Source organism: Canis aureus, chromosome 24 (genome assembly GCF_053574225.1).
Source record: "Canis aureus isolate CA01 chromosome 24, VMU_Caureus_v.1.0, whole genome shotgun sequence".
In the NCBI taxonomy this organism is placed as follows: Eukaryota; Metazoa; Chordata; class Mammalia; order Carnivora; family Canidae; genus Canis; species Canis aureus.
This window is the reverse complement of record NC_135634.1, coordinates 21,940,975-22,013,063: the sequence shown is the minus strand read 5'-3', so window position 1 is coordinate 22,013,063 and position 72,089 is coordinate 21,940,975. Positions and strand designations below refer to the sequence as shown.

Below are 72,089 nucleotides of genomic sequence, written 5' to 3'. Positions count from 1 at the left end.
TAAGTCTTTAATCCATTTTGAGATAATTTTGGTGAATAATATACATGAGAGCTTAGCTTCATTCTTCTGTGTGTGATTATCCAGTTTTCTCAACACCATTTATTGAGGAAACTATTCTTTCTCCCATTGACTATTTTTAGTGCTTTTGACTATCTAGCAGGGGTTTACTTCTGGTTCTTGATTCTTTTACATGGATCTATGTGTCTGTCTTTATGCTAATACTATACTGGTTTGCTTATTATAGCTCTGTAGTATAGTTTGAAATCAGAAAGTATGATGTTGCAAGCTTTGTTCATCTTTCCTAAGATTGCTTTGGTTATTCAGAGTCTATAGCAATTCCATATGAATTTTAGAATTTTTTTCCCTATAAAAATGTCATTGGAATTTTGATGGGAATTACATTGAATCAATAGATGGCTTTGGGTAGTATGGACATCTTAACAATATTAATTCTTCCAATCCATGAACACAGGATGTCTTCCATTTATTTGTGACTTCTTCAGTTTCTTTCATAAGTCTTATGGTTGTTAATGGATACATCTTTCACCACCTTGGTTAAATTTATTCCTAAGTATTTTTTTGGTGTTATTGTCAATAGGATTTTTTTTATTTCTTTGACAGATGCTTCATTGATAGTGTATAGAATGCAATTAATTTATGTATGTTGATTTTTGTATCATGCAAAATGTCCTGAATTTGTTTATTAGATTTAAGAGTTTGGGAGTTAGTCTTTAGGATTTTCTTAATGTAAAATCATACCATCTTCAAACAAAGATAATTTTACTTCTTTCTCTCTGCTTTGCATGCCTTTTACTTCTTTTTATTGCCTGATTTCTCTGGGTAGAACTCTAAGTAGGATGTTGAGTAAAATTGGCAAGAGTGGGCTCACTTGTCTTATTCCTGATCTTAGTGGAAAAGCTTTCAACACTTCACTGTTGAGTGTGTTATCTGTGGACTTGTTACATATGGCCTTTACTATGTTGATCATGTGATTTTTATTGTGTGTCACATTTACTGATATTCATACATTGAACCATCTTTGTATCTCAGTAATGAAGCCTATCTAATCATTGTGTATTATCCTTTTAATGTGCTCTGGAATTTGGTTTGCTAATTTTGTTGAGAATTTTTGCATCTGTATTTGTTAGGAATATTGGCCTATAGTTCTCTTCTTTGTAATGTCCATATCTGGCTTTGTAGTGCAGTAATGCTGGACTTGTGAAAGGAGTTTTGAAGTGTTCACTCCCCTTCAGTATTTTGAGAGAGTTTGAGAAGTTTTGGTATTAATTTTTTAAATGTTTCATAGAATTCACCAGGGAAACCATACAGTTCTGGGCTTTTCTTTTTTCTTTTCTTTTTTTTTATTGGAGTTCAATTTGCCAACATATAGCATAATACCCAGTGCTCATCCCATCAAGTGCCCCACTCATGCCCATCACCCAGTCACCCCCACCCCCCACCCACCTCCCTTTCCACCACCCCTTGTTCATTTCCAAGAGTTAGTAGTATCTCATGTTCTGTCTCCCTTTCTGATATTTCCCACTCATATTTTCTCCTTCCCCTTTATTCCCTTCCACTATTTTTTTATATTCCCCCAAATGAATGAGACCATATAATGTTTGTCCTTCTCCAATTGACTTATTTCACTCAGCATAATACCCTCCAGTTCCATCCTTGTCGAAGCAAATGGTGGGTATTTGTCATTTCTAAAGGCTGAGTAAAAAAAAAAATAAAAAAAATAAAGGCTGAGTAATATTTCATTGTATACATAAACCACATCTTCCTTATCCATTCATCTTTTGATGGACACCGAGGCTCCTTCCACAGTTTGGCTGTTGTGGACATTGCTGCTATAAACATCGGGGTGCAGGTGTCCCGGTGTTTCACTGCATCTGTATCTTTGGGGTAAATCCCCAGCAGGGCAATTGCTGGGAAGTAGGGCAGATCTATTTTTAACTCTTTGAGGAACCTCCACACAGTTTTCTAGAGTGGCTCCACCAGTTCACATTCCCACCAACAGTGCAAGAGAGTTCCCCCTTTCTCCACATCTTCTCCAACATTTGTTGTTGTTGTACAACTACATTGTACAATTTTATCTCAAATTCCTGCCTTGTTAATTTTCCCCATTCTCACTGGTGTGAGGTAGTATCTCATTGTAGTTTTGATTTGTATTTCCCTGATGGCAAGTGATGTGGACCATTTTCTCATGTGCTTGTTGGCCGTATCTATGTCTTTCTCTGTGAAATTTCTGTTCATGTCTTTTGCCCATTTCATGATTGGATTGTTTGTTTCTTTGCTGTTGAGTTTAATAAGTTCTTTATGGATCTTGGATACTAGTTCTTTATCTGATATTTCATTTGCAAATATCTTCTCCCATTCTGTAGGTTGTCTTTTAGTTTTGTTGACTGTTTCTTTTGCTGTGCAAAAGCTTCTTTGGCAGTGTGGCAGGATACAAAATCAATGCCCAGAAATCAGTGGCATTTCTATACACTAACAATGAGACTGAAGAAAGAGGAATTAAGGAGTCTATCCCATCGACAACTGCACCCAAAAGCATAAGATACCTAGGAATAAACCTAACCAAAGAGGTAAAGGATCTATACCCTAAAAACTACAGAACACTTCTGAAAGAAATTGAGGAAGACACAAAGAGATGGAAAAATATTCCATGCTCATGGGTTGGCAGAATTAATATTGTGAAAATGTCAATGCTACCCAGGGCAATTTACACATTCAATGCAATCCCTATCAAAATACCATGGACTTTCTTCACAGAGTTGGAACAAAATATCTTAAGATTTGTGTGGAATCAGAAAAGACCCTGAATAGCCAGGGGAATTTTAAAAAAGAAAACCATAGCTGGGGGCATCACAATGCCAGATTTCAGGTTGTACTACAGAGCTGTGGTCATCAAGACAGTGTGGTACTGGCACAAAAACAGACACATAGATCAATGGAACAGAATAGAGAATCCAGAAGAGGACCCTCAACTTTATGGTCAACTAATATTCGACAAAGGAGGAAAGACTTATCCACTGGCAAAAAAGACAGTCTCTTCAATAAATGGTGCTAGCAAAATTGGACGTTCACATACAGAAGAATGAAACTGGACCATTCTCTTACACCATACACAAAGATAAACTCAAAATAGATGAAAGATCTAAATGTGAGACAAGATTCCATCAAAATCCTAGAGGAGAACACAGGCAACACCCTTTTTGAACTTGGCCACAGTAACTTCTTGCAAGATACATCCATGAAGGCAAGAGAAACAAAAGCAAAATGAACTATTGGGCTTTTCTTTTATCAATCTCATTAGTCATTATTGGTCAGTTCAGATTTTCTATTTCTTCATGATCTAGCCTTGGTAGGTTGCATGTTTTTCAGAATTTATCTATTTCCTTTGGTTATCCAATTTGTTGGTGTATAATTATGGAAGTCTGTTATGACTCTGCATTTTGGTGATGTCAGATATAGTGTCTCCTCTTTTATTTTTGATTTTTTAATGAGCCCTTGTCTTCTTTTCTTGGTAAGCCATGTTAAAGGCCTGTCAATTTTGTACAATTTTCAAAGAATCAACTCTTAGTTTTGTTGAAAGTTTCTATTGTTTTCTTATTCTCTATATCATTTACCTCTGTTCTAATCTTTATTATTTTTTTTCTTCTGCCAACTTTGGTCTTAATTTGTTTTCTTTTTCTAGTTCCTTTAAAGTGTGAGGTTAGATTGTTTATTTGAGATCTTTTTTCTTAAGATATGCATTTAGAACTGTAAACTTTCTTCTTAGAACTGCTTTTGCTGGGATCCCTGGGTGGTGCAGCGGTTTGGCGCCTGCCTTTGGCCCAGGACGCGATCCTGGAGACCCGGGATCGAATCCCACATCGGGCTCCCTGTGCATGGAGCCTGCTTCTCCCTCTGCCTATGTCTCTGCCTCTCTCTATTTCTCTCTCTGTGACTATCATAAATAAATAAAAATTAAAAAAAAAAAGAACTGCTTTTGCTGCATCTCATACGTTTTGGTATATTCTGTTTCCAATTTCATTTGTCTCAAGATTTTTTTTTATTTCCCTTTTAATTTCTTCTTTGATTCACTGGTTGTTCAATAGTGAACACATAATTGTGAATTCCACATATTTGTGAATTTTCCAGCTTTCCTCCTGTTATTGATCTCTAGTTTCATTACAATTATGATCAGAAAAGATATGGTATAATTTCCATCTTGAATTTGTTGAGACTTGCTTTCTGGCCTAACATAAGGCGTAGTCTAGAAAATTTTCCATGTGCACTTGAAAACAATGTGTATTCTGCTCCTATTGGATAAGATGTTCTGCATATATATGTTAGGTCCATTGGTCTGTAGTGTTTTTCAAATCTGCTGTTTCCTTATTGATTCTCTCTGGATGGTCTATCGAATGGGGTATTAAAATCTTTTACACTTATTGTATTGCTGTTTATTTCTCCTTTTATTTTATTTAGTATTTGCCTATACATCTAGATGCTTTGATGGAGTGCATAAATATTTACAATTATTATATCTTCTTGATGAACTGGGTGCATAAATATTTACAATTGTTATATCTTCTTGATGAAGATATATGAATTGACCTCTTATTCCATTATATAACGACCTTCATTGTTTCTTGGACCATTTTTAACTTTAAGTCTATTTTGTCTGATATAAGTATTATTACCCTTGATTGCTTTCATTTACCATTTGCTTGAAATCTTTTTCCATTCCTTCACTCTCAGCCTATGTGTGTCCTTAAAAGTGAATATTTTGAGGTCAGCATGTCATTGGCTCTTGTTTTTTAATCAATTCTCTGTCTCTTTATTGAAGAAAATAATCCATTTCTATTTAAACTAATATTGTAAATAAATAAGAACTTACTAATACCATATAGCTCATTGTTTTCCAACTGTTTGTAGACACTTTGTTTCCTGCTTCCTCTTTTCTGTCTTCCTTTGTGATTTGATGACTTTTTGTGGTGGTATGGTTTGAATTCTTTATCATAATCTTTTGTATATCTACTACATGTTTTTCCTTTGTGGTTATCATTAGGCTTACATAAATTATCTTTTGGTTATAATGTGCTATTTTAAGCTGCCAACATCTCAACTTCAATAGCACACAAAAACTTTATGCTTTTACTTCTCCCCCATTCACATTTTAGGTTATTGGTGTTACCTTTCACATATTTTAATATTATGTATCCATAATAAATTATTGTCATTATGGTTATTTTTAATACATTTATTTTTTAACTTTTAAACTGGAGTTGTAGGTGAATTATACACCATTAAAATATTAGAAAATCTGACTTTGATTATATTTTACTATTATCAGTGAGTTTTATACATTCATGGTTTTTCTATGTTAATTAGTAACCATTCATTTCCACTTAAAGAACACCCTTTAGCATTTCTTGTAAGGCAGGTCTAGTTGTGATGAACTTCTTCAGTTTTGTTTGTTCAAAAAATTCTTTACTAATCCTTCTTTTAAGAAAGACAGCTTTGCTGGGTATAATATTTACTGGTGATGATGATTAAGTTTCTGTCTTTACCAGGGCCCAAGGGCTATTTTTGTGCTTCTCCTGTAAACTCCAAGATGCATTTAAGTTAAGTACTGAGATTTCCAATATATGTACTTCATCTGGTATATATTGGTCACAAGGCAGGGGTGTCCCCCCTAACTCACAGAATTTTTCTGGGGCCGAGTGGCAATTAAAGATAGCAATTTTTCAAGTTCACATGTAAGTAATCTTACAATTATCCCCAGATGAGTCATGGGCTAGTGAAAGAACCCAATTAGACTGAATAGCAATTGGGATTTACTTCTACTGGTTAGAGGGAAAAGGCTAACTTATGACTTCCTGTAAGAATGCCTTGATATGTTCCCATCCACCATCCCACCCAAGAAACCTAACACTGATTGTAGAATCTTTAATTTTATCTGGGTTCATAACCCCACTATCACTCTCTTTGGCTACTCATCAAAGCTGAAAATTTATTATTAACAGATGTTTTTATCACCAACTGGCCATCCATCCACTCAAAGCCCATCATTATATCAATATGTTATGCTAGATAAAACTTAATGGCAGCCGCTTGGCTTGGAATTTTTGTGTAAGTTTGTATATTGGAAAGTTTGCATTTGCCTAAAGAAACACAGCAAATAAAATAAGAAATACTCCATCAGGGTGGTTAAGCCCATGGACTCTGAACAAGACTGTCTGGGTTCACATCATAGCTCTGTTACATACATACATACATACATACATATGAATTTCTATGTCTCAATTTCCCAGTTTATAAAACAAGGCCAATAATAGAACCTATCTCACAGAGTTGAGCATTGAACCCTAATTTTTAACCAACTGGATCTCAGTATTTCTACACATACAAAACAAGTTCCTATCCTAAAAGTAAAACTTCCAATTAAAAGGAGAAGGTTAGATACATTTTCACAAAAACATCTTTTACAGTTACAAACTCTAAGAAACAATACTCTGATTCTTACCTTTCGGGTTTTAATGTATTTCTTGCAAAGTTACTTTTGTGAGAGACTCTCATCTTGCTTAAATTGCTTCTTCCTTAGATTTAGGGCAAAAGCCAATTCACTGAATAACTTGAAGTTTCTATTAATTCCAGTATTCCGGTGAAGTTCATTTATGATTTTACAATTTTTCTGACCTAATACAGCCATACTACCTGCTTTTACTGAAGATTGCCACCTCAGCCCAACATTTTTTTTTTTTAGATATTATTTATTTATTCATGAGAGGCACAGAGGGAGAGGCAGAGACAAAGGCAGAGAGAGAAGTAGGCTCCCTGCAGGGAGCCTGATATAGGACTCAATCCCAGGACCCCACAATTACAACTTGAGCCAAAGGCAGACACTCAATCACTGAGCCACCCAGGTGCTCCCCATAAACTTTTTATTTTTAACTTATTTGTAGTATCACAATGCCACTGCCACCACTCCCTTTTACTCCTTGGTAATAATCTAGTCATAAGAGGTGGTGAGCATGGAAAAACAAATGCCATTGCTGTTGAAAGTCATGGGTACATGATTCTCTACCAAATGCTAAACCTTCCTTTGCCTCTATAAGCTTAGCAGAACTCACTCTATCAGTATTTCTCTGCTCAGGTAGTCTTGTATTGGGCCAGTCCCAGATTTGGCTCCATATGTTTTGATTGAGCATTGATTCCCCTACTAAAAATTGCACCCATTGTAGAATGTGTTTTGCTCCTTTGAGGGCTATGAATATAGACCTGTAAATCAAGTTTTGTGATCAAAGCTATGCCAATCAGACTCATCCTGGATTTCTGCATCTGTATTGGAGTGATGTAAAAACAAAAACATCAGAATTTATTTATTCCCTTGGTGATTCCTAGATAAGATCATTGAATAGTTTCGCCCCTGAAGCCAACCTCTCTCAGACTTATTCTTCAGCATTTCTGCATGTATTTCCAATAAATTCCTTCTTTGCCTTTAGTAAATATTAATTTCTGCACTTTGAAACAAAAAGACCCTAACTCTTAGAATTTGAACCTGTTCATGGCCCCACTGTTAAAAATCAAAATCCCTTTTGATGTAGGTTTGTTCTTCCCTTACCGGTTTTCCAAAAATGAAAGCAATCGCCCAATTATGCTCTGCTTACAAGAAATTTACTAATTTTCATTAAAAAGGCACTTTAGGGGATCCCTGGGTGGCGCAGCGGTTTGACACCTGCCTTTGGCCCAGGGTGCGATCCTGGAGACCGGGGATTGAATCCCACGTCGGGCCCCGGTGCATGGAGCCTGCTTCTCCCTCTGCCTGTGTCTCTGCCTCTCTCTCTGTGTGACTATCATTAATTAATTAAAAAATTTTTAAAAAGGCACTTTACATGAAAGAATTATCATAAGAATGTGAAAACATGCTGATTATTTTCCATTTGCCTTTCCAGATCCACCCTCCACTTGCTTCCCTACTCCACCTGAGACCACAGAGGCTCATCTGTTTGGACTCATCAACAGGCTCCCTTGCACTGTTGCTTCCAGTTGTGCTCAGTCAATAGAAGGTCCCCAGAAAAAGATCAAGGAAAGAAAAGAGTGAGGTTGGTGTGTTAGTCCTTGGGCTTCCTCCTTTTGGGTTGGCCTTGGCCTGGCTGCCTGGCTGCCTCTACCCCATGTGGCAGCCCCTGCCAGGAAGCCCTACCCATACAACTCCTCTCTCCTCACCTATGTAGGCCTAGGAGTGGTGTGGCTACAAAGTGCTGGATTCTCTTAGTGGCTCCTCCACATGTAAGCTATACTTCCATAAATACTGCTGATATCTTAGTGTTTCATCTACTTCCTGACAGAATCCCACCTAATATAGGGGTGGGATGGGTTCCAACTTAGCAAATTAGTATTGTCTTCCACCTGTAAGAATGTCCTTTTGTTACCATTGCTACACAGTTGTCAATATCCTTTGACCACATCCACGAAAGGAAAAACAAACACTGGTGATCTGATAAAGAAGTGACCCAGGTAGCCGCTACAGTTTCTTCATTTAGCTCAGTTTTTAAGTCTCTGTAGGACTAGAGCCCATGATAGGCACTGGTCGTTTTTTAACTCTTCATCCCAAGTTTATGATAGAATTCTCTTTCTCTTGCTGCAAGGGGTATAAAGGTGAAATAGTAAAATCAGATCTTATCAAGACTTTAGGCAGGAGGGAAAATTTAGCATTGGCTACTGCTGTTTACAAAATTGAGTCATATTACAAAGAGGCATGCTAGACAGGGAGTTGACATTATAAATACGAAAACATCTTGTGGAACGGTCTGTTCCTGTTTTCTTATCTAATGCTCATATATTTCCCTGTCATTTCTTTAGGCCAAGAACCTAAGCAATTTCCCCTGTTACAAGAGTAGGGTAGATATGTCAACTTAGCCACTAAGGGTAGTTTTTGGGATGTGTATAGGTCTGTGTTAGTAAGTGCCAAACATTAGAAAGTGGATACACTGGTCATTTGCATTTAGTTGTACCAATACAGTTTTATTCCCACATATATGTTCTCTTTCTGAGAAGTCATCAGAAATCAGAATAAGTGGAATTGCAGCCCAAAGAGTAAAGATTTGATTTTTTTAGAAACTGAGGTTCATCTATGGTCAATCATGGCTAGGCTTTCTATAGCACAGAGGTTTAATATCTGTGGCATGGTGAGGAATTACCTTCTGTGGTAAGAAGATAAACCCTTTCTTGAAGAAAAATGAAGCCCAGCAGCAAAACTGTACCTCTCTGCTCCTCTGCATTGTCTACATTGACCTTTGATTTCTGAGGGCTTCACTTTATGTTATATATATCTGATATATATATCCTTTATATTGTTCACTATTTTTATACTAAATCAAAGTGAGAGTAACCTTGCACTGAGGAAATCATTTGTCTAGTTTTCAAATCCAGACCAGAGTTTTTTCGCCTAGTCTAACTAAGTAAACTGACTATGAAGGCATCAGATTCTCATATGAAATAGATTCTAATCCTAGTTTTGTTATATACAAGCTGTGTGTTTCAGGTCAAGGATTTCACTTTACTAACCCTTAGTTTGCTCATCTGGGAAGCTATCTATATCATAAGATAAAATGTATTTAAAGCACTAAGCACAGTGCTTGGCATATTGTAAGCACTTCATAGATATCAACAATTATTATTACATTATAGTGACCAGCAAGAACTGTAAACCCAAAATGAGGCCAAGAAATCATTTTCATTACAGATGCAAGGTAAAAAAGTACTTTGGAAAAAATCCCTTTATACTTTTAACCTGTCCCATAATAAGTAAGGATCATGAGATCAATTCTATATAGAATCTACCTCAAAATTCCCTAGCAAAGCAGCAAAGTTCATCTTATGCACTAGAATTGAATATTTATGCTGACTACATCAGACAAGTCAGAAAATGGATTTCATAAAATAAAGAGAAAAGCCAGAACCTGAAGAAAAAGTCCTCAGCAGAGAATTTGATTTTAACTCTTAGGTGGAAAAAATTAAAAATTAAAAACCTGTACTATCTGTAAAAGTATGAAAAGCTTGAGTAGTAGGAACTGAAATCTGTTTGCTAGACTTTTCTAGTCTTAGGTGGGTAATTCATGGTGTCAGTTTGACTGCACATTAAAAAAAATAGTAATGGAGAAGTTTGTATTTTCCAAAGATTGCCTCAACTATATTTCCCATTCTACATGGTCTGTTATGATGTGGCTTTGCACTCCTCCATCAATGAGTATTTATTTCTCCATCCTGTTGAATTTAAATATGTTCTATGACTGCTTAGACTACGTAAGATCAGAAGTCACTCTGTGTCAGCTTCAGATGTAACCATGAACTGGCCTGGAAGATGCTATGCACCCAAAGCCTAGGCCGCATAGAATGGCTCTTCTTTCCATGGCCCCAGTAAGGCTCTCAGCCTAGAGCCTACATCTACTGCCTGCCATATCAGAGAGCTATTCTGGCTGTCCAGTACAGCTCCACATTCAATGACTCCATCCCCAACCTCCATAGACTACAACCCTGGAGGCCAGCAAACCCACAGGACTGTGCAAGATAATCATAAACTGCATTTGAAACTACTATGTTTTGAGTCTTTATGTTAAATAGCAATAGATAGCCAGAGCAACTTCCCATATTTCATTTAAGCATCTGGTTTTTCCCCTCTATCTAGCTCTATCTTCTATCTTAATAGGCAACAAATAATTTTGTGACTCCTTTCCTAAATACCTTTTTCCAAGCATGGCTATTTATTAAAAGTCCCAATTATCTGAATGTCTTTCAGTCAATAATGCTATCTATGATAATTAAACTATCAGCAACTTGAAAAAAGCTTGATTTTATTAAAGTTTTCCAACATTATTTGATTGAACGAACCAAGAGATCAATGATAGCAGACTAAACAAATAATCTCTAGCTGTATCAGCACAAGCAGAAACACAAGTAAATCAAATCAGAAGATTTATGGTAATTTTTGCTACATCTAGAAATTCTTAAGGACATTAGAAATGTCCCCTCTCATGATAAGGTCTAGTCATAATAACATAAGCAAATAGGATTTCATTTTCTTAATGTATAATTCTTTATGAGAAATTTGAATAATATTCTTTAGAGTAAGTACTAATTCACAGAAAGGCAAGTAAATGGTAGAATTTCTTTTACTGTAAGAAGCAAGACTCCTTTCAAATTTTCAACTCATATATTTAAATGCAAATGAGGATATATAAATACATTCTAAAAGTGCTTTTTTGAACTGTTTGCAAGTATGCCAGAGATAAAGGCACAGCAATTATGGTATTATGAAGATTAAAAATAAAAACTTAAGAATGATCAGTTATAATATCAAATTTAAAATATTATGTAAGGTATTTTTTAAAACTACTCTGTATATACAAAAAAATGGGAATTGTTACTTTCCACAATGTATATAAGAAGAAAATTAAAATACTGATTTTCAAAACTATAATTTTCTAAATATATAAGAATTTTCGTAGAAACATGCTGTTAATTCCATAGTTTTGATTATCAGATGGGTTAATTCAGGGGTCACCTTCATTGTTTTCATATAGTAGCATGATACTTCTCTCTTTAAATATCACAAGAAGCTAATAACATTATACACTGATATTTAAAGAGAAATGCAAATTAGAACTATAAGGAGATAGTATTTTTCACACATTAGATTGGTAAATTTCCAAAAGTTTATCGAGGTGCCTTATTGGCAAAGCTGTGGAAAAAGAGCACTTTCATACTTTTGTAGTAATACAGACTGGCATAACCTCTGTGGAGGGAAATTTAAGAATGTTTAGCAGAATTACTTAGAAATTCGCCTTTGCACCAACAATTCCATTTCTAGGAATCTATCCCAAAAGTAAGTTAGCAAAAATAAAAAATGATTTAAACATAAGGTTAGTCAACATAGGTTTTGACTTTGAAGTTCTATAAATGTTTTAATATTTAAAAGAAACTTAAAGAGAATCCCTAAAATTTGAACACAGAAAGGAATACACCTAATTCATATCAAGTTCGTGGCCTAACTTTTAGTATTTTTGATTGTCCAACCATACTAAAATATTCTAGGGGTGAAAAAACTACAAGGATATCTTAACCTACATTCAATAGCCTTCTTGGAATTATTTCATACATAATAGGATAAAGCAAATGAGTTATTATGCTAATACTACTAGCAATCAAAAGTGTCCATGCATAAAGAAAAGTTACAAGTATAAAATCAAAGATTTTAAGTAGAGGCCAGATAGTAAATTAGACATGGAAACTCATTTCAATATTAACTTATTCCAAAAATATGTATTTCCAATAATAGCCAAATATTATCAGTGACTTTTTAAATCCCTGATATGTATCTGTATTACCCAAATTTCCTTCAAATAGCACATATATTCAATAATAAACCATGAAGAATATTATTTTCTGAAAACAAAAGTCCAATTCTGTACTCTGAACTCTGAACAAGTTTGGATGCAAAGATAACAGGGGCAACAAGTTCCCAAATTCTAGTCTTTTAATATTATTTCCCACTAAAAGTAATCAAGTCTCTTAAAGAAATCACTCATTTCAGTTCTGTGGCAAGGAATATCAAGATGAGCATAGGCCCGCTGTAAGACCAGAAAGCACAGATGTTCTCAAAATAGGGTCATATCAAAGGTTCCAGAACACATCTGGAAAATCTTCCCACTGACCAAAGATAGGACAACATCAAGCATAATGACTACAATTGATTAAAAGCATTGCATATGTACAAACTTTACTGTTCCTATTACTGCTGAATTATGACAAATTACCAGAAATTCTATGGCTTAAAATAACACAAACTTATTATCTTATAGGTAAGTCCTAAAATCAAGATACCAGCAAGGCTATGTACCTTCTGATGGCTGTAAGGGATAATCTGTTTCCTTGACTTTTCCAGCTTTGCGAAGCTGCCTGTGTTCTTTGGTTCACCGTTCCTTCCTCCATCTTTAAAGCCAGGAGAGTAGTATTCGTATTTCTCTGTCTCTGACCCCTGCTTCCAACATCATGTCTCCTTCTCTGCCTCTAAAACTCCTGCCTCCCTCTAATATGGGCCATTGTGACTATACTATGCTCACCCAGATAATTCAGGATAGTCTTCCCACCTCAACATTCTTAACTTAGTCATTTCTGCAAAATCCACTTTTGCTATAAAAAGTAACACTGTCACAGGTTCTGGGACTTAAGACATGGAATCTTTATGGGTTCATTATTCTGTCCATAATAATGATACTCAACACAAAGGGAAGGGGGAAAAATCCTTCACTGAGACATCAATTCCATCATCTGAAAATTGGCAATTAAAGGGAATGAATAAATTGTCATTTCTTTGCAAACTGTATTTCAGATAACCAATTATCTCCAGTTAATGAAGTAAACGTCTTCATCACAAAATGAGTCCATCTAATAAATGGAAAGAAATTATGGAATTAGAAAAATCACCATTCTGCAACCTCTAATGTAATCCTTATTTCAGAAAATAGACAAAATGGATGAAACCATTAGTTGGAAGGTTAATGGCAAGTTCACGGTGGGAGAATAAAGCTGACCCCAGAGACTGACCTCAGAAGGGAAGGACACTGCAAGTATGGAGAAGAAAGAGGAGAGGACTCCATACCAGGCACCCCAAGCATAGGAGACCCACACTGGGAAGAACAAATCCCCATAATATTTGGCTTTGAAAACTAGAGGTGCTTAACCTTGCAAATTTTTATAATCTAATGGGACTTAACACCAGGAACTTGAAAATCATCTCTAGGCTCAGCTCTGGAAAGCCAAAGGGCAATAGGAGACTGAGTCTCTGCCCTTAAAGATACAACATAACAAACAAGCTCATCAAGATACAACAGAGAAGCAGGAGTTTGAGAGGCACCTGGGGTATATGAGAGGCAGATTTATTGGCTGGTCTCAGAGCACATGCAGGAGGGGCAGGAATCTTTGCAAGACATCTCCAAGAACAAAGAGCTGTCTGATTCCAATTCTCTCTCCTTGCCCAACACCTGCAGGAATCTGCAGGAATCTGCAGGAACCTGCAGGAACCAGACCAAACACTTACCACCTAGCTTGATAATAGCATGCCTAATCTCTACATTCTCCTGTGGACCCACCCCATCCAACCCCTCCTTGGCAAGAGTCCCTCCAAAGTCAGTTCCACAAGTGTCTCATTGTGCAAGCAATCTCCTCAGTGGCCAGCACCATTCTGAAGGCACTCCCCTGGAGAGAGGAGAAGATAACCACAAACACCAGTTTGACTACAGCCTGAGTAATGGGCTGGGGACAGATATCTAATCTGACTGCCAGACCTGTCCACCAAAGAAACCTCACAGGAGGCAGCACAAAGAGAGAGCACAGTAGCTCAGGGTCACTGCAATCCCAACAGACAGTGTGGGGATAGATATCTTGTCTAACTGCAGGCTCCACCAACCAACCAAAGTCTTTCAGGGGACAATACTGAGAGAGTATCTGTACTTCTGTATAATGCAGCTCTGGCAAACAAGTTGAGGGCAAACATCTGGTCTGACCCAACTCAAGGCCAAGGTGGCCCCATAGTGAACACTTAACAGCATAGGGACCATACCTTGCCCGCAAGAGGCAAAGAAGACCACTACAGATGACTGGACTGAAGGCAAATGTGGCTCAACCATAATAGTAGGGTGCATGAAAAACTCTTAGAAGCCATCCCTGAAGGAAATAGAAATCCAGATCCAGAAGGTACAGAGATTCCCCAATATTTCAACCCAAGGAGGTCCATACAAAAACACATAACAATTAAAATGGCAAAATGTAGTGATAAAGAGAGAATTTTAAAAGCAGAAAGAGAAAAGAAAACAGTTACATACAAGGGAAACCCCATGAGGCTATCAACTGGTTTTTCAGCAGAAATTTTACAGGCCATAAGAGGGTGGCATCATATATTCAAGGTGCTGGAAAACAAAATAAAACAAAAACAAAAACAAAAAACAAACAAACAAAAACTTACAACCAGGAATATTCTATCCAGCAAGGCTATAACTCAGAATAGAAGGAAGAGAGATTTTCCCAAACAAAAGTTAAAGGAATTAATCACCACTAAATAAGCTTTACAAGAAATGTTAAAGGGGATTCTTTGAGTTGAAAGGAAAGACAATAATCAGGAGTAAAATACTAAGAAAGGAAAAAACTTCAGAGATACAAATAGACATAATAAAAGTAGTAGATTAATCACTTATAAAACCAGTACAGAGGTCAAAGCACAAAAGCAGTAAAATCAAGTATATCTATAAAAATCATTCAAGGGATTCACATAATAAAAGGATGTAAAATATGACATCATATACTTAAAACATGGGGTGGTGGGAGAGTAAAAACTGAGTGTTTATAGAATGGGTTCAAACTTAAGTGACCATCAACTTACCATAGACTGCTATATGCACAAGATTTTATATATAAACCTAATGGTAACCATAAACCAAAAACCTGTAATAGATATGGCAAAAATAAAAAAAGAAAGGAAGCTAATCATATCACCAAAGAAAGCTATTACACCATAAGAGAAGAGACTAGAAAAGAAAGGAAGTGAAGAACTACAAAAACAATTGTAAAACAAGTTTTTTAAAAATGACAATAAGTACATCCCTATTAATTACTTTGAATGTAAATGGACTAAATGACCAACCCAAAAAACATAGTTGACTGAATGGACAAAAAAAAAAAAAAAAAAAAAAAGACTCATACACTGCTTACAAGATATTCATTTCAGATCTAAAGATACATGCAAATTGGAAGTGAAGGAATGGAAAAGCATTTATCATGCAATGGAAATGAAAAGAAAGCTGGGGTAGCAATACCTATAACAGACAAAATAGATTTTTAAACAAAGACAACAGAGACAAAGAAGGACACCATATAATAATAAAGGGAACAATACCACAAGAGGATACAATAATTATAATTATTTATGCACTCAAGATAGGAATACCCAAATACATAAAGCAACTATTAACAAAATTACAGAATAAATTGATAGCAATACAATAATAGCAGGAGACATTACTACCCCACTTACTTCAATGGATAAATCATCCAAACAAAATCAACAAGGAAACAGTGGCTTTGAATGACACATTGAACCAAATGAATCTAGCAGATATACTCAGAACACTCCCTCCTAAAACACCAAAATACACATTCTTTTCAAGAATGGAACATTCTCCAGATTGAAATCATATCAAGCATCATTTTTTACCACAATGCTATGAAACTAGAATCAACCACAAGAAAAAAATCTGGAAAGAGCATAAGCACATGGAGTTTAAAAAATATGCTACTAAACAATGAATGGATCAACCAAAAAATCAAAGAGGAAATTTTAAAATACATGGAAACAAATGAAAATGAAAACACTATGTTGCAAAATCTTTGGGATGCAGCAAAAGCTGTATTAAAAGGGAACACTATATCAACACAGGAGTACCTTAAGAAGCAAGAAAAACCTCAAATAGACAACCTGACCTTACACCTAAAGGACCTAGAAAAAGAGCAACAAAGCCCAAAACCAGTAGAAGAAAGGAAATAATGAAGATCAGAGCAGAAATAAATGAAATAGAAACTTAAAAAAAAAAAATAGAACAAACCAATGAAACCAGAAGCTGGTTCTTTGAAAATATCAACAAAATTGACAAACCTTCAGCCAGGTCTATCAAAAAGAGAGAGAGAGAGAGGATTCAAATAAATAAAATCAGAAATGAAAGAGGAGAAATAACAACTAATACCATGAAAATACGAAGAACTATAAAAGAATATTATGAAAAATTAAATGCCAACAAATTAGACAACCTAGAAGAAATGGATAAATTCCTAGAAACATATAACCCCCCAAAACTGAATTGAAAAGAAATAGAAAATTTTAACAGACCAATTATTAGTAATGAAATTTAATCGGTAATCAAAAACTCCCAACAAACAAAAGTCCAGGACTGGACAGCTTTGTGGGTGAATTCTACCAAACATTTAAAGAAGTAATACCTATTCTTCTCAAAACTATTGGAAGATAGAAGAGGAAGGAAAGCTTCTTAGCTTCTTTTTTTTTTTTTTTTTTTTGGAAGGAAAGCTTCTAAATTCATTCTATGAGGTGTGCATTATTTTGATAAGAAAACCAAATAAAGATACTACAAAAAAAGAAAACTGCAGCCAATATCTATAATGAACAAAGATGCAAAAATTTTCAACATACTAGAAAATTATATCCAAAAATACATTTTTTAAAATCATCCACCAGGGATGCCTGGGTGGCTCAGTGGTTGAATGTCTACCTTCAGCTCAGGGCATGATCCCGGGGTCCTGGGATTGAGTCCCACAGCAGGCTCTCTGTGGGGTGTCTGCTTCTCCCTCTTCCTATGTCTCTGCTTCTCTCTGTATCTCCCATGAGTAAATAAATAAAATATTTTTTAAAAAACCATTCACCATAATCAAGTGGGTTTTATTCCTGGGAAGCAAGCATGTCTAATATTTGTATTTCAATCAATATGATACATCACATCAACAAGAAAAAGGATAAATTATTTCAATAGATGCAGAAAAAGCATTTAACAAAGGACAACATCCACTCATGATAAAACCCTCAACAAAGTAGGCTTAGAGGGAACATAACTCAACATAATAAAGGCCATATATAAAAAACCCAGAGCTAACATTATACTCTAAGATCAGGACCAGAACAAGGATGTCCATTCTCACCATTTTTATTCAACAGAGTACTGAAAGTCCTAGCCACAGCAATAAAACAAGAAAAAGAAAGAAAAAGCATCCAAACTAGAAAGGAAGAAGTAAAACTTTCACTATTTGCAGATAACTAATACTATATATAGAAAACCCTAAAGACTCCAACAAAACTACTAGAACTGATCAATGAATTCAATAAGGTTTCAGGATATAAAATCAACATACAGAAATCTGTTGCATTTTTATATACTAATAATGAAGAAGTGGAAAGAGAAATTAAGAAAATAATCCCATTTATAATTGCACCCAAAAAAATAAGATACCTAGGAACAAACTTAACCAAAGTAAAAGATCTATACTCAAAAAGCTATAAAACATTGATGAAAGAATTACACTACAAACAAATGGAAAAATATCCCATACTTGGGAATTGGAAGAGCAAGTATTGTTAAAATGGCCGTACTACCCAAAGCAATCAACAGATTCAACATAAGTCCTATCAAAATACCAACAGCATTTTTTATAGAACTAGAATAAATAGTACTAAAATTGTACGGAACCACAATAAACCCTGAAGAGCCAAAGCAATCTTGAAAAGAAAAAAAAAAAAAAACTGAAGGGATCACAATCCCAGATTTCAAGATATACTACAAAGCTATAATAATGAAAACAATATGGTACTGGCACAAAAATAGACACCTCGATCAGTGGAACATAATAAAGTGCCCAGAAATAAGCCCACACTTACATAGTCAATTAATCTACGGCAAAGGAGGCAAGAATATGCAGTGGGAAAAAGTCTCTTCAATAAATCATGTTAGGAAAACTGGACAACTATATTCAAAAGAATAAAACTGAACCACTTTCATACATCATACACAAAAATAAACTCAAGATGGATAAATATCTAATTGTGATATCCAAAAGCATAAAATTTCTAGAAGAAAATAGGCAGTAATCTCTGTGACATTAGCCACAGACATATTTTTCTAAATATGTCTTTTTTGGCAAAGGAAATAAAAGCAAAAATAAACTACTGGGACTATATCAAAATAAAGTTTTACACAGCAAAGGAAACCATCAACAAAACAAAAAGGCAACCTATGGAATGGGAGAAGATATTTGCACAAATTATTTATCTGATAAGGGGTTAATATCCAAAAAAGTATAAAGAATTTATATAATTCAACACCAAAAAGTCCAATTTAAAAATAGAAGACATGAAGAGACATTTCTCAAAGAAGACATACAGATGGCCAACAGGCACATGAAAAGATGCTCAACATCACTCATCATCAGGGAAATGCAAATCAAAACCATAATGAAACATCACTTCACACCACTCAGAATGGCTAAAATCAAAAACAATAAACAATAAGTGTTGACAAAGATATAGAGAAAAAGGAACCCTCATGTATTCCTCAAGGAAAGAGAAAAGAAAGGAGTCCATGGCCAGTTATTTCCTCTTTGTTCACATTTCATTTGTTCACATTTAATTTATGAGAATTCAATCACCAAGCCACACCTACCTGCATAAAAGACTGGATAGTAGTCTCTAGATGGGCAGCCACTTGTCCACAATGAAGGAAAGAACAGAACTTGGGTGAAAGCCAGGAGCTTGCCACTGTCTGTTTCTCTGGCCACCTAATTCCTGTAGTTATTCACATTCTAGACAGAACACCTGCCCTTTGGACACAACCCTGGATCTCAGCTGTACATGTAGCTCAAAGTCCAGGGAATATGCAATTCAATGATCTATAAACTAAAAAAAAAGTAATCTGCCCTCCATACACTCACAAATGGTGGAGCTGGATAAGAAACACTACAGTAAAACTCCCATTTAGAAAATGAAAAATTGAGAAACACACAAAAGTCAGAATTCTATAATGTCAGGGAAAAAACCTGTCAAAAATTTGGAAATGGGCCAAAGAGATTACTGAGTGTCCTTTCAGTGGGACTGGTATAGTTGCCCTCCTGTGATCATCAGATTCTATAAGCATGTGCATGTTGGACTATCTTTGGGCTTTTTATAAACCTATAGAGACAGAACTTAAATTATACAAAGCTGAAAATGATGCAAATGTTTCCAATCCATATCAATGAAAAATATCACTGTTTGTGGTAATGCAAATGAATTTTGTCCCTGTATAAAAGATAAGCCTCTGCAAGATAAATCATCAATTTGACCCATTTTAATGTTTTACAGGTTCTCTCATGATGAATTAAATGCATCTTTTATGTGTGCTCATTTTACATGCGTATGAGTTTCACGACTTAACCTTTTTGAAAGTAATACTTTAACAATAGTGAAATCTTATGCTTATCCTGGAATGTGTTCTTTCTTTGACCTGTTGTGTGTGTTGGAAGAAATTCCTTCCAGTGTCTTCCCTGGTCCTACTTCAGCCCCAGGAGATCCTTCCTGTTCCTCATACCCAGTACCCACAGCAGAAGTGGGTGTTAGAGTGTATGCTGTCCTCAGTGCTGTAGGGTTTTCATGTACTCACTGCTAGTTCATGTTAGAGGTGCCTTAGGGCTTACCCAGGCGGGTATTGTGGTTTCTTTGGCAATAATATTCCCTTCGGAACTTTGAAATTTTTCTCACTTGACTTCTAATCAGCTCTCCGTCTTGGTAACCTTAACCAAGGTTACATTCTGAAGCTAATGTTATACCTGCTGTTATTTACTGGCTTCCTTGTTCTGCCCAAGCATTTCTCCCTCATTTTACTGGGGGCTACATGAAAGCCCCCAGTATTATCTGAGACAGTGGGCTTCAGTTGGGCAGCTGGGACCTTTTATTTAGCTAATAAAGACACTGAGCAAATTTTGCCTCAAGGTTTGAATTTGGATGAATTTGTCTTTCTCACATGAAGTCTATTTACTTTAATCTATTTGCAAATTACCAATGCTTTCCTGAGTTCATCCCATTTTTATAGTACCTTATTAAAAGCTGCAAGAAACAGGAGCACCTGGGTGACTCAGTCAGTTAGTTAAGCACCCAACTCTTGGTTTCAGATCAGGTCATGTTCTCAAGGTCATGAGATCAAGTCCTGTGGAGAGCCACATGTAAAGTCCTGTGAAAAGCCCCATGACAGGCTCTGTGTTCACTGGGGAGTCTTCCTCTCTCCCTCTCCCTTTGCCCCTCCTCCCTACTCTCTCTCCCTAAAAATAAATAAATAAATCTCTTTAAAAAAAATAATAAAAATAAAAGTAGTGAGAAATGGCCAACATTCTTACTCTTAGCATAGGGGCAGAGGGATTTCACCAAATGACAAAGGTCACTTATCTTCAGTTTTTAAAAAATAATCTATTCCTCACTGCTCAGCCATTAAACCAATGTCATATATCTTAGATTTTTGTTATAACAACACTCCACTTCCAGTATTAATTTCTATATTAGAGAAAAGAATAGACTGACATAATTTTTTTCTAATATAGTATCTTAAAGATAATGGTCTGGCCATTCATGTGGTATGGTACCTTGCTCCTTCAGGACATTCAGAGTCCCAGATTCATCCTATTTTGTTTAGCCATTTGCCATAGCAGAAGTGGGCAATCTTTTCCTCTAAGGGCCAGATAGCAAATATTTTTGGCTTTGCATGCCATACAATCTCTGTTGTAACTATCCAATCTTGCTGCAAAAGCAACCATAAACAGTAAGTTTTAAGAAATGAGCATGGCTATGTTCCAATAAAACTTATTTATGGACACTGGAAATTTGAATTTCATATAATTTTCTCAGGTCATGAAATATTATTCTTCTTTTGAATTTTTTCAACCACTTAAAGATAGAAAACCAATTTTAAAAACAAGACCAGATTTATCCTATGGGCTGAAGTTTTCAGACCCTTGTGTGAGAGGGTTGTCCCCATCTGCATGATTGAAAGTGAGTCACAGGCATATCTATGACCTAGCGCATACCATAGCAAAACGGGGGCCAGACAGCCATCAAAAAAAAAAAAAAAAAAAAAAGAAGAAGAAGAAACCAAAACCAGAAATCTTGCCATTTGCAACAATGTGGATGAAACTAGATGGTATTATGCTAAGCAAAATAAGTCAGAGGAAGACAATTATCATATGATCTCACTCATATGTGAAATTTAAGAAATAAGACGGAAGAGAAGGGGAAGAGAGGAAAAAAATAAAACAAGATGAAATCAGAGAGGGAGACAAACCATGACACTCTTAATCATAGAAAACAAACTGAGGGTCCCTGGAGGGGAGAGATGGAGGAATGTGGTCACTGGGTGATGGACATTAAGGAGGGCACGTGATGTAATAAGCACTGGGTGTTATATAAGATGGATCAATCACTGAACTCTACTTCTGAAACTAATAACACTATATGTTAATTAACTGAATTTAAATTTAAATTAAAAAGAGCAAGTCTAGAGCAAGAAATTTTGTTTTAAGGATTTTTTTTTTTAAGATCTTATTTATTTATCCATGAGAGACACAGAGGGAGAAGCAGGCTCCTCACATGGAGCCCGATGCAGGACTCGATCCCCAGACCTGGGATCACACTCTGAACCAAAGGCAGATGCTCAACCACTGAGCCACCCAGGTGTCCCAAGAATTAAGCAATTGTTGTTTTAATATCTGTTTACCTTCCATTATTAAGAACTTGGTCACATGTCCATACCTCATTGCAAAGGAAGCTGGAAAATAGAATTAAAACTGGCTCACCATATGCCCCCAGAAGAAGGGAAGAACCTATGACAAAAGGTTACCTGTTACACATCCCCAAGACTAGTTTTTAAGAGCCTCATTAAAATCAATACCACTAGTTTAATTCTCCAGCTCTCTGGGCCTAACTTTGCTTTAATGACTCTTCCTTACAGCTGCATGAAATGAAATATTCTCCACTTCTATGTACCATTCTTCTAAGAATCTATGTCCATCTAGAGAGAAACTAGAGATGTGCTTGGCTCCAGTCTAAGAGTATACTATACACATAACACAGTGCTAATACTATGAAAGCTACCAAATTTTTAGTGTCCTATATGAGCTCTCCTGTGTAAAACTTACAACTCTAAAGCAATCATGTTGTAACTACAGAATAGTTACATAATAGTAAACAACTCCTGTGTGTCCCACCGTGTGTACACTGCATTAGCATCTCAAGTACAGCTGGATTTTTTTCCTACCTATCACCCATTAGAAGTCTTGTCCTCTCTCCAATCTTTGGACTAATAAAAATTCTGGAATATTAAAGAGATAGGTTTCCATACACCACCACAGAGAATTGTCACACTGGACCATCAACAGCTGAGATAGTGGAGAAGACGGAACAAAATCGTGTAAAGCTCCAACTGGAATATCCTTTGCTGTTGCCTTGAGTTCAGGTAATGGGAAATTCCCAGAATCCACAAACTTTACCCTCTAACCAACAAGAGCCAGCATAAGAGAGTTGGACTGATGTGAGTCTATCACTACTAGAAGTTGGATAAAATGTAAAAGATTGAGATCTGAATTTCCGGAAAGATCATGAATAAGATGAAATCTTTCAACTGGTAACAGAATTGCTGATCAAATCTGAACTAAGGATAGACGGGATCCTGAAGGAAAGAAACTGCAAATAGTTTTATGGAAGGGGCTTAACCTGATGGGATTACATTTAGGAAGTAGATTTCTTTTTCTCCCTCCACTGCCTCAAATAGACTTTGTGGGATCCCTCTCCTCTGCCCCTTCACAATATCTGGGGCAGATCCCAAAAGTTTTTGGTCGTTTACAGCTTTAAGATCATTTTCAGCATCGAAAGTTTAGTGTAGTATAACTACAATTCCAATCTTGTCCAATCCAGTGTGAGCAGGCTTGATCCAAGGCCATTTAATATCAGGGATGACTCCAGGCATTCCCTGGCTCACCACTTAGGACTACTCTGCTCCACTCCAGTGGTCCAAGCACCCTTTCATGAATTATGTGCCCACTATCTCCCAGAACCCTGGTTCTCTTACTTCCATTGTAACAGGGAGCTTAGAAAATACAGATTTCCCGGAGAGCCTGGGTGGCTCAATGGTTGAGCATCTGTCTTTGGCTCAGGTCGTGATCCTGGGGTCATGGGATCAAGTCTCTCATCAGGCTCCCTACAGGGAGCCTGCCTCTCCCTCTGCTTATGTCTCTGCCTCTCTCTGTGTGTCTCATGAATAAATAAATAAAATCTTAAAAAAAAAAAAGAAAGAAAAGAAAAGAAAATACAGATTCCCCAAGTATCTTCCCATCACACTACCAACTCCCCGACTTTCCTCACCCCATTCCTCTTGTCAGATTCAAATTTGGTTAGAAAGTAGCAGAGCCCTGAATTATGAATTTACAACAAACCCCTAGGTGATTCTGATGAAAATGGCCTACAGACTATATTTGGAAAAACACTGCTTCAGGAATCTCTAAATAATATCTGACCAGGAAACACATCCTTTATTCTTGGTTCCTGTCCTAAATTAATTATTTACACTCTCCAACATCCTCATTATTCAAATGTCTTATTTGACTTCTTCCTTGATTAAACAATTTCTCCTTCCCTCTTCTAAGCTTTTTGAATAACCGGGTTATCATTAACTCCTTTAGACCTCTAAACTGTGCTCCATACTTTGTGGCTTTACCAAACCCTGGCTTTACTGAAACCTGGCTACCCACTGAAGATACTGGTTTCCCTATAGTTCTCTCAAGTAAAAACTGCTCATCTTCCTACATCTCATTTACCTTGCAATTGGAAAATGAGGTTGGTATCCTCCTCTCCCCAAAACCATGCCCACACCATTATTCCAGCACCTTCTTACAAAAGTTCCTGCCTCCTTGAGACTCATGCAGTTTGGTTATACATTTTATCTGCCAGCATACACTACCTCCACCTTTCCTGCCACTGTTATTTTTTTTAAGATTTTATTTATTTATTCATGACAGACACAGAGAGAGAGAGAGAGGCAGAGACATAGGCAGAGGGAGAAGCAGGCTCCATGCAGGAAGCCGGATGTGGGACTCGATCCCAGATCCTCAGGATCACACCCTGAGCCCAAGGCAGACGCTCAACCACTGAGCCACCCAGGCATCCCTCCTGCCACTGTTATGTGCCAAGCTCCCTCAGTGCCAGTGGCACCCAAATCAAATATTCCTTTATTTCCAAACCATGCCATTATCCTGAATGACTTTACTGTCCACGTGGATGAATGATTTAGCTCCCTGACTTCTCATGTTCTTGACTTCATCTCTTCCATCACTTCAGCTACCACTCTACAGAAACTCAGTGAAACTTATCGCCTGGAAGCACTCTATCTCTAATACACTAACTCAGACATCTCACTCTCAGCCCACAAGCTCCCATCTTCCCAGCTCACTCACTAGTGACTCTTACCACATAGGTTCTTCAACTTCCAGGGCAACTCCAGTCCATAGAACCCTTGACTTCCTCTATCAGCTGCTTCATTTCATTACTTCCACCTTAATTCTTCTTAGGTACAATCACAGCCCCACTCTCTCTAATGTTCTAAAGTCTCTTGCTCCACAGATTTCTCACTGCATCCACATGCAAATATTCCTACCGTAGGTGAACCAAACACTCCTCCTTTGTCTTTGCACTCTAGGTGCTAAATGTTGGTAGAGACAAATCTCACTAACAGTAGTTTGGTCCCAATCTACAGTTACCAACCTCAAATGGGCCCAAAACACTCATCAGCAAGGCTATAATGCTTCTCTATCCTCCATAACAAATATATTTAGGTATACTTCCTTCTCATCAAACCCCCAATCCTTCCACATCCCCCCTCTTCTCAGCATAAGGTCTTTAGAAAAACAAATAGATAAACCCTCCTTTATCTGCATCAATACTTTCGTCCTATTACCACACTCATTTGCAAAGGAAAACATGTTTCACTGTTCACTGGGTGGTCAGGCTGTGCAGCCAAAGTTAAAAGGTGGATAAGTGTCACTCAAGGAAGAGATCAGTGCATAACATGACATTGCTGAGCATAGACAATGTGCACATCAAGCTCAAGGGGTTCAGCATTTCCTTACAGCAAGAGGAGAGAATGCACAAGATCCAGCCCCTTATAATGCATTGGTCCCTGATGGCCAGCACATCCAACCAGCAGCCTAATATGGACAGCATGACTGCATATAACCCTCTTTGTGCTACAGTAGAAGGATGCTGAGTCCTCCTCTCTGGGGTCTGAAATACAGAACACTGCAGACATGCCTGCAGGCCATTAATGCACGTGTGTAAGCAGAACAAAGGGGTCTACTTCCAGTTCAGATCAGGGGAAGCTATTTCCTCACAAGGCAACAAGCCCAGCACAGGCTGAGAGTTCTCTATCTCTTTGAAAGGAAACATTCCAGGCAAAAGGCCATCTTATATCTAGCCCATGCATGAGGTTACAAATTGTGCGTGACTGCCTTTCCCAACAAAAATTATCCTACCTTCCACTTGAGATCATCTTATTCTGAACCAAAAACTTTTTTCAATCCCCACATCAACCTATAGATACAGTTCAATCCCCTCCCTTTCTATTAACTACTCACTGTCATTTCCTAATATTCTACTCGTTTTCACCCCACTTCAATCTTGCTTTTACAACACATACCATAAAATTATCCAGGTCGAGTTCAGCAAGGACTTCTCCTCACTAAATTCAAAGAAGACTTCTCTGTTTTATCTTGACTGAACACTGTGCACATTTGACATTCTTGACCACTCTCTCCCTCCTCTGAGTTCTTTTTCTCTTTACTGTCTGTGCCTGACTTTCTTCACTGGCAATACCCCATTTTCTCTGCTAGCATTCTCAACTCCACATGCCCCTCACATTAAGAGCACCTCAAGGCTCTGTCCTTTTCTCCCTGTAGAGCTCAGGTACTTCTATTGCTTCTAGTATCCTCTCATTAATACAGAATATCACTCCAAAAATATTTATGAGCAGCCCCAATGGGACAGACACTGTAGACGGTGAGAGAATTCAGTGGCAGGGCCACTCCTCTGCATGAGTCCAGATGGCACCTTTCATCTAGAATGCTATGTGAGGCAATGGCACTGCTTAGTGGTTTTCAGAGAGACAAAAGGGATATCTACCCTCATAGGCTTTACTGGTTTGAGGGAGAAATATGAACATAAACAAATACTTTCCAAAGTAATTACTCAATTAGAGCTGGGAATAGCATTCTAAAGGAAATGCTGGGAGCAGGAGGCTCAGCAAAGAGCAGAGTTTCCAGGAAAGAACCAACATACGCCAAGCACCAAGGTAGGAAGAAGCATGGTATAGTGGAAGGTCTTCTAAAAGGCCACTGTGCTGGAGTTGGAAAGTGGGAGAGAAAGCAGTGTGACAAGAACCTGGAGGGGCAGGCAGGGGCTACATGATTATGGACTCTTGAAGGCCACTTGAAGCATTTAACTCTTGACCTTGAGATTTTAGTCTGAATTCCTAGGGAAGTCACTGAAAGACGTTAAGTAGACAGAAATACAATCAAATCTACATTATAGGGACGCCTGGGTGGCCCAGTAGTTGAGTGTCTGCCTTCAGCTCAGGGCACGGTCCTGGGGTCCTGGGATGGAGTCTGCATGGGACTCCCTGCAGGGAGCCTGCTTCTCCCTCTGCCTGTCTCTGCTTCTCTCTGTGTGTCTCTCATGAATAAATAAATAAAAGTCATTTTAAAATTTGCATTTTAAAAAGTTTACTTTGGCTGCAGAGTGATTACAGTGGAGCTAGGGAGGCTGGTTTCAAGGCTAAGAAAGTGACTTAGGGTGCTTTATAGGCTATTGGCAGTAGCTAGATCGACGCAAATTTTCAAGATACCATTTTAGGAGGACTCTTGTGAGAATGTTCTGGTCTAACCAATTGGTTACACAGTGGTACCATTTCCTAAGAGGAGGAACAGTGGAAGAAACATGTTTAGGGAAAGCAGCACAGTACACATTTGGAGATGCTGAATTTGAGATGCTTGAAAAGCATCCTAGGGGAGAGACTGAGGGACAGTTAGCTATATGTTGTTCTGAGGTTAGAGATATATTATTCCTCTCAGAGTGATTAGTCCTTCTCAAAACACTCTTTCTCTCTTTAAAAAAAAAAATTATTTATTTATTCATGAGAGACACAGAGACAGAGAGAGAGGCAGAGACACGCAGAAGGAGAAGCAGGCTCCATGCAGGGAGCTCAATGTAGGACTCAATCCTGGGTCTTCAGGATCACGCCCTGGGCTGAAGGCGGCGCTAAACCGCTGAGCCACCTGGGCTGCCCAACACTCTTTCTCTGTTGTCTTTCTCACCATTTTCTGTCCTTTGTTGTCCTTTTATCCCTATATATTAGGCTCCTTTAGTCACTGGCTATGGTGGGTTGAGTAGTATACCCTAAAATCCGTGTCTACAGAGCCTATGAATGTGACCTTATTTGTAAAAAGGGTCCTTGCAGATGTAATCAAGTTAAGAAAAAATCATACTGAATTAGGGTATGTTCTAAATCCAATAACCAAAGACCACATATGGAAAATGAGACACAGAGGAAAGAAGACCATGTGAAGATGGAGGCAAAAATCAGATACTTATAGCTACAAGCCACAGAATGCCACAGATTGCAAGCAACCAGCAGATGCTAGAAAGAGCAAGGACAAATTCTTCCCTAAAGCCCTTAGAGGGACTGTGGTTCTGCTGACATCTTGATTTTGGAATTCCAGCCTCCAGAACTGGGAGAGAATAAACTTCTGTTGTTTTCAGCCATCTGGTTGGTAGTAATTTGTTATGGCAGTACCAGGAAATTAATACTCTGACTCAACTTTGGCTCCTCCCTCTCCATGCGAATCCATCACAAATCTCTATTCTAGCCATCCAGTGCCTCTCAAATCTATTTATTTCCTGCATTCCCACTCCCATCATCTCACAGAAGACTCTATCGTCCCTCACCTTGTTATTACAAAAAAACAAAAACAAAAAAACACCTAACTGGCTCAATGGGTTTATTTTTGCCCTTCTTCAAACCTACTCAGTAGCCCAAGTGACCTCAAAAATACAAATATGTACACGCCACTCTCTTTAATAAACATATCTGGTAGAATTAGGAAAAGGTTCACCATCTTCAATATGGGAAACAAACACTTCTGTGATCTCACCAGCCTGGCCCCCAAAGTCAACACTTGGCTCCCTCTTCATTATTCTTTCAACTCTTGCTATATTGGACTTCTTTGGGTTCCTCAACCTTGCCATGTTTTCTCACCTCTTCCTACTTACCTTCTATCACTCACACACTTTTAGTTATGTACTTAATGTGTAAACTCCATGACAGCATGGACTATATATGCAATGTTCACTGGTATATATACTCTGTGCCTAATACATACCTAAAAATTACAAAGTTCTCAGTGAACACTTTTTGAAATAATGGCACAGAATGCAATCAAATTCTTCAAGTTACATTAGACCACACCTGATCAGATATATTTTTTCCAGAAAACCAAGTTTTAACTCAGAATATATTTTAATAGAAATAATGTATGAAAAATTCAATCACCATTTATAACAGTACTTCTAGTGGGATAAATATCAAGTTTCATTCAACCAGCAAAAGAAAAAAAAATGAACTTTTCAAAAATGAACTTTTGAACTGTCTCTACTCCATACATGCTCAGTCATTATCACCTGACCTTTTCATTCAAGCCAAGTCCTCAAACTCAACATGGACACAAGCATGCTCTGAGAATGCCAAGCAGAAACATAGATCTTAACTGTTTCTGAGGGGGGATGTTACACCCTGGAGATTTTGAAGACAAGAAAGAAGGACAGGAGAAACAAAGTCAATATTTCTCAGCCTGACAGGGGATTACACGGCTCCATTTCCCTTTCCTTCCATTTGGTCAAGTACTTCACAAAAACACTAATGTCAACTGGTAGCCTGGAGGAGAAGTTCATCTCCACAAATAAACATGGTCGCGGTTCTTCCCTTCTCCTTCTCTGCCACCGTTCTATTACTTGCCCCAATCACCAAGACAAACTGATGCAAACCCTGATCTACATTCATACCCAACCCATTCAATACACTTGTGATTACAAAGTCCACCATTCTGTACACTGGTATCCTGATATATGTAAAACTAGTAGGAACACTGTCATTCCTTCTAAACTCACAATAGTACAAAAGTCTAATCTATGATCTCTAACTCAGTACAGGTATGCCTCATTTTATTGCACTTCACTTTATTGTGCGTCATGGATACCGCATGTTTTATAAATTGAAGATCTATCACAACTCCACATCAAGCTAGTCTCCTGGCTTCATTTTTCCAACAGCATTTGCTCACTTCATGTCTCTGTGTCACATTTTGGTAATTCTCACAGTATTTTAAACTTTCTCATTGCTATTATATTTGTTATGGTGATCTGTGATCAGGGATCTTCAATGTTACTATTGTGGTTGTTTTTGGGATGCCACAAACTGCACCCATACAAGACAGCAAACTTAATCAATGTTATGTGTCTGACTGACCCCCTGACCCACTGTTATCCATCTCTTCTCCCATCCTCAGGCCTCCCTATTTCCAGAGACACAACAATATTGAAATTAGGCCAATCAATAACCCTACAATGGTCACTGAGTTTTCAAGTGAAAGGAAGAGCTACAAATGATTAAGCTTAGTGAGGAAGGCCTGTCAAAAACTGAGAAAGGCTGAAAGTTAGGCCTCCTGTGTCAAATAGTTAGCAGACTTTTGAATGCAAAGGAAAAGTTCTTGAAGGAAATTAAAAGTGTTACTCTAGTGAAGACACAAATAAGAAATCAAAACAACCCTATTGCTGAGGTAGAGAAAGTTTGCATGGTCTGGATACAAGATCAAACCAGCCACAACATTCCCTTAAGCCAAAGCCCAATTCAGAGCAAGATCCATCCCTCTTTAATCCTGTGAAGGCGGGGATCCCTGGGTGGCGCAGCGGTTTGGCGCCTGCCTTTGGCCCAGGGCGCGATCCTGGAGACCCGGGATCGAATCCCACGTTGGGCTCCCGGTGCATGGAGCCTGCTTCTCCCTCTGCCTGTGTCTCTGCCTCTCTCTCTCTCTGTGACTATCATAAAATTAAAAAAAAAAAAAAAAAATCCTGTGAAGGCTGAGAGAGGTAAAGAGCCTGTAGAAGAAAAGCTGATAGCTGGCAGACATTGTTGGTCCATGAGGTTTGAGGAAGAAGCCACCTCCATAGTAGAAAAGGGCAGGAGCAACAGCAAGTGCTGATGTAAAAGCTGCAGCAAAAAAAAAAAAAAAAAAAAAAAACTGCAGCACATTATCCAGAAGCTCTAGCTCTTATACTTCATGAAGCAACAGATTTTCCACGTAGATGAAACAACCTTCTATTGGAAGAAGATGCCATCTAGGACTTTCATAGCTGGAAAAGAGAACTCAATGCCTGGCTTCAAAGCTTCAAAGGACAGACTCTTTGGTTAGGAGTTAATGCAGCTGAGGACTTTATGTTGAAGCCAATGCTTATTCATCACACAAAAATCCTACAGCCCTTAAGTACATTAAATCTATTCTGTCTGTACTCTCTAAATGTAATAACAAGGCCTGGATGACAGCACACCTGTTTGTGACATGGTTTACTGAATATTTTGAACCCACTGTTGAGACTTATTGCTTAGAAAAAAAGATTCCCGGGATCCCTGGGTGGCGCAGCGGTTTGGCGCCTGCCTTTGGCCCAGGGCGCGATCCTGGAGACCCGAGATCGAATCCCACATCGGGCTCCCGGTGCATGGAGCCTGCTTCTCCCTCTGCCTATGTCTCTGCCTCTCTCTCTCTTTCTCTCTCTGTGACTATCATAAATAAATAAAAATTTTAAAAAATTTTAAAAAAAAGAAAAGAAAAAAAGATTCCCTTCAGAATAGAACTGCCCATTGACAATGCACCCGGTCACCCAAGAGCCAATTCTAAAAGAAGTTCTACTGTGGGTAAATGCTATGCAACAGCATCACATGCCATAGAGAAATCCTAGGGAAAAGAAGAGTCAATCAATGCAGCAAACTTCACTGTTGTTTTATTTTAAGGAGTTGCCACAGGCATTCCCCCTTCAGCAACCACTACCCTGATGGGTTAGCTACTATAAATATCAAGGCAAGATCCTCTACCAGCAAAAAGATTATGACTCACTGAAAGCTCAGAGGATAGTTAGCATTTTTTAGGAATAAAGTATTTTTTTAATTAAGGTACGTACATTGTTTTATATATATGTTATATTACATATTATGTATAATATATATGTTTATAGTTATATTTATATATAATAAATGATATGATTATAATATATAAATATGCAATTATAATAATGTTATTGTATCATGTTATAGGTTATATTATATATTATATATATAGTGCCATTGCAGACTTCATAAACTACAACATAGTGTAAGCATAACTTTTATATGCACTGGGAAACCAAAAACTTCATTTCAGTCACTTTATTGTGGTATTTATTTACCAGCTCAGCCATTTTCCCTTACTGTTGGAATAAGAACTAAAATCTTGACTAGAGCCTACAAAAACCAGTATGACTTGACCTCTGTCTCCATAGCTGCATCTCTTCCTACTCAACTCTTCCATTTCTAGCCTCCTTTCACTTCCTTGAATATACCATGATTCCTTATCTAGGAAACCATTGCACATTCTATTTCTGCTACTGAGAGTGCTCTCTCTTTCACCTACTCTACTTTTGCCTACTTCTACTTGGCCCTTATTTTTTTTAAGATTTATTTATTGATTTTATATATAGAGAGAGAGCAGAAAGGAGAAGGCAGGAGGGGGGAGAAACTCAAGCAGACACCACACAGCAGAGCCTGACCCAGGCTCCATCTCACAACCCTCAGATGAGACCTAAACAGAAACCAAGAATCAGACACTTAAGTCACTGCACCACCCAGGCACCCCTCTACTCAGCCTTTAGATCTCAGTGGAAATATCGCTTCCTCAGAAGACTGTCTCTCTTCAGCCCCAAGACCACATCACTGCATCATCATATACTGTCACTGCACTGTGTGTCTTTCTTCTTGACCCTTCCCAGTGCAAATTAAAATACTGGATATAGGAAATGCCAAACAAATATTTTTCAAATCAACCCTTACTCTGGGGGCTTCAACTTGCCCAAAAAAATAATACCTTGCTGCCTATTTTAAATCTTACTTCAGCTGCCATCTGCATACTTCTTTCTGGGGGGAAAAAAAGGCAACAGGCCAAAATTTTCTATTTGTTTTCTGAGTTTATGTCCATATTTTAATTCTAACTGTTGGGTAGGTGAGTTGTTATTATATACCTTTCTTTACTACAGATCTTAAGCCCAGAATGCTCACCAGTATACTTGTCTGAAACAAACCTCTCTCAGATCATGGATAAGAGTCTATGGTAAATATGTTGAATGAGGGAAGTCTTCCCTTTAAAATTAATCATTGCCATCTACGTGCTTTATATATGTACTTTGCTCAGACACTTTGGAGTTTTCACACTATTCTTTCATCATTTGTTGACTTACAGGGCTCACTGAATATACCCATATTTACTTGCTTACCAATAACAGGAATTCTGTGTTGTCTTAGTAAACTCAGCTCAAGTTTGTACAGTACTCTCTGCCACAGAGTTACAGATTTGGATTACAATTCAATGTCAGAAAACCAATTCAGAAGCATGGTTATAAAGCTACTGGTGGCTCTGGAAAAAAAGCATAAAGGAATCAAGACACTTCATGACTGCAGAATTTAGATCTAATCAAGCAGAAATTGAAAATCAATTAAATGAGATGTAATCCAAACTGGAGGTCCTAACAACAAGGGTTAATGAGGTAAAAGGAAGAGTGAGTGACATAGAAGACAAGTTGATGGCAAGGAAGGAAAAACAAGAAAAACAAAAGACCATGAGGGAAGACTAAGGGAAATAAATGATAGCCTCTGAAGGAAAAATCTACGTATAATTGGGATTCCAGAGGGCGCTGAGAGGGCCAGAGGGCCAGAAAGCGTATATGAACAAATCATAGCTGAGAACTTCCCTAATTTGGGGAGGGAAACAGGCATTCAGATCCAGGAGATAGAGAGGTCCCCCCCTAAAATCAATAAAAACGGTTCAACAACTCAACATTTAATAGTGCAACTTGCAAATTCCAAAGATAAAGAGAAAGTCCTTAAAGCAGCGAGAGACAAGAGATCCCTAACTTATATGGGGAGAAATATTAGATTAACAGCAGACCTCTCCACAGAGACCTGGCAGGCCAGAAAGGGCTGGCAGGTTATATTCAGGGTCCTAAATGAGAAGAACATGCAGCCAAGAATACTTTATCCAGCAAGACTCTCATTCAGAATAGAAGGAGAGATAAAGACCTTCCAAGATAGGCAGAAACTGAAAGGCTATGTGACCACCAAGCCAGCTCTGCAAGCAATATTAAGGAGGACTCTGTAAAAGAAAGAGGAAGCCCAAAGAAATAATCCACAAAAACAGGGACTGAATAGGTATTATGATGACACTAAATTCATATCTTTCAATAGTAGCTCTGAGCGTAAATGGGCTAAAAGATCCCATCAAAAGACTCAGGGTTTCAGACTGGATAAAAAAGCAAGACCCATCTATTTGCTGTCTACAAGAGACTCATTTTAGACCTAAGGACACCTTCAGCCTGAAAATGAAAGATTGGAGAACCATTTACCATTCAAATGGTCCTCAAAAGAAAGTAGGGGTAGCAATGCTCATATCAGATAAATTAAAGTTTTTACCAAAGACTGTATTGTAGTAAGAGATGAAGAGGGACACTATATCATACTTAAAAGGTCTATCCAACAAGAGGACCTAACAATTATGAATATTTATGCCCCTAATGTGGGAGCTACCAAGTATATCAATCAATTAACAACCAAAGCAAAGTCATACTTAGGTAATAATACACTAATACTGGGAGACTTCAACACGGTGCTTTCTGTAAATGACAGAGTTTCTAAGCACAACATCTCCAAAGAAACAAGAGCTTTAAATGATACAGTGGACCAGATGGATTTCACAGATATTTACAAAACTGTACATCCAAACGCAACTGAATACACATTCTTCTCAAGTGCACATGGAACTTTCTCCAGAATAGACCACATACTGGGTCACAAATCAGGTCTTAACTGAGACCTTAACTTACCAAAAAATTGGAATTGTCCCCTGCATATTTTCAGGCCATAATGCTTTGAATCTAGAACTAAATCACAAGAAGAAATTTGCAAGAAATTCAAACACGTGGAGGTTAAAGACACTCCTGCTAAAAGATGAAAGGGTCAGGAAATTACAGAAGAATTAAAAATATTCATGGAAACTAATGAGAATGAAGATACAACCATTCAAAATCTCTGGGATACAGCAAAAGTAGTCCTGAGAGGGAAATACATCACAATACAAGCATCCCTCAAAAAACTGGAAAAAATTCAAATACAGAACGTAACCTTGTGCTGAAAGGAACTGGAGAAAGAACAACAAATAAAACCTGCACCAAGCAGAAAAAGAGAGTTAATAAAAATTAGAGCAGAACTCAATGATATAGACACCAGAAGAACTGTGGAACAGATCAACAAAACCAGGAGCTGGTTCTTTGAAAGAATTCATAAGATAGATAACCGATTAGCCAGCCTAATTAAAAACAAAAGAGAAAATACTCAAATTAATAAAATCATGAATGAAAAAGGAGAGATTACCACCAATACCAAAGAAATACAAACGATTTTAAAAACATACTATGAGGGGATCCCTGGATGGCTCAGTGGTTTGGCGCCTGCCTTTGGCCCAGGGCGCGATCCTGGAGTCCCAGGATCAAGTGCCGCATCGGGCTCCCAGCATGGAGCCTGCTTCTCCCTCTGCCTGTGTCTCTGCCTCTCTCTCTCTCCCTATGTCTGTCATGAATAAATAAATAAAATCTTAAAAAAAACATATAATGAGCAGCTATATGCCAATAAATTAGGGAATCTAGAAGAAATCGATGCATTTCTGGAAAACCACAAACTACCAAAACTGGAACAGGAAGAAACAGAAAACCTGAACTGGCCAATAACCAGGGAGGAAATTGAAGCAGTCATCAAACCTCCCAAGACACTAAAGTCCAGGGCGAATGGCTTCCCTGGGGAATTCTATCAAACGTTTAAAGAAGAAACCATAGCTATTCTACTAAAGCTGTTCCAAAAGATAGAAAGGGACAGAATACTTCCAAACTTGTTCTATGAGGCCAGCATCACCTTAATTCCAAAACCAGACAAAGACCCCACCAAAAAGGAGAATTATAGACCAATCTCCCTGATGAACACAGATGCAAAAATTCTCAACAAGATACTAGCCAATAGGATCCAAAAGTACATTAAGATTATTTGCAATGACCAAGTGGGATTTATCCCAGGGATGCAAGGTTGGTTCAACACTCATAAAACAATCAACATGATAGATCATATCAACAAAAGAAAAAACATGAATCCTATGATCCTCACAATAGATGCAAAGAAGGCATTTGACAAAATACAGCATCCATTCCTGATCAGAACTCTTCAGAGTGTAGGGATAGAGGGAACATTCCTTAACATCTTTAAAGCCATCTATGAAAAGCCCACAGCAAATATCATTCTCAATGGAGAAACACTGGGAGCCTTCCCCCTAAGATCAGGAACAAGACAGGGATGTCCACTCTCACCACTGCTATTCAACATAGTACTAGAAGTCCTAGCCTCAGCAATCAGACAACAAAAAGAAATAAAAGGCATTCGAATTGGCAAACAAGAAGTCAAAACTCTCCCTCTTTGCAGATGACATGATATTGTACATAGAAACCCAAAAGACTCGACCCCAAGATTGCTAGAACTCATACAGCAATTCGGCAGTGTGGCAGGATACAAAATCAATGCCCAGAAATCAGTGGCATTTCTATACACTAACAATGAGACTGAAGAAGGAGAAACTAAGGAGTCAATCCCATTTACAATTGCACCCAAAAGCATAAGATACCTAGGAATAAACCGAACCAAAGAAGTAACCGAACCTAAAAACTACAGAACACTTCTGAAAGAAATTGAGGAGGACACAATGAGATGGAAAAATATTCCATGCTCATGGATTGGAAGAATTAATATTGGGAAAATGTCAATGCTACCCACAGCAATTTACAGATTTAATGCAATCCCTATCAAAGGACCGTGAACTTTGTTCACAGAGTTGGAACAAATCATCTTAAGATTTGTGTGGAATCAGAAAAGACCTCGAATAGCCAGGGGAATATTGAAAAAGAAAACCAGAGCCAGGGGCATCACAATGCGAGATTTCAAGTTGTACTGCAAAGCTGTGATCATCAAGACAGGGTAGTACTGGCACAAAAACAGACACATAGATCAATGGAACAGAATAGAGAATCCAGAAGTGGACCCTGAACTTTATGGTCAACTAATATTCGACAAAGCAGGAAAGACTGTCCACTGGAAAAAGGACAGTCTCTTCAATAAATGGTACTGGGGAAATTGGACAGCCACGTGCAGAAGAATGAGACTAGACCATTCTCTTGCACCATACACAAAGATAAACTCAAAATGGATGAAAGATCTAAATGTGAGACAAGAATCCATCAAAATCCTAGAGGAGAAAACAGGCAACACCCTTTTTGAACTTGGCCACAGCAACTTCTTGCAAGATAGACCTATGAAGGCAAGGGAAACAAAAGCAAAAATGAACTATTGGGACTTTATCAAGATAAAAGGCTTCTGCACAGCCAAAGAAGCAGTCAACAAAACTAAAAGACAACCTACGGAATGGGAGAAGATATTTGCAAATGACATATCAGATAAAAGGCTAGTTTCCAAGATCTATAAAGAATTTATTAAACTCAACAGCAAAGAAACAAACAATCCAATCATGAAATGGGTAAAAGACATGACAGAAATTTCACCAAAGAAGACATGGACACAGCCAACAAGCACATGAGAAAATGCTCCGCATCACTGGCCATCAGGGAAATACAAATCAAAACCACAATGAGATACCACCTCCCACCAGCGAGAATGGTGAAAATTAACAAGACAGGAAACAACACATGTTGGAGAGGACGTGGAGAAAGGGGAACCCTCTTGCACTGTTGGTGGGAATGTGAACTGGTGCAGCCACTCTGGAAAACTGTGTGGAGGTTCCTCAAAGAGTTAAAAATAGATAAGCCCTACACCCAGCAATTGCACAGCTGGGGATTTACCCCAAAGATACAGATGCACTGAAACACTGGGACACCTGCACCCCGATGTTTATAGCGGCAGTGTCCACAACAGCCAAACTGTGGAAGGGGCCTCAGTGTCCATCGAAAGATGAATGGAAAAGAAGCTGTGGTCTATGTATACAACGGAATATTACTCAGCCATTAGAAACAACAAATACCCACCATTTGCTTCAACGTGGAGGGACCTGGAGGGTATTATGCTGAGTGAAGTAAATCAATCAGAGAAGGACAAACATATGGTCTCATTCATTTGGGGAATATAAAAAATAGCGAAAGAGAACAAAGGGGAAAGGAGAGAAAATGAGTGGGAAATATCAGAAAGGGCGACAGACCATGAGAGACACCTAACTCTGGGAAACGAACAAGGGGTAGTGGAAGGGGAGGTGGACAGGGGGTGGGGGTGACTGGGTGACCAGCACTGAGTGGGGCACTTGATGGGATGAGCACTGTGTATTATGCTATATTTTGGCAAATCTAACTCCAATAAAACACACACACACACACACACACACACACACACAAAATAAGTATGCTCCCATGGGACCCAAACCTCTTGAAGATAACAAATTTAGGTTCTGAAAAAAATGTGAGAAGGAAGGAAGGAAGGGAGAGATGGAGGGAGGGAGGGAAATAAGAAAACTTGGGTCTCAAGAGTGAACAAAAGCCTGCAGAATCTGGAGGGAATCTATACCTGAAAGAAGAGATTCCTATTTATGCAACTTCCAGTTGTAAATCTAAGAACAGGTCACAATCAACACCCCATGGGGCAGCTAGCTCCAGGGGAAAAACCAGTCTCTCTGGTCTAAAGAACAAAAGATTACAAGGCAACCACAGACACTGAAAAGTGACGGGCAAAATCCCTGAAAAGAGAGTCTGAGAGAGGACATCACAAATCCTGTGTATAAGTCTATGTATTCTCTGCCCCAGTCCCTGACCAATCCTTGAACCATGCAGCATGCACGCATAGAAAAAAAATCAAAGCAACCAGCTAAAGATAAAAGAGCTGAACTGAAATTTGAACCACTGCCCAAGAGATAGAAATTATACTTTGATTTGAACCAAGTTAACTGCCTGCTGGAAGAAAAACCTCCACACTTTTAGAGGAATATAATAGAATTCAGAGTCTTTTCCACATAACATTCACAATGCCAAGGTGAATTTAAAAATATTCAATATATGAAGGACCAGAAGAATGTGAATTCATCTCAGGAAAACAGGCAAAGGAAATGACCCAGATGTTTCAATTAGTGGACAAAGAATTGAGAGCAACAATTATAACAGTGCTAAACCAACTGTTAGTGTTTTCCTTGGCCTTAGAATGTTCCAAAAATATGTTTACAGTGATGAAAAATATAGTTGATCTCAACAGAAAACTAGAAACTTTCTAAAGGATCAAATGGAAATTATAAAACTGAAAAATACAATATCTGAAATCAAAAAGGCAGCTTTGCAGGTACAACTGTTTCCTCAAAAGAATTCTTTCTCTTTTTATATATAATAACCTCTTTTATTTAGTTTCTGATAACTAACCTTAGCTATTTAACTACTCAGTTCCTCCTTCTTTGAGTGTTCAGTGGCTGAAGTACTAAAGTACTTATGACAGTTATAATCTCTCTAACTTGATTCCTGCCTTAATTTTATTCCTCTACCCTAATATTTTTGCCTAATTGACCTAACCCTGCATTCCGTCTGTAGTGGTTTTAAAACATGGGGTACCTGGCTGGCTCAGTCAGTAAAGCAAATGACTCTTGGTCTTGGTGTTGTAAGTTTGAGCCCCATGTTGGGTGTAGAGATTACTTAAAAATAAAATCTTCCTAAAAAAAACAAATTTCATGACATTCTGTTCTTCAAAACATAGACCATGATTCCCCTCCCCCTGAGAGTGGGCTGGACTCAAAGAATCACTTCTAATCAACAGAATATAGCAAACATGACAGTATGATTTCCAAGACTAGATCATGGAAGGCACTGAAGCCTCTTCCTTTCTCTCTTGGGTCACTCAACCTGAGAGAAGCCAGCTGTCCATGTCATGAAGACATTCAAGCAACTCTTTGGAAAGGTACATGTAGAAAGCAACCAAGTTCTCCTACCAATAGCCAGCAAGAGGTCTTCAGCCCATAGTCATGTGTTACGGGTTCAATTGTGTCCCTCCTAAAAGATAAGTTAGAATCTTAACTTACATAACACAGTACCTAAAAATATGACCTTATCTAAAATAGAGTTCTTACGGAGATAATCAAGTTACAATAAAGTCATTATGATGAGCCCTAATCCAGTATGACTGATGTCCTTATGAAAAAGGGTAGAAAAACAAAAAAGGGAGGAGATGGGTACACAGGGAAAATGGCATATAGGATGAGGTCTGAGATCAAGATAATATTAGTACAAGCCATAGAACATGAAAGACTGCCAGAAAATCACCCAAATCTTGGAGAAAGGCATGGTAGAGATTGTCCCTCACAGCTCTCTGAAAGAACCACCCTGCCAACACCTTGATCGTTCACTTCTAGCCCCCAGGACAGAGACAATACATTTCTGTTGTTCCAAAGCGTTTGAGGTACTTTGTTACAGCAGCCGCAGGAAACTAACGTATCATATGAATGAACCACTTTGGAAGCAGATCATCTAGTTCCAGACAAGCTTGCAGATGATTGCAGTCCTAACCATTATCTTGACTTCCACTTCCTGAGACAACCCTAGCCAGAACTGACAGCTAAGTGGCTACTGAATTCCTGACCCACAGAAATTATGAGATAAGTGTTTGGTGTCTTAACTGTTGTTATGGCCTGAATTGTGTCCCCACCACATATTCATATGTGGAAGCCCTAAACTCTCAAGTGACTGTATTTGGAGGCAGAGCCTTTAAAGAGGTAATTAAGGTTGAATGACACTGTTAGGATGGGGCCCTAGTCCAATATGACTGGTGTCCCTATCAGAAGAGGATCAAGAGACACCTGGGTGGCTCAGTAGTTGAGCATTGCCTTTGGCTCAGGGCATGATCCCAGGGTTCCTGGGATTGAGTCCCGTATTGGGCTTACCACAGGGAGCCTGTTTCTCTCTCTGCCTATGTCTCTGCCTCTCTCTGTGTGTCTCTCATGAATAAATAAATAAAATCTTAAAAAGAAGAAGAAGAAGAAGAAGAAGAAAACAACAACAACACCAGGGATGGGCACACACAAAGCAAAGGTCATGTGAGAACATAGGGAGAAGGTGCCCATCTGGAACCCAGTGAGGGGGCCCCAAGAGAAACCAACTCTACTGACATCTTGACCTTGGCCTTGACTAAGGCTTCCAGAAGTGTGAGAAAATAATCTTCTGTTGTTTAAACCACTCAGTCTGCGGTATTTTGTTATGGGAACCCCAGAAGAACAACACAGCTGATAAATTTGGGAATAACCTATCACACAACAATAGATACTAATACACTTTCCCACACCAGCCCCCCGAACACACACATTTTTCCACTTCCATTTGCCACTGGTTCAACAAGTACTGCAAATTAGAAATGTCAGCAATATCTCTTTGAACAGATTTGGTGTTCTGAAACTTGATTCCCTCACAGAGTATGGAAAAGGCTCTGTGATAAATATGTCAAGTGAGAAACAAGTCTTCCCATAAAGACCTCTATCGTTTAAGTGAAAGTAGTAAAGGATGACAATTAGCCTGTGCATGACCCTGTTTGATCTTAGACTATGAGCATGACCAAGATCATAATAGAAGGCTTACACTTCTAACCCAATGGAAAACTTCAGTCCATTGGAAACAACCACCACCTCCTTCTCTCTTTCCTCAGCAGCTTATACCTCAGCTATGGATGCTGAATTATATGAATTTGTTAAGCCCTCAACCAACAAACACTTGCTCTTCCAGACGTGTCTCAGTTATATTTTTAAATATATACTTTTTAAATTTATTACAGTTCCAAGCACTCAGTATATGTTTAGAGAATGACTGAATCCAGAAGAACTGTCCCCTTTAATTCTATCCTCAGGCAGACCTACACCAGCCAAGACTTTAAAAAGGCAGTGCTGAGCTGTGAATCTCCCTCGTTTATCTTATTCCCTCTGGAGAATTCCTTCTGCTGTTGCTCCTGACAAATTCAGAGTCTGGTCTGTTTGATTTCTGCTTCTGATGGTCAGGTAAGCTCTCCCTAAGTTAACTCTTGCCTGTTCCTCTGCATCACACCATTTTCTTCCTTGCATTGTCTGAACATAATCCTAAGGTCCTGTGCATCCCATTTAGCCCTCCCTCATGGGCCAATTCTCTGCCCTTGTACGTGGCCTCAATCTTCACCCCAGTTATGACTGTTCAGCACCCTCAACCATCTCACCCATCCAACTCCAGGGCAGGCCCAAAAGAAGGTTCAGGGCAGCCCTGGTGGCCCAGCGGTTTAGCGCCTGCCTTTGGCCCAGGGCCTGATCCTGGAGACCCGGGATCGAGTCCCATGTTGGGCTCCCTGCATGGAGCCTGCTTCTCCCCTGCCTCTCTCTTTCTCTCTCTCTCTGTGTGTGTGCCTCTCATGAATAAATAAATTAAATCTTAAAAAAAAAAAAAAAAGAAAAGAAAAGAAAGTTCAGCAAAGTGTTTAAGGTTGAGAACTTGCATCTTATGACCTGTTGGCCTACATCTCTTTAGCTTTGCTTCCTGGAATTGTGTTCTACTGATTGATGGGGGCAGGGCAGTGGGTGAGTTCTGCTCTATTTTTAATGTCTAGATAATAGATATCATAAGAATCACAGACCTGTCCATGAATGTGGTTCCAAAAGCTAATCTTGAGTGTTTTCTTGGCCCAAAACTCCAAACTGCTTTCATCCTTTCCTACCATCAAAGAGAAGTTTAGGTTTCTGTTAAGTATCTGAGGGACTCGAACTCACTAGAGCCAAAAAGAAGCTGCAGTCTCCGGAGTCTACTTACATCTCGTAATGAACCCGGTCTACATTGTATTCAGGTGTATTTAGAGCTTCTTGAACTAATTTCTTAAAACATTCAGGGGCAACCCTTTTTAAAACAGACAATCTCAAAATGATCCTTCATACATTCATGAATTAACTAAGACATAACTTGCCTTAAACATTGCCAAGTAGTTTCTCCAGCCAAAAACCTTCGGAGGCTGAGTACTTTAGTGGAAACATTGTAACCATTCATAATAAGAGCTTAACATTTATTGAGTGCTTTTATAATGTGCAGGCTGCTTTGCACTTAATATGGATTCTCTCATTTAATCCTGCCAACAGCCCTGTGAGAAAACTTACCCACAAAAATGTAACTTATCCCAAGACATCCAGCTGTTAAATCATCAAGTGGGATTTAAACCACTTGAAGTCTCTGAATCCAGAACTCCACCGCCTCTTGGGTTTCATGCAGCTTTACTAATGAAATTCCCTCCTGGTATTTGGCTGCCGATGTAAAGATTTCACTGGGTTATCTCATTCTTTTGTTGCCAGGACCTGGATAAGGATAGAAGTATCTCCTGGACTAATCTACTTCTGTCCCGAGGAGAGCGGTTGGGCAGTATGTCAATTCTCACCCAGGAAGTCTTCAATACACGTTTACTGAATGAATGAAGTCAGTTTGGAATTTGTTAAAAACAAATGACTCTTTTCTATCCACCTAAGAATAAGAGGAATTGTCTCAATATCTTCTCTCATTAAGTGCTCCCATGGAAAACTGTGCATTCCATTTTGGTGACTCAGAAAGATGAAATCACAGAGAAAACTGGGGGCGGAGGGGGCTGCCCGTGGAAGGTGGGGAGAAGTGTAGGAAACAGGGCATAGGGGATCCCTGGGTGGCGCAGCGGTTTGGCGCCTGCCTTTGGCCCAGGGCACGATCCTGGAGACCCGGGATCGAATCCCACGTCGGGCTCCCGGTGCATGGAGCCTGCTTCTCCCTCTGCCTATGTCTCTGCCTCTCTCTCTCTCTCTGTGACTATCATAAATAAATAAAAATTAAAAAAAAAAAGAAAGAAACAGGGCATAGACCCACAGAGATGAGTCTAAGTCTTAAGTCTAACCTAAGTCCATAATGAGGAGTCAGAAAATCCAAGGGGAGGGAAGACGCTAACATTTGAGGAGGTCAGTGATTCTCCCAACACTCCATCCTCACTCTAAAATGTTCAGATCTTGGAGAACGTGATGTCGCAAATCATCTGGGTGGCCTAGGTTGGGGCCTGTAGCTCTGTCATAAAAGGTCAGTATGAAACACAAGTGTCTGCGGGATGTAAGGCGCCAGGGGCTCCGCGGGGGGAGGGGGGACCGCGGGCGGCCCAGAGCGGCGCGGTGCGGTGCGGAGCGGCTTCCAGGCGGGTCGCGGCGAGGAAGCCCGCTGCAGTGGACCAGGGCGGCCAGCAGATGGCGCGCTCGGGGGGTCGCGGCGGACGTCCGCCCACCCGGCACCCTCCACCCCACCCGCCCGGCCACCCCGCCTCGTCCTCGCGGCCACTCCGGCTGCGAGGTCAAGGGCTGGGCTCCTGCCAAATGGACTCAGGCACCGCCCGGGGCTCCGAGGGCGTTGACCCGGGGGGGCGGCGGCCGCGGCGGGCGGCCATAGGCTGCGGCGCGGGGCGGGGGAGCGAGGCGGGCCCTGCCCGGCCCCGGGACCCCGAGGGCCTCCGAGGAGCCCCGAGCGCGCCGCCGCCCGCCCCGGCCGCCTGGGACCCGGCGCCCCGAGCCCTCCTGCACGGGGCTGTGCGGTGCTTCCCCGACCGCCAAGGGGCTCGGCCGTCAGACATGAACTACGCGCGGTTCCTCACCGCCGCCAGCGCTGCAAGACAGCCGTCGGCCATCCGCGTCGTGAGTGAGTGCGGGGTGCGGGGCGCCAGGGGCTCGCGGGCTCGGGGGGCTCTCGCGGGGCCTCCGGGGGCCGGGCCTCCCCCGGGGCGGGGGCTCTCGCGCATCCTCCGGGGACTTCCCCCCCCCCCCGGTCGGGGTCTCCCTGGGGCCCTCCTGGGACTTGCCCCCCCCGGGGCGGGGGTCTCCCTGGGGCCCTCCTGGGACTTGCCCCCCCCGGGGCGGGGTCTCCCTGGGGCCCTCCTGGGACTTGCCCCCCCCGGGGCGGGGGTCTCCCTGGGGCCCTCCGGGGACTTGCCCCCCCCGGGGCGGGGGTCTCCCTGGGGCCCTCCTGGGACTTGCCCCCCCCGGGGCGGGGTCTCCCTGGGGCCCTCCTGGGACTTGCCCCCCCCGGGGCGGGGTCTCCCTGGGGCCCTCCTGGGACTTGCCCTCCCCCGGGGCGGGGGTCTCCCTGGGACCCTCCGGGGACTTGCCCCCCCCGGGGCGGGGGTCTCCCTGGGGCCCTCCTGGGACTTGCCCCCCCCGGGGCGGGGTCTCCCTGGGGCCCTCCTGGGACTTGCCCTCCCCCGGGGCGGGGGTCTCCCTGGGGCCCTCCTGGGACTTGCCCCCCCCCCCGGTCGGGGTCTCCCTGGGGCCCTCCGGGGACTTGCCCTCCCCCGGGGCGGGGGTCTCCCTGGGACCCTCCGGGGACTTGCCCCCCCCCGGGGCGGGGGTCTCCCTGGGGCCCTCCGGGGACTTGACCCCCCCGGGGCGGGGTCTCCCTGGGGCCCTCCTGGGACTTGCCCCCCCCCCCGGTCGGGGTCTCCCTGGGGCCCTCCGGGGACTTGACCCCCTCCGGTTCGGGGGTCTCCCTGGGGCCCTCCTGGGACTTGCCCCCCCCGGGGCGGGGTCTCCCTGGGGCCCTCCTGGGACTTGCCCCCCTCCCGGGTCGGGGTCTCCCTGGGGCCCTCCTGGGACTTGCCCCCCACCCCCCGGTCGGGGTCTCCCTGGGGCCCTCCGGGGACTTGCCCCCCTCCGGGTCGGGGGTCTCCCTGGGGCCCTCCTGGGACTTGCCCCCCCCGGGGCGGGGTCTCCCTGGGGCCCTCCTGGGACTTGCTCTCCCCCGGGTCGGGGTCTCCCTGGGGCCCTCCGGGGACTTGCCCCCCCCCTCGGGTCGGGGTCTCCCTGGGGCCCTCCTGGGACTTGCCCCCCCCCGGGTCGGGGTCTCCCTGGGGCCCTCCGGGGACTTGCCCCCCCCCGGGTCAGGGTCTCTCTGGGGCCCTCCGGGGACTTGCCCCCCCCCGGGTCGGGGTCTCCCTGGGGCCCTCCTGGGACTTGCCCTCCCCCGGGTCGGAGTCTCCCTGGGGCCCTCCTGGGACTTGCCCCCCCCCCCCGGGTCGGGGTCTCCCTGGGGCCCTCCTGGGACTTGCCCCCCCCGGGGCGGGGTTCTCCCTGGGGCCCTCCGGGGACTTGCCCCCCCCGGGGCGGGGTTCTCCCTGGGGCCCTCCTGGGACTTGCCCCCCCCGGGGCGGGGGTCTCCCTGGGGCCCTCCTGGGACTTGCCCCCCCCGGGGCGGGGTCTCCTTGGGGCCCTCCTGGGACTTGCCCCCCCCCCCCCGGTCGGGGTCTCCCTGGGACCCTCCTGGGACTTGCCCCCCCCCCCCCGGTCGGGGTCTCCCTGGGGCCCTCCGGGGACTTGCCCCCCTCCGGGTCGGGGGTCTCCCTGGGGCCCTCCTGGGACTTGCCCCCCCCGGGGCGGGGTCTCCCTGGGGCCCTCCTGGGACTTGCTCTCCCCCGGGTCGGGGTCTCCCTGGGGCCCTCCGGGGACTTGCCCCCCCCCTCGGGTCGGGGTCTCCCTGGGGCCCTCCTGGGACTTGCCCCCCCCCCGGGTCGGGGTCTCCCTGGGGCCCTCCGGGGACTTGCCCCCCCCCGGGTCGGGGTCTCCCTGGGGCCCTCCTGGGACTTGCCCTCCCCCGGGTCGGAGTCTCCCTGGGGCCCTCCGGGGACTTGCCCTCCCCCGGGGCGGGGGTCTCCCTGGGGCCCTCCTGGGACTTGCCCCCCCCGGGGCGGGGGTCTCCCTGGGGCCCTCCTGGGACTTGCCCCCCCCGGGGCGGGGTCTCCTTGGGGCCCTCCTGGGACTTGCCCCCCCCCCCCGGTCGGGGTCTCCCTGGGACCCTCCGGGGACTTGCCCCCCCCGGGGCGGGGGTCTCCCTGGGGCCCTCCGGGGACTTGCCCCCCCCGGGGCGGGGTCTCCCTGGGGCCCTCCTGGGACTTGCCCCCCCCCCGGTCGGGGTCTCCCTGGGGCCCTCCTGGGACTTGCCCCCCCCCCCACCGGTCGGGGTCTCCCTGGGGCCCTCCGGGGACTTGCCCTCCCCCGGGTCGGAGTCTCCCTGGGGCCCTCCGGGGACTTGCCCCCCCCCGGGTCGGGGTCTCCCTGGGGCCCTCCGGGGACTTGCCCCCCCCCCGGGTCGGGGTCTCCCTGGGGCCCTCCGGGGACTTGCCCCCCCCCCCCGGGTCGGGGTCTCCCTGGGGCCCTCCGGGGACTTGCCCTTCCCCGGGGCGGGGTCTCCCTGGGGCCCTCCTGGGACTTGCCCCCCCCCCCGGGTCGGGGTCTCCCTGGGGCCCTCCCGGGACTTGCCCTCCCCCGGGGCGGGGGTCTCCCTGGGGCCCTCCCGGGACTTGCCCTCCCCCAGGGGGCCGGGGTCTCTCTGGGGCCCTCCGGGGACGCGGACGGGGCCCGGTGGCGCGCTGAGCTCCCTTCACTCCTTCGCTGTGAGCCCGGCCCTGCGCCCGGACCTCAAACAGGGACAGACTCGGGCTGGAGAGGAAGGCGAGGACTTGGGTGTCCGTGCTCCAGTGCAGCAGGAGCAGCAGTAGAGAGACAGGGGCTGCTGCGGACACGTCCTGGGAAGAGAGGCTGTGCTGCCAGAGGGCTCTTCCCTGCAGGATGAGCAGATGTCAGGCACAGGGTGCAAATGTGTGCGCAGTGGGGAGGGCCTGGTAACTTGGAAAGAAAGGAGTGAGCCCTGCAGCCGGGAAGGCAGGTAGGTGCCAAATGGAGGAGGGTTTTCTGTGATTGCGACCCTCTGCTTTACCTTTGGGATCGCTCTACCTTCTCCATTCTTTAGTTCCTCCACCAGGGAGGTAGGGTCAGAAAAAGCAATTTTATGTGCTTTAGACTAGCATTCTATCACTAGAAATTGTTCAACTTTACAGTTTTTTGTTGACCATAATGCAATATATTGAGCTATCTCTGTTTATGAAAGTCTTCAATGAAAGTGTTTTCTTCTCTTCTGTATTTATTGTAGCTGAGATACTGAGCAGGATGCCGAAATCATTAATTTCCTTGGCTGCTGGAATGCCAAACCCCAACACCTTCCCCTTTAAGACTGCTGTTATCACCATAGAAAATGGAAAGCCCATCCAATTTGATGAAGAGATGATGAAGAGAGCACTTCAGTATTCTCAAAGTGCTGGGTAGTTATCAACGGATAACATAATTTTGTTGGTTTTTTTTGCAATATTCTAAGGCCCATTGATAAAGTAATAAGTAGGTATTCCACAAGTAGGTAGATTTGAGGAAGAGTCTTTAAAGAATAATTAAGACCAATAGGTTTATTAAATGCTTAACACTCCCCAGTGACTGCACCTTAATGGGTGGGGAGACTCAGAGAAGGCTTCTACAAGGAAGCTTGGAGCTGAGACTGAAAAGAGAAAAATGAGGTAGCTAGGGGAAGAAGTAGGTTAGGAGGAAGGAGGAAAAGCAAAATCCAGGAAGCAGCAATTTTAATTCTGCGGAGTAATTTTGTAATATGTTCCCTTAATAGTTGCAGACAACTGTGCATATACTTTGTCCCTCCATTTAGATGTCCTGAATTTTTTTTTAAGATTTTATTTATTTATTTGAGAGAGGGAGAGAGCATGTACATGGGCATGAGTGAGGGGAGAGGCAAAGGAAGGGGGAGAAGCAGGATCGCCACTGAGCAGGAGCAGGACATGGGGCTCCATCACAGGACCCTGAGATCATGACCTGCGCCAAAGACAGACACTTAACCAGCTGAGCCACCCACACATCCCCAGATGTCTTTCATTTCTTAAAAGCAAGCTGAAACATACTTTATGACTTTGGTTAGCTGGTCTTCATCCAATGATAAAGGGTAATTTATGGAGTGTCTACACATTATACCTTATTAAAGTTTTCTTTGTTCTGTGACCAAAAAGTGTATTGAAATGTAGCACGTTATATATATAAATGATATATATGTAGGTTTTTCTTTCCATGATACAAAGAACTTGAGACTGGATTTCTAGGTAGCCTATGGAAATTTTCCTAGGAGAACAATCAATTGTGCAGTGAGTGCTCTAGTGTAAGAGAAAGAGAATAGGCTTTGGAATAAGAAAGATGTAGATTCATATCTCAGTTCATAATCTGAACTGATTGACTTTATGTGAATTTCTTAATCTCTAAGTCTATTGCTTTGTCTTTTAAATAGGGATATTAATATTGGCAAAAAGCATTTGAGGATTTTTTTTGAGGATTTTTTAGATTGAATGAATAAAGTGACTGGCCTAAAGCTACCATTTAATTCTTGTCTACTATTATTATTATGATTTTTAAAACAATAAATTTGAAAATACATTTTATGCTTTAGAATCCCAGAGCTGTTATCCTGGATAAAACAGTTACAAGTAAAATTGCATAATCCTCCCACCATCAATTACCCAACCAACCAAGGACAAATGGACATATGTATAACATCTGGCAGCCAAGATGGTCTTTGCAAGGTAAGACTGAAAGGACAGGGAACCCCACGTTAAAAATCCAGTATGTTGGTCAATATAGTCATCTCTCCCCTGACCTCAAGAGGATTGTGTTTCACGAATTACTGGTAGCCTATCTTGTCTTACCTAGAATTTTAAACAGGGAACTTAAAGACATTCACCAACCTGATTTTTCTTAAATGTAGATCATGTGGTTAATGTCCCAGAGCTATGAGTCATTAAAACAAGATTCCTATTAAGGAAGTACTCAACTCCTGCCAGAAGCTTAATGAGCACTGCTTAATTTCATCTGGCTCAGAGATTACATTTTGATTTATATAGTTATGACATTTCGGGATGATTTTTAAATTCTTTAGAGGGTAAATCCTGAAATTCCTGAGATGAAACATTATTCCTTTGTATGCTTGCTTATGTAATCATCTCTGCTTGCCACTGCTTCCATCGGTCTCCTTCTTGGACATGCTTCGTAGATCTAGGTATGTCTGCCTGACTTCTCTCTGGGTTAGTTCTCCTGTTGTCTCCCTCTTACTCTCTGTGTGTCTCTTTCTCTCTGTTACTCCATCCACCTCTTTCCTGGGTTCCAGAGAGTCTACAGACAGACATAACCACCACTGGGGGTTCTCACAAGAGACTGCACCAGTGGTTCTCAGTTTCATCTGTTTCTTTTTTCCTTTCTTTTTCACAAATAGTCCTATAAAGATTCTCTATATCCAGACTTCACATCTAGACTAAAAAGGACTCTCATTTATCTTAAACCAAAGTAGTTTTGTTTTTCTTTTCATGAAAATGTGAAAGCTGCAATCCAGTTAGCTTTAAGGAATTTTAAATTATCATTACAGAATAAGGTTTTGAAATAAGAATATAATTTTTCCTCCCTCTTTCTGTGTTTAATTGGAGAAAAAATGGGGATTAGCTACTGTTTGAGTAAAGAGAAACATCTGTGATTCCATAGATTAATTAATATGAAAAAAGTTCTTTTTCAATTAAATTCTGTCTTTCTGTCTTAAGAAGGTATACTATGAACTTTTTTCCAGAACAGTGCTCAAGACAGTTTCTTCTTTATCTGTCACAATCAGTCATAACAAAGGAAGATGGCATAGATGGCCAAATACACCAATAATGCACTTATAGACATGCTTATTACAGAGGCCTTCATGGGAATCTGATTTACTCTTCCTTCCACTTTGTTCTCCAATATAGATATTATGTTAAGCACCTGTGTCTCTGTCTACCTCTCTTAAACAATGCTACCAGATAACAACCAGCCCCTCTTTTCATCTAGGATATTTGACATTTTCATGTCCTTTAATTGACGTGGGAAATGTCTGTGTAGGTTTTCATTTAATTTATTGACAGTGAACATGCCACCCAAGTAATTTGTTTGGTCCTAAGATGTCCTGTAAAGCCTGGATCACTTAGAAACTTTTCAGAGCAGCGTAGTATTTGTTATAAAATGCCAAAAACTCATAAGGAAAAGATGAAGGGAACATCATAACCCAAATCAGGAAACAAAAGTCAGAACATCTGCTTCAGAGGAGCCTGGGTGGCTCAGCAGTTTAGCGCCGCCTTCAGCCCAGGGTGTGATCCTGGGGTCGCAGGATCGAGTCCCACATCAGGCTCCCTGCATGGAGCCTGCTTCTCTCTCTGCCTGTGTCTCTGCCTGTGTCTCTGCCTGTGTGTGTGTGTGTGTGTGTGTGTGTGTCATGAATAAATAAATAAAATCTTTAAAAAAAAAATCTGCTTCATTTGATAACGCCCATACTGTTTCTCATGAGATAAAGTTTGTTAAAGTGATAGGAAGGAGGGGCTCAGACTGAGGATCGTGACACACCACAAGGAAAGAAAGGATGATTCCATGAATTATGTAAGATGTCATCATAATAGATCCGTTTGATTTAGGCTAGAAGCAACTATTGCCTAGATCATGTTGTCTGCAGAATCTCCTCTAAGATTTGTCAAGCCTGTCTTACCTAACTTCTAAATATTCTTTAACATTGTTAACCTTCCCAACCTTTCTAAAACACTCTTCACTGGTTCTCTCGACACCTCATTGACCCAATTGGCCTGCCTTTGCAGTGTCCTCGTCTACACATCCATCATTTATCAGAGTTCCTCAAGGCTCAGTCCTCAAAACTCTTCTTCCCTTAGCCCATATACTTTCCCGGGATACTTCCACTCACACCCATGTGCTCGATCATATGCTAGTAACTTCCAAGCTTCTTCCAAATCCATGTGTCCCATCTGTCCACCTGGCACCATGACAGGATGTTTAAAAGGCATCTCAAACCAAAACACACTCATCACCTTGTCCATCGGAGAGAGACAACTTTGTGGTTCTGTTTTTCAGTGAACAGCATCACTCCCTCCATCTGTCTAGTTCCATGGCCAGAAATCTAAGAGTCATTCTTCATGCCTCCTCTTCCTCATTCCCCTATAATCCATAATTGTGTTCTGTTGGTTTGGATTTCCTAAGTGCCTCTCAGTTCTCCTCTCCAATTCCATCATCACTGTATGTCACGCTACACACATATCTCTTCCCAGAACTGCAGCAAAAACATTCCAGGTGACCCCCCAAATTTCCCAGACTTTCCACATATATTCTCACTCATATTTTATTTCATATTGAAGCCAGAATGATCTTTCCAACATGCATATCTGATAATGTGACTCCCCCCTTCCCAGCCTCTACCTAAAATTCTTACTGTCCTCATGTGGCTTGAATACCTGCATGGTATTTCTCTGCCTATTTCTGTCTAATCTCACTCCACCCTCCTCTTTACATTCCTTTTCAGGACACAGAATTCTTCCAGTTTCTAAAACTGTACCTATTGTCATCACCTATTCCAACTCATAACTTCTCAATGAAGGCTTCCCTGAAGGCCCAAGTCCTCCTACAATGAGCCCTTATAACATTGTGTGTCTATACTTAAGCACTTACCATTGTATTTTAAGTATACATTTATTTGAGTGATTATTTGATTAGCATCTAGCTTTTCCATTGGACTAGTAGCTCCATGAAGATAAGAACCATGTTGCTATGTTTGTCATTTTGTCTCCATACCATGCATAGGCTTGGCTTATAGTAAATATTTAATAAATTTTCAAAGAAGAAATAAATGAATTTTAGGAGCCAAACCAATTATCTTACCCTAGAACAGAACTTGGGAAACTACAGCTAGAGAGCCAATTCCAGCCCTCACCTGACTTTGTAAATAGAGTTTTATAGGAACCCAGCCACACCCACTGATTTATATATTGTTTTTGGCTATTTCTCACTATACAGGCAGAGATAAATAGTTGCAATGGAGATATTATGGCCCACAAAATATGTACCATCTGGCACTTTACAGAATATTTGCCAACTCCTACTCTTGAATCCTAGTGAGCTCAAACTAACAAGGGATTCAAAGAATGGAAATAATATCCAAACTAATCTGTGCTTCTTTTGTTAGGTGTTTGAAATGATCATTAATCCTGGAGATAATGTCCTGCTAAATGAACCTATTTATTCAGGAACACTTCAAGCTGTGAGTACACATTTTTATAAAAGGGCCTCCTCTTTCTTATAATTAATAAGAAGAAAACATTACACCTTTAGAATTATCTGTCCACTGAAAGATAAAATTGTATCTTCCATCTGTAAGCAGGAAAATATTAAGTGGCATAAGCAAAATATGTTAAATGTACCCTCTGCTTTATACATGTCCTTTTACAAAATCTATGTTTATAGGTGCTGAAATGAAGCTGCGCAAAATCACGTCCAGCTTTCTTAACATTTCACTTGAAATGCAACTTCGTTTACAAAAACTTATTTTTCATAAGTTTTAATAATAAGTATCTTTAATAAGTATCTTTTATTACCATATGTCTAAGTACAGTCATGTTATATGTCAATTTAATATAACTGTAAACCAATATGGTATAATTAGGGCTTTCCACTCCAGTATTAATAGGACTATAATATCCAGAATCAGGAAAGTGATCATCTGGCTCTGCTGTGTACTAGTCAGAACACATCTGAGCTATAGGTTTGTTTGGGGCACAATACTTTAGGATTGCCATGGACTGATTTGTGCGTGTTCTTAGGTTAATAGAACTGGCACCAAAGGGTGGAAACTATGGGGAAACTATTTCAACTCCGTATAAGAACTTCCTAGCCATGAGCCTTACTTCACTCCTGACTCCCTAAGAAGGTAAAACACTGCCCATCACTGCAGATACTCAAAGTTGCTCAGTAGTCATTAACACAAGTGTTAGAAAAGTAATTCTAGTTTAAAATAGGGGAATGAATGAGGTGAACTTTATGCTCTGTTGACTCTAACTTCACAGATTCTCTTTTTTCAAGTTTAATATTATCTTAAAAATTAATATATAAAGCAATTAGTCTTCAAGGCATGTTTCCTCAAAATTAAGTAGAAATAAAATTGATACCATTAAAAATGCTTTTCCTGTGAACAATCTGAAAAGGAAATTAAGAAAACAATTCCATTTATAATAAAAGCCAAAAGAACAAAATCTCTGAAACCTAAGAAAGGAGGTAAAAGAGTTAGTTGTACATCAAAAACTACAAAAGGCTGCTGAAAGAAATTAAAGAAGACCCAAATAGATGGAAAAACATCACCTAATCATCAATTGGAAGACTTACTATTGTTTAAATGTCAATACTTCCAAAGCAGGATGCCTGGGTGGCTCAGCGGTTGAGCGCCTCCCTTCAGCCCAGGACATGATCCTGGAGTCCCGGGGTTGAGTCCCACATTGGGCTCCCTGCATGGAGCCTGCTTCTCTCTCTGCCTATGTCTCTGTGTCTCTCATGAATAAATAAATAAAATCTAAAAAAATATATATATATACTATCAAAGCAAACTACAGATTCAATACAATCCCTATCAAATTCCAGTAACTTTTTTTGCAGAAATAGAAAACCCAGTTATCAAATTTATATGGGATTGGAAGGAATCCAAATAGCCAAAACAATCTTGAAAAAGAAGAACAAAGTTCGAAGACTCCTATTTCCTAATTTCCAAACCAACTTCAAAGCTATAGTAATCAAAATACTGTGGCACTGGTATAGGGATAGACATATAGACCAGTGGAATAGAATTCAGGTCCAGAAATAAATCCACACATCTGTGGTCATTTTATTTCAACAAGGGTACCAAAATCATTCAATAGAGAAAGAAAAATCTCTTCAACATAAGGTGCTAGGACAACTGGATTTCCATATGCAAAAGAAAGAAACTGGATCCTTGAGCCACATAAAAATTTGACTCAAAAGGATCAAAGACCTAAATGTAAGAGCTAAAACTACAAAATCTTAGAAGAAAACATAAAAGCAAATCTTTGTGACCTTGGCACTAAATTCTTAGATATGACACCAAAAACACAGGCAAAAAGGAACAAAAAAGTAGATAAATTGTACTTCATCAAAGATTAAAAACTTGTGTGCATTGAAAAACGTTATGAAGAAACTGAAAAGACAGTCCACAGAATGGGAGAAAATATTTGTAAATCACATATCTGATATAGACTTAATATCCAGAACATATAAGGACCTACTATAACTCAATGACGACAACAACAAAACCTAATTTATTTTTTTTTTCAAAACCTAATTTAAAAATGGACAAAGGACTTGAATAGACATTTTTACAAAGAAGAAATACAAGTAGCGAATAAGCACATGAAAAGATGCTCAACATCATCATTAATCATTAGAGAAACACAAATCAAAACCACAGTGAGATACTACCTTATACCTACTAGGACAGCTATTCTTTTCATGTAAAGTAATAAGTGTTATTTTACAACAAGCCAACAAGTTTGAATATGAGGAGAAATTGGAACCCTTGTACATTGCTGGTGGAAATGTAAAATGGTACAGCGGCTGAGGAAAAGTTTGTCAGTTTCTCAAAACATTGAACATAGCATTACCATGTGACTCATTAATTCAACTCCAAGTCTATACCCCAAAAGAACTGAAAACTGGAGCTCAAACAGATAATTGTACACAAATGTTTATTGAAAGCATTATTCATAATAACCAAAAGGTGGAAGCAACTCAAGAGTCCATCAACAGGTGAGTGGATATAAAATGTGGCATATACATATGCTGGAATATTGTTCAGCCATAAAAAGGAACAATATTTTAACACACACTACAACATGGATAAACTTTGAAAACTATGGCCAACTGAAAGAAGCCAGACACAAAAGGACAGATATTGTATAACTACACTTACTTGTTTCTTAAATCTCAAACAGGCAGATTCAGAGCCAGAGAATAAGAGGTTACTAGGGCCTGGGTGGGGGATGGGTGGGGGGATGGAAAGTTATTGCTGAATGGGTAAAGATTTTCTGTTTGGGGTGATAAAAAATTTTGGAAATCAATAGTGATGATGGATTCACACATTGTGAATGTGATTAATGCCATGAGCTGTACACTTAAAAATGGCAAAATTTTGGGGGCGCCTGGGAGGCTTAGTCAATTAAGCATCTGCTTTTGGCTCAGGTCATGATCCCAGGATCCTGGGATCAAGCCCCAAGGCAGGCTCTCTGCTCAGTGGGGGAGTCTGCTTCTCCTTTCCCTCTGCTCCTCCCCCTTGTGCTCTCTCACTCCCTCTCAAATAAATAAAATCTTTTTTAAAAAGGCAACATTTTTGTTATATATCTATTTACCACAATAAAAAACTAAAGTAAAATCATTCCTTTTTCTTAATGGTTGGTTACTAATTAGTAATTATTTTACTAAACTCCTTATATGCCTATGAATATAAAACCACTGTCAGTGTAAACAGCATCATGCACACACACACAAATGTTTTCACATACCCAGACAGAAACCCTGTGCCAGGCTATGAGGAAATTTGCTAGTAAGGATTATGTGTTTTTTTGTGGCCCAGTATTAATTTGTTTATTCATGGTGGATGTACTTTTTTAGCCTAAGAACTCTTAAATTCCTAAGAACTCTTAAATTTGTCATAAATTTGTCTGGATTATTCCCACTTAGTTCATGATTCCACATTTGCTAAAAGAGTGTTTATCCTTTGAAAAATTTTTCGTCTGAGAGCCTCACTCAATTATTGTTATTTCTGAAGTTCTAATTTTTTTCTTTAAGTTCATCCAAGAATAAGATTCCACAAGATTTTTATAAACTTACGTATGTCAATAAAAATAAAAATAAAAATAAACTTATGTATGTCCATAAGCAAGGCCGCTACTTGTGATTTCAGGCTTAGCCTTTGGTAAATATGAAATACTTCCATCCTCCTGGGTAAGCTTCTGCCCTTTTTCCCTCAATGCCCTTCACCCCCTGGCTTCCCTGACCACAGTCCTAAGACCACCCTGAACTTCTCATAATGTGGAGTTAATGCAGGGGGGCCCCAGACTCTGCTCTTGTTAGAAACTGTTTCTAATGTGCCCATGCTATACCACCTGTTAAATACTTTGAATATCACCTCTGCTTGTAACTATTTTATTAGCATAACAGATTCTTTCTATGTTTAACTTTATAAAAAAAAAAGCATTAATTAATAAATATCTACTTTGTAAACCAGTTCTAATTATAATTCCAAAGATGATTCAAAAGAGGTTAGGAGATGCTGTGTAACAAATCTCAGTGGCTTGTGGCTAGGAAAGTTTCTTTCTCCTACATTCTGCATATCTACCAAAAGGCAGCTGCTGCTCTGTTCAATGTCATCTCAATCCCAAGCCCCCAGCTGATAGAAGCAGCCTCTGTCTGGAACATTGCCAGTCAATAGTCAAGGGAAAAGGAAAATAGAGAACCACAAGCTGGATTTTAAAGCTTCTGCTTGGAAGAAACACACATCACTTCTGCTCACAGTTTATTAGCCAAAGCAAGACATATGGCCAATCCTGACATATAAGAGAAAGGAAGTATACTCCTTCCTCTGGGAACCAACAGGGGATATTTTTGAACAATAATGGAATCTACCAAAGGATAACAATAAAATGAGAACATACAACCTCAACCTCAAGTATAGAGACGAGTGCAGGTTTATATGTTTAAGGGGTATAAATGGTAACATTCTTGGTTAGTATAAGAAGAGCCAATGACACATTTTGTAATCCTGTCTGAATCTTGGGCTTTTTTTTTTATTTGTGCTCAACAGCTGAAGCCCCTGGGCTGCAACATTATTAATGTTCCCAGTGATGAATTCGGCATTATTCCAGACTCCCTCAAAGAAGTCCTTTCCAAATGGAAACCAGAAGACTCCAAGGATCCCAAGAAAAACACCCCCAAATTTCTTTACACTGTCCCAAATGGCAACAACCCTACAGGAAACTCATTAACAAGTAACCGCAAGAAGGCAATCTATGAGGTATTTTAAAAGAATGTGTTATGCGGCTATGTTCTTGTTTATTTTTGACTTTTGAGAAGAGTACTGTGCAAGCTCCCTTTCTTATTTCTTTTTATTACAAGGAAGGTAATTTTAAATAAAAGGAATTTATTAGTAATTTTTAATAAAAAGATTCATCTATGCCCAAGGTCCTAATAAATTGAAACACAAGAAAGTACTCCATCCTTTGTTAACTATGAGATTTTTCTTTTCCTTTAATTGATATTTTCATTAAAAATAAATAGCATTTTTGACCTAATGTTAAATTTTATGCAGTTATTTAATCAAACTTGGGGTTTGATTCATTATTTTATATTTATATTTTCAACTTGTCTCTTCTCCTTCCTACTCCTTAACATTTTAGGTTACAAAGAAATTTTTCAATATAAGAGACATGCTCTTTTTGTCAATTCTCTTTTAGGTACCTGACTATGATGCCTAAACTTTTCACTATAAACAATTTTTTAAAATATCAAACACATATCTAGCTATACAAGAGTCTTTGAAAAATAAGAGAAATGTACCTTTTGTAAAGTCTCTTTTATGTACCAACTGTGCTGCCTAGACTTTTGCTACAAATAGCTTCTTAAAAAATAAGTACCAAAGCCATATTAAACGTAGAGAATGTGCAGTAGAATCATAAAGATATCAGTTTCTTTCACTCATGTATGTATATATGTATACACACACACACACACACACACACACGTTTGTGTCAAAATATTGTCTTATTTTTCACATACTCCAGAGTTCTGTCCTGAGTTCTCTTATTTACATCCTACAACTAGAGAGTCTCATCCAGTTCTATGGCTATAAATTCCCTTCTAAATAATAGAAATGCCTTTCCCTTGAACTCCAGACTTCTGTATCCAACTTCTCCATCCAACGTCTCTTTCCAACATCCACCATTAATGTCTGATGGTCATTTCCAACCTACAATGGCCAAATAGAACTCTTGATTTAGTCCAGTCACACCCAACCTCCAACCCTCCATCTCTGTAAATAGTCCATGAACAGTCACCCTTTATTCCTCTCTTTCTCTGTCTCTTCCTCACACCCCCGACAGCCAGTCCATCCTACGGATTCCACTGCCAAATGGATCCAAATCCACCTCTTTCTCTATTTCTCTCCTCTGCCCTTCCCACCACCCATCTTCCCAGCCACCACCTTCCTTTACTGATCTACTATGATAGTTTCCTCGATGGACCCCTGCTACATTCCACTCTCAATCTCCAACCAGTCTTTCTTCACACAGTAGCCAGTCATGTCCTTCAGCCCCTAAAATATAAATGTGAAGCCAGTCTCATGGTCCTCCTGGTGCAGTCCTCTAGTGGCTTCCCTTTGCAATTAGAATTCAAATTCCTTCATCTGCCTCACAAAGCTATGTGACCTGCTAGTCTGTTCCCAAGCCTTATTGTCTCTTCTCCTCCTTCTTGCTGCAACCTATTTTGTCATTCTGAGCTCTTGTGTTGTCAGGAAGGGCTCCCCAATGAAATAGCTACCCTGTCCTCCTCTCTGTCTCTCAGATATCACCCTTTATCACCCTGCCTGGCCCCTAAAACCTCTTGTTTAATATTTCTTGTCTTCATTATCTATTAGATTATATATAGTGTCTTTCCCAGAACTTAGAATGTAAGTTCCATGAGAATAAGAGCCTTCAGTGAATGCCTTGCTCATCTCTTTATCCTCATTGTCTAGGACAAGAGGCACTTAGTAGCTTCTTGAGGGAATGAATGAATGAATGCATGAATGAATGAATCAATACAAAGAATTATGATTCCAAGTGATTTTCAGCTTAGTTCTTAAAAATTAAATATCCTACTTCAACCATTTTAGCTTGCAAGAAAATATGATTTCCTCATCATAGAAGATGATCCTTACTATTTTCTCCAGTTTAGCAAGGTAAGTGATGATGTGAACTTATTTCACAATTAAAGGATACATTGTAAGTTATTACACTGACTTGACTTTAGCCTGGCTGCTGAGTTGGAGCTAATCTACCTTTACATTAAAGTTAAGTAAAATTGTTAGTAATTTTCTACCACTTCAATCTTTAGTCTTTCAGTTTTATCATGGAACTAATACTTCTCATGTCTGGTATTACTGCTCTTTCCAGAAATGACTTACCTTTAAAATAGTAGCTAGCTCACTATAGTATGCATTTGGGTTCCCAGAGTGAGTCAGGGCTAATGGTCTTCTCAAACTCCAAATCCTAGTTCATAGCTTATTAAACATCATATGAAGTAGGCTTCGTTTTGGGTATCAGCTATAGTCTCTTGGCAGTGGCTGACTGGAATGATATCTGAGAAGAATTTGAAAGCTAAGCCTGAACTTAAAGAGAAAGAGGGTCGTGCTCAGTTAGTGATGTCCATTACAGAGAAGGCATTACTGGCAGCATGCCACATATTTACCATTCCTGTCTTTGAAGACCTGGATCTTACCAGCAGAATAATGTATTTTTAGGATCTTTTTCACTATGTATACATGCCACTTTTCATGATCATGGTCTCCTAATAGCAGTAAGTGGTACAGATTCTCAGTGCCCGGTTCTCAAAACTAAACACTGTCTTTATTCGCCTCCCAGGGCTGCAGAGAACATATGCTTGGTTTCAATGCTCCCTTTAAATCTACTGAAAAGAAACAAAAACTCTGGACTGTTCTATATGGTTTGCTGAATATCACATCTACCTACCTATTCCCTACCCTCAACATGACCTGGCCTCTTTTCTTGTGTGCATATACTTTTCTTTATCTTTTTTTTTTTTTTGCATATACTTTTCAAGTAAATATTGAAGTCAATATTGCAGTATGACTAACTTTCTCATCTTGTTTTATCTTTCTAGCTCTTCTAAGGATCAGCATTCTCTCTCTAAACATCCTAAATGCTGCTGGCCCTCTTCATTTTGATCTAATCCAAATGAGTTTTTCTCGAATCCTTCCTCTAAATCTGTTAATCCTGAATCTCAACCTTTGAGTGAGATTTTGAGGAGGGCCTTTTTGAGGAGGGCCTATTTAAGGTTTCTCTAAATTCATAGTAATAGCATCTTAAGCAAATGAGTAAACTCTTCTGTGTGTTTTTGACAGAAAAGCTGTGAAGATAGGCAGGTACTCATAAAAGAACACGCAACTCGGTTTCTTATTCCATTTTAAGACTAAGGTAACAGAAAAGATGGTTGTGCTGCTGCTATCAGAATTTATGTCCTCTCCATTTCCTACACAAAATAATTTTTCAGTCACTCACAGTGTTCTCAAAACAACAATATGTATTTTTTTTCCATTTCAAGCCCTGGGCACCAACATTTCTTTCAATGGATGTCGATGGGCGAGTCATCAGAGCGGACTCTTTTTCAAAAGTCCTCTCCTCTGGGTAAGGCCTTGTATCTTACCTTAGGGCCAGATCTAAAAAAGATAGGTTGTACCTGGGTATTTTTTAGTCCAAATAATTCTCATTTAAGACACTTCTATTCTTACTTACCTTAAAACATCAGTTTGATTATTAATATTAATATATGCCTTTTCTTTCTTTATCCATCTCCAGTAATCAAAGATATTTGGGCATTAATCTAAAGTTGTAGTGGGCCTGGTCAGGTTTTGGGTTTTATATATGAAAGAACACATTTTGAAATACTTGGTCAGACTTGCATTCTATTTTAAACATAAGCTTAAATTTAAATCTGAATTTTAAATAATAAGTAGCTAATTTTATTAGAATATTTTAATTGTCTAGGCCCATTTGTCCCCAGGTCACACCTGTCTTACTAATGAAATCAATAAAGTGACGTGTATTAATTGTTAACACAGTATTGGTATTGTGCCTTTGCTCTTTTGTAGGTTGCGAATAGGGTTTATAACGGGTCCAAAACCCTTGATAGAGAGAGTCATTTTACACACACAAGTTTCAACTCTGCACCCTAGCACTTTTACACAGGTAAAGACAATGTCAGAAATAAGAGGTATTTGGGGTTTCTTTTTAAGAAATCAAAATAAAAAGTATGAGATGTTAGCGAGAAAGACTGAGTGAAGGTGGCAGGAAGGGAAATCACTGATACTGAATCTCTAGTACCAATATGGGCTGAAGTAAAAGATCAGATACCTCAGATGTTTACTCTAAAAGGCAAATGAGAATTAAATTAACCTGGTGTTACTTTGCAGCATAGACCAAATTCCTTGAGAGAGAGGGTATCTTATTCATCCTGTGTCCCTAGCATCTATCCCAGGAACTCCATAAAAACTTTGTTGAACTGAAGAAAATGGAAGTGAGCTTGGCGAAGTAATATAACTTTAGCTTCATTGTCCTGGAATCCGTAATGAGCATAAGGATTCAACCCTGTTTAGTGACTCCTTGTTTGACTTCATTGCACATGTGCTAAAGACACTAGTTGTTATGTATTTTAGCTAAAAAACAATAAAGTAAAATTAATTTTAGAGAATGTATAAAACTCCTCACAAACTTCGAGAAATTATTGGATCCATCGCTAAAGCAATCTTAAGAATCAGATCCTAAGGGTAGAATTGATTCAAAATCAATAGAAAAAGAAGACTAAGGCTAGGACACTTGATATTGTACATTCCATAAAGTACAAATGTCCCCATATTTTGTCAAGGTGGGGATTTTTTTCCCGTATTTTTTGTGTCCTATCAACAAAACTTCGCTATCCATTTATAACATTTAGAACTTCTATTTTATATAGAAAAATCACTGAAAATATTACATACTACATATCTATTATATATATTTTACATTTAAAGAAGCAATATAGTATGCTAACTAATGGCATGGGTCTGAAGCTAGACAGTCTAACTTAAATCCAGGCTGTCTATGACTAACTGTATGACCTTGGGAAGGTTCATTTAAAACTTGTGCCTTGGTTTCTTCAGTAAAAAATAAATAGTAATCTAATATTAATATACTAATGTATTATAAAGGTTTCTGGCACAAAGCAAGTACTATATAAACATTTGTTATTTTATTGTCATTGTTAATAATTAACATTTGTTATAAATCACTGTGTAAAGCTTGGTTCAGCTTGTGGTGGTTTACAGGTAATCAAGAATGATTTGCTTTTTATGTTTGGCAGAAAAAAACCCACACATTTTAAGAGGGTGAACCATGACATTTGTTATTGTCTTTTCTCTCTTAGCTTCTGGTGTCACAGCTTCTACACCAATGGGGAGAAGAGGGTTTCCTGGCTCATGTAGACAGGTATTGCATGCTAGTTTCCATATTTTACTAGAAATAGACTTCCCTTTATTAATTTTCAATAGATTTATTCCAAAATAAAGGAAAAAAATGCAGTGGTAAAAAGTTTGCCACCAGACAGGTCAAATAAACATGCTCTATTCCCTTTTCAATCATTCAACATTTTAATCAAGATAGAAAGCATATTCTTAGGGTACCTGGGTGGCTCAGTCAGTTAAGCATCTGCCTTTGGCTCATGTCATGATCCTAAGATCCTGGAATGGAGCCCTTCATCAGGCTCTGCTGAGTGGGGAGTCAGCTTCCTCTCACTCTTGCTCTGTTGACTTTCTCTCTCTCTCTCTCTCTCTCTCTCTCATTTCTCAAATAAATAAAATCTTAAAAAAAAAAAGAAAAAAAAGAAAACAGTTTCTTACAGACTGGACTCCAGAGCCTTCTGGTTTTTTCAATCAATGAACTAACAAACACATGCTTTTCATTGTTTTCATCTTCTAGGGTTACTGATTTCTATAGGAACCAGAAGGATGCATTACTGGCAGCTGCAAACAAATGGTTAAGTGGTAAGTGGAACATACATCCTATCCTGTGATAGTCACTAGCACTTTTATGAATGGGGGATAAACAGTCCATAGTTAGTGTTAATAATATTGCAAGAAAAGTAACAACAGTCCAGGAGTATTCTTGTCAAGAAATGTTACTCTATAAGTAATATCAGAAGTAACAGTCTGCAAACCATGGCACTGTTCTATCTCTACTTTGCCTGTCTGCTGCAAATAATCTGTGGTTTAAAGGGTGGGGTGGGGGAAGACCTTTTAGTCTAAAAATCAACTAGCAATAACTTAAGCTAAATGATGCCTATACTCAAAAGGTTTTAGAGTTACTTCAGAATTTCCCCCAAACAGCAGAGGAATTGTCAAATGGTATGCTCCTTTTTTAATTAGACTACATAGAAACAAAGTAATACTATCTAAGTCAGTACTAGCTCATTACAAATTATTTGCCTTCTAATCATTAACATCATTTATCTAATAATGCCTATTGCTAATTTGCAGGATGATTTAATTTTCTGTTAATGAATTACATGATTTTAATCATATCATTAAAAAAGTTTTTGGTGTAAATAATAAACAAAAATTAATTCCTTATTTCTGTCATAACTTGTTCCCTATAAATTCTTGGTAAATATAGAATTACCAGTTTATTTTTATTATTTATTTATTTTTTTAGAATTACCAGTTTAATAAGAGTACTATTCCTCCATTTTGTACAGCAGAGTTAAAGAAAAGTTTCTAAACAAAAGCAAGTACTAAAAGATAATTTTTTTTTTTAATTTTTATTTATTTATGATAGTCACAGAGAGAGAGAGAAAGAGGCAGAGACACAGGCAGAGAGAGAAGCAGACTCCTTGCACCGGGAGCCCGACGTGGGATTCGATCCCGGGTCTCCAGGACCGCGCCCTGGGCCAAAGGCAGGCGCCAAACCACTGCGCCACCCAGGGATCCCCTAAAAGATAATTAAAATGAAAATAATTGTCTTTCCTTCTTGGCTTCTCTATCCTAATACTCAATGAAACAAAAAGGCTACAAATACATCTGAAGTTCTTGAATTTTAAGTACTTCTTTTCATAATCAATCACATTATAAAAACTAATCCATCAGACTTCCAAACTAATACATAAATGACAGAATTTATTGAAGCACTGGAAGAATCTAGAAGGAGTCGAAGAATCTTCTGTAGTTGAAAGAGCCAGAATTGGCTTCGGTCTGGTTCTAACTAAGGGAAGTAGACACAGGCCTTAGATTCTTTGCACTACCCAAGACTGACTGAAATTGGAAATATAAACATGAGTCTCCCTTCCTCCCTTCACTCCCCTCTCATTTTTTTTTTTTCCCCTCTCATTTTTAAATAAACTCAGAACATCAATTTTCAGGGCTCATAGAATTCAGTGTTTTAAAAATGCTGTCCCCGAAGGGATGTTTTTGGACATTGTAGTTGACAGTTACTAAGATTATGTCATTAATTGGTATATTTTCTGTCATCAGAAATGGCTTTAGCAGATATTTATTCTCTTCTTTGGTTTGTAGGTTTGGCAGAATGGCATGTCCCGGCTGCTGGAATGTTTTTATGGGTTAAAATTAAGGGTATTTATGATGTAAAACAAATGATTGAAGAAAAAGCCATTCAGAAAAAGGTAAAAGATATGGATGGAACTGGAGGGTATTATGCTGAGTGAAATAAGTCAATCGGAGAAGGACAGACATTATATGGTCTCATTCATTTGGGGAATATAGAAAATAGTGAAAGGGAATAAAGGGGAAAGGAGAAAAAATGAATGGGAAATATCAGAAAGGGAGACAGAACATGAGAGACTCTTAACTCTGGGAAACGAACTAGTGGTGGTGGAAAGGGAAGTGGGCAGGGGGTGGGGGTGACTGGGTGATGGGCACTGAGGGGGGCACTTGATGGATGAGCACTGGGTGTTATTCTATATGTTGGCAAATTGAACACCAATAAAAAATAAATTTATAAAAAAAAAGAGAGGTAAAAGGGTAGAGTTATACTTTTTCTTTAAAGTGATTTTCATTTAAAAAAAAAATTTATTCATTTATTCATGAGAGACACAGAGAGAGGCAGAGACACCTGCAGAGGGAGACGTAGGCTCCCTGCGGGGAACCTGATGCAGAACTTGATCCCAGGATCTTGGGATCACGACCTGAGCTGAAGGCAGACGCTCAACCTCTGAGCCACCCAGGTGCCCCTAACATGATTTTTCACTTAAAAATGAAGAGTTGTTTATCATTGCCCTCCACTCTAACCCATAACAGTTTAATATCAGATGTCATCTCATATTTCTATATCTTACATTTCCAATTATGTTACCTTGTTTTTAAAATCATAATAGTTTTTTGAGTTACACAGTAATTCTTCTGGTCTACATTAATAGAAATAGTCATTCATCTCAGCTACTGGTTAGTTTAATGACTAAGAGCAGATGGTTTTTTTCTCCCTGATTAAGAAAGTAAAGCATGCTAGCAAACTTGGTAAATTCATAACAGTATAATGGAAGGTTTTTAAATAGCTCATTATTTCATCACCCCGATTTTGTGACCATTTGTGGTATATTTGCTTTTTTTTTTAAAGATTTTATTTATTTATTCATGAGAGACACAGAGAGACAGAGACACAGGCAGAGGGAGAAGCAGGCTCCATGCAGGGAGCCGAATGTAGGACTCAATCCCGGGACTCCAGGATCACGCCCTAGGCCAAAGGCAGGCACTAAACCACTGAGCCACCCAGGGATCTCCCCTGTGGCATATTTTCTTGAAGAGCTTGTCTATATGTTGTATTTTGTCTGTGCAGTTATTTTTCATGGTTAAAATTACACAGAAAAGTTTGTGTCCTGTTTTCACTTAAAATTGGCTGTAAGTATTTCTTTTAGGATTTTCTTTTTCTCCTTTCATACTTAAATCTACTTAGTTATCATTCAAGGGCATTAATTAAGATGGGAAATCTAAATATTTTTTCTGTGTAGGTGTATAGCTGTCCAATTTACCTAGTGGAGTATCCTTTCTCCATGAATTAATTCTTTTGTTACATTTGCCAGTCTTTTATAAACACTGAAATCTGGTTCTAGGGTCACTTTGTTTTGAAGCAGTAAGTATGAGGGAACAGATTGTGTTGATGCTGGCACAGGACCATGCTAGTGCACAAGAAATGAGATTGTGTGGATGCTATAAAACTGATGTCTGGAGGTCAGACCTGGAGGCCGTCATGTGTCCTCTCTAACCACCTTACTTGAGGGCAGGAATCATGCTTTATTCATTGTTCTAATCCTACCAATTCTACATTGTAGGTACTTAGTAAATACTTAGTCAAAAAAAAAAAAAAAACATTTTAGTATAGTAAGTCAATTTTACATTTTCTTTGCTTTTCTGTCAATGCCATTATCATCAGGATCATTTGATAAATGGTTACTTGTATGGATCTCTGAGGTAGATACTAAGGATATAGACTTTTGGACTTTCTTATATTTTTTTGGTATACTCCATCTAGCCCATGTATCCTCTTGCATGTAACCTTAACTTTTTCTAAATAATCTCCACTTTACAACTACAACCTTAGCCCAATTCTGGTCATCTTATAAAGAGGTTATCACTACCCTTCCTTCTCTCACAGCTCCTTGCTTGTAGTGCACCCCCAATATTTTCTACTATATTGGGAGAAGTGATAGTTTTCATTTTATTGTGCATCAGTACAGAAACCCATCTTCTGCTTTGAAATCTCTTCCCCCAGAATGCCCCAAATCATTTCACTCCCAACTCACCTTCTTTTAGTGGACAGTGCCCAGATTTATACCACATAACAAGAATGAATACTTTTGAATATCATGATCACACTAAATTATAATCTCAAAGACCTAACACAACCAAAGTTTATTTCTGACTCACATAAAACTTCCAAAGATGTGATCTGCAGGCAAATCTGCTCCAACCAGTGGATCAGAGACTCTCGTTCCTTCCTTCTTGTTGCTATTGGTCTTCAATGCATGGATGCCACAATGGCTACAAAATGGGAAAAGCTGATGATGGGTCACACTTGGGGAGATTTTTATGGGCAAGGCCTAGAAGTTGCATGCATTACTTCACATCCATTGGCTAGGATTTGGTCATTTGCCACACATAACAAGAAAAAAGCTGGAAAACAGAAAATATTCATACACCCAAGAAACAGAGGAAATGGGGTTCACAATCAGTGAGTCATCTGCCATAGTGCTCACATCAAGAATAGCAGTTGTTCCCACTACCTCTGTCTTGACATACTTACATAACATTTTTATTCATTCACGTTATGTATCAAATTTACCTCCTTTCAGTTCTTCGACTAGACCAATTTTCTTCCCCTCTCAAGGCCTTTTACACTATCTTCTCCCTAAAATACTCTTCACCCACTTTTGGCTCGGTCAACACCTACTTATTATCCAAGTCCCAGCTTAAAGCCACTTCCAAATATGATAACTTAAAAATGGTCTCTCATTGTTTGACTTTATATTACTTTCCTAGTTGGCTAACCATTTATTCATGTTTATTACCCTCTCTATTTCTTTTATAAGCTGTCCTTTGCCCATCAAAGCTAGAATATTAGTGTTTTTCTTCTCAGTTTCTGTATATTATTTATATGAAGAAGATGAAGTACTTGCCATATTTACTATAAACAGTAATTTTTTCCAGATTCTGTGCTTTTATTTTAGGACATAGAGACATTTTACATAAAATTATTTTTCTCATGATTTTTTAAGTTGTTTTTAAATGTAAAAAGTCTTTTCCCACTCTGAAATTGGATATACCTACATTTTTTTCTAGTTTTTATTTAATGCTTATTCACTTATTTTCGATAAACTTTCTTAGGTATTAATGCTTCCTGGAAATGTTTTTTACATCGATAACTCAGCTCCTAGTCCTTACTTCAGAGCATCCTTCTCTTCAGCTTCTCCAGAACAGATGGATATGGTGAGTACAATATTCTCTTTAGAGTAACACTAGATACCAATTCTTTTTGGGGGTGCATGTGTTCATTTTGTGAGTTATAACATTATTTAATGTCCTCTTAAGTTTCTGAAAAATAAGTATCAAGTGAGAAGTCATGAATTACTATTAAAGACATATTTTAATGATAGCAAATAGACAAATGCATGAGACCAAGTTGGAGTTAAATTTCATTGTCTTCATGAATTGTTTTCAGACTTGCTGAACAGTGTGGGAAGATTACTGACATATAAGAAAACTTCCTTCCTTCCTTCCTGGAATTAATACGAGCTAAATTCAGTACAAATTCATGAAAGCCATTAATCTCTTTCTCTGAAGGAAAATATATCAGCAAGAGTCAAATGCAATAATATTCTTAAATTAATTATAGTCTGGGTTTAGCCAAAATAACAAGAAGCAAAGAAACAAGTTCCTAAGGACTGCATGTCTGGGACTCCAAATAGAAGAATCATAAATTGAACAACACCATTAACCTCGAGAAGAGTCTATACTTGCCCTTGCAGATGGACTGGTTCTTGATGTTCTTTATTTACTTGCTTTCTCATCTCATTAAATATGCTTTTCATAAGTTGTCTCTTGTTTTACATATGAGGAGAATTAGACAATTGAAACATACAGAATGCATATGCAGGTGAATGATTATATGAGAAAATATTTAGTGTTGTGGGAAAAATGGAAAATAATGATCTTAAAGGCTTAAAGAACAAATAAAGTCCTGGGAATCTGATATGCTTATAGCTACATATATTAGTGGACATTGATGGCATCCTCCTCAGATTAAAATGATGTTAAATTTGACTTTTCATTGCCTTATGTTAACCTAAGATTAATACTCTGTTTGAATTTTTTAAATTATCGCAAACTTTTCCTAAGTAGCATCCTAATGTCATTCATTTTTATCTCTTTTCTATTTCAGGCCTTCCAGAGATTAGCCCAACTTATTAAAGAATCTTTATGAAGAAATCAAACTATGAAAAAATCAAACTCTTTCATGGATTTTTCAGATAAATTATTTTTATGTTTTAGCAAGAAGAAATGATTATTGGCATTAGACTTACAGATTGGATTTCAACAATCATGTCATGTCTGTAGTAATTGTGCCCTTAAATTCATCAGATTGACAAAATATAATCCACTTATACCTTTTGATAAATTTTCACTCTGCAAAAATCATTTTCTCCTGGATTTTATTATAAATAACTCTAATTGCTTTCTGATTTCCCATAAACTTTCCTTGAAACATTTTACAATAAATTATTTTGAAAATGTAAGAAAATAAATTCAGAATGGTATATGAACTTTTTCTATTTTTAGAAAAATTTAATGAAATCTTACTGGAAAATTTGTTAGAATTTGACCATTATAAATGATTATCAGTAAGAGTACCACTGACATTATGTTGTGCCATAGAATCCTTTTAAAATAAAATTCTGAAATTAAGCATACCTAAAGGCATTAGGCCTATTAATTCTAAATAAGGAAGAGAGATATGCTGATAGCTACATATATTAGTGGACTTAGAAGAATTTGCTACACTGTATTTTCATAATACTACACAATTTACAAAAACACATTCTTATCCATTACTTAAATTACTACACCCCTTTGAGGTACTTAGGCAATACTTTTTAATGACTTTCTCACTTTTTCACATATTTTTCTCATCTGATTATTAATGTATGCTTATTTAAAATTTTTCAAACAATACAGTCAGTATAAGCGATAAAGTAAAAGCTACCTCATTATCTCATCCCCAGTGATAACTGCTGTCAGCATTTATCATCCATCCGTTTATTTTTATTTTTTTAAAAGATATTTATTTATTTATTTTTAATTTATTTTTTATTGGTATTCAATTTACTAACATACAGAATAACCCCCAGTGCCCGTCACCCATTCACTCCCACCCCCCGCCCTTCTCCCCTTCCACCACCCCTAGTTCGTTTCCCAGAGTTAGCAGTCTTTACGTTCTGTCTCCCTTTCTGATATTTCCCACACATTTCTTCTCCCTTCCCTTATATTCCCTTTCACTATTATTTATATTCCCCAAATGAATGAGAACATATAATGTTTGTCCTTCTCCGACTGACTTACTTCACTCAGCATAATACCCTCCAGTTCCATCCATGTTGAAGCAAATGGTGGGTATTTGTCATTTCTAATAGCTGAGGAATATTACATTGTATACATAAACCACATCTTCTTTATCCATTCATCTTTCGATGGACACCGAGGCTCCTTCCACAGTTTGGCTACTGTGGACACTGCTGCTAGAAACATCGGGGTGCAGGTGTCCCGGCGTTTCACTGTGTCTGTATCTTTGGGGTAAATCCCCAGCAGTGCAATTGCTGGGTCGTAGGGCAGGTATATTTTTAACTGTTTGAGGAACCTCCACACAGTTTTCCAGAACAGCTGCACCAGTTCACATTCCCACCAACAGTGTAAGAGGGTTCCCTTTTCTCCGCATCCTCTCCAACATTTGTTGTTTCCTGCCTTGTTAATTTTCCCCATTCTCACTGGTGTGAGGTGGTATCTCATTGTGGTTTTGATTTGTATTTCTCTGATGGCAAGTGATGCAGAGCATTTTCTCATATGCATGTTGGCCATGTCTGTGTCTTCCTCTGTGAGATTTCTCTTCATGTCTTTTGCCCATTTCATGATTGGATCGTTTGTTTCTTTGGTGTTGAGTTTAATAAGTTCTTTATAGATCTTGGAAACTAGCCCTTTATCTGATATGTCATTTGCAAATATCTTCTCCCATTCTGTAGGTTGTCTTTTAGTTTTGTTGACTGTATCCTTTGCTGTGCAAAAGCTTCTTATCTTGATGAAGTCCCAATAGTTCATTTTTGCTTTTGTTTCTTTGGCCTTCGTGGATGTATCTTGCAAAAAGTTACTGTGGCCGAGTTCAAAAAGGGTGTTGCCTGTGTTCTTCTCTAGGATTTTGATGGAATCTTGTCTCACATTTAGATCTTTCATCCATTTTGAGTTTATCTTTGTGTATGGTGAAAGAGAGTGGTCTAGTTTCATTCTTCTGCATGTGGATGTCCAATTTTCCCAGCACCATTTATTGAAGAGACTGTCTTTCTTCCAATGGATAGTCTTTCCTCTTTTATCGAATATTAGTTGACCATAAAGTTCAGGGTCCACTTCTGGGTTCTCTATTCTGTTCCACTGATCTATGTGTCTGTTTTTGTGCCAGTACCACACTGTCTTGATGACCACAGCTTTGTAGTACAACCTGAAATCTGGCATTGTGATGCCCCCAGCTATGGTTTTCTTTTTTAAAATTCCCCTGGCTATTCGGGGCTTTTCTGATTCCACACAAATCTTAAAATAATTTGTTCTAACTCTCTGAAGAAAGTCCATGGTATTTTGATAGGGATTGCATTAAACGTGTATATTGCCCTGGGTAATATTGACATTTTCACAATATTAATTCTGCCAATCCATGAGCATGGAATATTTTTCCATCTCTTTGTGTCTTCCTCAATTTCTTTCAGAAGTGTTCTATAGTTTTGAGGGT

At 39.6% G+C, this 72,089-nt stretch overlaps 1 protein-coding gene across 3 annotated transcripts; it reads left to right on the top strand.

Annotated features, from left to right (window-relative positions):
- Positions 1-44,502: 44,502 nt before the first annotated feature.
- Positions 44,503-69,846, top strand: AADAT (aminoadipate aminotransferase). 3 transcript variants are annotated; one of them, XM_077868558.1, is made up of 13 exons: positions 44,505-44,716; positions 47,996-48,164; positions 49,340-49,472; positions 52,922-52,996; positions 57,599-57,808; positions 59,663-59,728; positions 61,111-61,193; positions 61,658-61,754; positions 62,968-63,029; positions 63,519-63,583; positions 65,108-65,214; positions 68,429-68,530; positions 69,483-69,846. In XM_077868558.1, exons 1-13 carry the CDS (start codon positions 44,650-44,652, stop codon positions 69,522-69,524), a joined length of 1,278 nt encoding a protein of 425 aa, XP_077724684.1. In that variant the 5' UTR covers positions 44,505-44,649; the 3' UTR covers positions 69,525-69,846. The 3 variants fall into 3 exon arrangements, with proteins under 3 accessions (XP_077724686.1, XP_077724685.1, XP_077724684.1); XM_077868559.1 differs by lacking the exon at positions 59,663-59,728 and having other exon boundaries at positions 44,504-44,716; XM_077868560.1 differs by lacking the exons at positions 59,663-59,728; positions 61,111-61,193; positions 61,658-61,754 and having other exon boundaries at positions 44,503-44,716.
- The last annotated feature ends 2,243 nt before the right edge of the window (positions 69,847-72,089 follow it).

Bases quoted from the DNA above. Each gene is read 5' to 3' on its own strand.
- AADAT (XM_077868558.1), top strand. From the start codon at position 44,650: ATGAACTACGCGCGGTTCCTCACCGCCGCCAGCGCTGCAAGACAGCCG. The intron at 61,194-61,657 runs GTAAGGCCTTGT...GCTCTTTTGTAG, and splicing joins TCAAAAGTCCTCTCCTCTGG to GTTGCGAATAGGGTTTATAA. The intron at 68,531-69,482 runs GTGAGTACAATA...TTTCTATTTCAG, and splicing joins CTCCAGAACAGATGGATATG to GCCTTCCAGAGATTAGCCCA.